This window comes from Arachis hypogaea, chromosome 14 (assembly GCF_003086295.3).
Source record: "Arachis hypogaea cultivar Tifrunner chromosome 14, arahy.Tifrunner.gnm2.J5K5, whole genome shotgun sequence".
Classification (NCBI taxonomy): Eukaryota; Viridiplantae; Streptophyta; class Magnoliopsida; order Fabales; family Fabaceae; genus Arachis; species Arachis hypogaea.
In genome coordinates, this window is record NC_092049.1 from 35,715,876 (window position 1) to 35,776,823 (window position 60,948).

The 60,948-nt window shown below is 36.6% G+C and overlaps 1 protein-coding gene, 1 long non-coding RNA gene and 2 other non-coding genes across 4 annotated transcripts; 3 read left to right on the plus strand and 1 right to left on the minus strand.

The window, feature by feature from the left end:
* Positions 1 to 9,822: 9,822 nt before the first annotated feature.
* LOC112745288 (small nucleolar RNA R71) lies at positions 9,823 to 9,930 on the plus strand. Its single transcript, XR_003173225.1, has one exon. It is a non-coding gene; the product is annotated as a small nucleolar RNA R71 (small nucleolar RNA).
* A 23,329-nt stretch (positions 9,931 to 33,259) lies between these two features.
* On the plus strand, positions 33,260 to 36,791 carry LOC112741959 (uncharacterized protein PHLOEM PROTEIN 2-LIKE A4). Its single transcript, XM_025791154.3, has 3 exons — positions 33,260 to 33,383; positions 34,007 to 34,149; positions 36,165 to 36,791. The coding sequence occupies exons 1-3, from the start codon at positions 33,339 to 33,341 to the stop codon at positions 36,607 to 36,609; spliced, it is 633 nt and encodes a 210-aa protein (XP_025646939.1). The 5' UTR covers positions 33,260 to 33,338; the 3' UTR covers positions 36,610 to 36,791.
* Positions 36,792 to 38,728: 1,937 nt separating this feature from the next.
* On the minus strand, positions 38,729 to 40,236 carry LOC114925136 (uncharacterized). The gene is made up of 2 exons (XR_003813473.2): positions 39,561 to 40,236; positions 38,729 to 39,073 (listed from the first exon to the last, which is right to left on the minus strand). It is a non-coding gene; the product is annotated as an uncharacterized lncRNA (long non-coding RNA).
* Positions 40,237 to 49,466: 9,230 nt separating this feature from the next.
* LOC112746719 (small nucleolar RNA R71) lies at positions 49,467 to 49,574 on the plus strand. The gene has a single exon (XR_003174587.1). It is a non-coding gene; the product is annotated as a small nucleolar RNA R71 (small nucleolar RNA).
* The last annotated feature ends 11,374 nt before the right edge of the window (positions 49,575 to 60,948 follow it).

The following is a 60,948-nucleotide window of genomic DNA, read 5'->3' on the forward strand; positions in this document are numbered from 1 at the left end:
TAATTTAGGGGATTTTATCACCTTTTTACACATTTATTCAATGAAAAAGCATGGTTTTGTAATTCTCCTTTAATTTGTGCTTAAGTGTAAAAACATGCTTTTTAGGCCCTTAAATTAGTGATTTTAATTCATTTTAATTCCATTCGATGCCTTGATGTGTTTGTTGAGTGATTTCAGGTTCATAAGGCAAGTATTGGATGGAAAAAATGAAGAGAAAATCATGAAAAATGGAGAATTCACAAAGAAATGAGCATTTGGAGAATTGAGGGCCACGCGCACGCGTCATGCACGCGTACGCGTGCATTGAAGATTTGCAAGCCACGCGCACGCTGATGAACGAGATTTGTTGTGATGGTCTAGAATTTCTCTCATAGAAACAAGAACTTCGTTGTAAGCATAGCTCCAAACCAACAAACAATTTTCACATAAAAAAATTTGAGTTGTCACAAGTAACAAACCCCAAATAAGAATTAACCGAAGTATTTAGACTCCGGGTCGTCTCACGAAGAATCGCAATGAAGTCTATGCTTATTGGCTATGAAGGAACAAGGGGGTTTGATTTATAAGGGGCGGAAAATAAATGGCAAGAAAAGAAAATCAAGCAAGCAATTAAAGAAAGCAAAATAAAGAAAAGCAATTAATAAAGAGAGACATTCATGGCAAGAATTGAGATCATAGGCCTTCCATCCTAGTCACTAATAACAATAATTAACAAGAATTTATCTTATTTTGTCATCCCCAATGTTGGAAGAAGGTGTAGGTTATCTTCCATGAGAGAAAGTCTAACAAGACTAGCTAATCTCAATCCAAATGTCCTAATCAACTCACTAATTGGATTAGCATGAGATTAGAGTCAATAGAAATGATATTAACTAACAATTCTAGATCACCAACAAAGGTTGGGTTTTCATGACTCAAGATTGCCTAATTGCTCTTTCCAAGTCAAGAATGCTCAAAGTATACTCTAAAGCCTAACCAAGCATTTTGTCAAACACTTGGTGGGTACAAAAGGAAAGCATGGTAAAAGTGCAAGAATGATAAATCTACCAACTACCAATAGAAAGAAAAGTAAATTCACAACTCAATTCATCAATAAATAGAAACATCAACATCAAATTGTATTAAATGTAAACCAAATCCAACATGAGTATTCATAAACAAAAGAAAGCAAAGAGGAAAATTAACACTACAAACCATGAGAATAAAAAAGTAGAAGCAAAAATTCATAAAGGAAATAAGATGAAAACATGAGATTGAACCTAGATCTAGAAGAGATTAACCTAACCTAGCCTAATTCTAGAGAGAAGAGGGAGCTTCTCTCTCTAGAAAATACTCTACATGATGCTAACACTTCAAACAATTGCTCCCCCTTTACTTGGACTTCAATTCTGCATGAAATACACTCAGAAACAAGTTGGATTTGGGCCTGGGCAGCTCAGAAATTACCCCTAGCATTTTTCCTTTAAGTGAGTCACGTGCGAGTATCGGTGCATACACGCCATGTGCGCGTGCGCGTCGATTGGCTATTTATTCATCCGCGCGTATGCGCCTTGTACGCATGCGCGTCGCTATGCGATGTCACTTCTATGCGCATGCGCCTTTTACGCTTGCGCGCCCATTGAAGTATTCTCAATTCTTGTTTTCTCATGCATTCTCCACTTTGTATGCTTTTCTCCTTACTTCTTCCATCCAATACTTGCCTTATGAACCGGAAATCACTCAACAAACACATCAAGGCATCGAATGGAATTAAAGTGAATTAAAATCACCAATTTAAGGGCCTAAAAAGCATGTTTTTACACTTAAGCATAAATCAAGGGAGAATTACAAAACCATGCTGTTTCATTGAATAAATGTGGGAAAAAGGTGATAAAATCCCCTAAAATAAGCACAAGATAAACCACAAAATTGGGGTTTATCAAATCTCCCCACACTTAAACTAAGCATGTCCTCATGCTAAAATCAGGAAAGAAGCAAAGGGGTATCAACATTTATTCAAAGCAAACTAACTTAATGCAATCTATCTATATGCAATCTATCTACATGAATGCATCCACTTGGTCAAAACAAGTCAATTTCCAAGAATACATATACAAACACAAGGGCTAAGGCAATAGTAGTCAAATCAACCCACAATTGAATTAGATCATTGAAAAATTTTACAAACTTGCAAGAAAAGATGATCATGGGTGGAAACATGTAATTGAGCAATCGAACCCTCACCGGATGTGTATCCGCTCTAGTCGCTCAGTGTATGGGGTTGATTCACTTGATTCTCCCCTAATCATGCTTTCCAAGATTTGTTTTTCATCTAACAATCAAAAATTATTTTATGCATGCATACAAATATCATGAGGACTTTCCCATAGGTTGTAATGGGGCTAGGGTCAAGGTAAGATGCATATGGTCAAGTGAGCTAGAAATTTTGAATCTTCGATCATCTTAAACTTCCCACCTAACCTATGACAACCTATACACTTCTAAACAAACTTAAATACCCATTCTTCACTTTTCACACACTCATGCACTCTCTTTTTATCACAAATCATATGCATTGACTCTTATTGAACTTCACTTTGGGGGATTTTGTCCCCTTTTTTATTGCTTTTCTTTTTTCTTTCTTTTCTATATATTTTCTTTTTCTTATATATATATTTTTTTTTCTTTTTATTTTTCTCATTTTTTTTTCTTTTCAAACTAAAATATATACAAAAACATCAATGCATATGGTTTACACATGATTAATACATGAGTGTGTACCCAATTCCCAAGATTCTTAACACAAATACAAAAACACACTTTTATCTCTAACCAGTGTTCCCAACTTTTCCGAAATCAAGTAAAGAACACTCTCACTAGCCTAAGCTAATCAAAGATCCAAACAAGGGACATTTATTGTTTTTCACTTAGGCTTGTAATGTGCTATCATTAAGAACAAATGGGTTAAGCATAGGCTCAAAATTGGCTAACAATGGAAGATAAAAGGTAGGCTATTTGGGTAAGTGAGCTGTTTGAACAATGGCCTCAATCATATAAATGCATGTATACACAAAATAATGGACATAACAAATCAAACAAATCAAGAATTACAATCAGAGGAAGAGAATAATGCATACAAGATGGAAAGTAAGTGGTTATGTATGGTGTAACCACACAATTAGGCTCAAACCTCACATGCTTGTGTTCTTAGCTCAAAACATGATCCACCAAGTATATAGTTCAAGAAAGTTCTAAAAAAAATTTTTTTTCAATCAATTGGGGTTCCTGGTGCACGAAATTGTAAACATCAACAATGGCGCCAAAGACTTGGTGCTCTCAAACGTGAATCACACTTTGTCACAACTTCGCACAACTAACCAGCAAGTGCACTAGGTCGTCCAAGTAATAAACCTTACGTGAGTAAGGGTCGATCCCACGGAGATTGTCGGCTTGAAGCAAGCTATGGTCACCTTGTAAATCTCAGTCAGGCGAATTCAAATGGTTACAGAGAATTTATAATTAAAACATAATTAAAATATAAACTAGGATAGAGATACTTATGTAATTCATTGGTGAGAATTTCAGATAAGCGTATAGAGATGCTTTCGTTCTTCCTGAACTTCTGCTTTCCTGCTGTCTTCATCCAATCATTCCTACTCCTTTCCATGGCAAGCTGTATGTTGGGCATCACTGTTGTCAATGGCTACATCCCGTCCTCCCTGTGAAAATGGTCCAATGCGCTGTCACTGCATGGCTAATCATCTGTCGGTTCTCGATCATACTGGAATAGGATTTACTATCCTTTTGCGTCTGTCACTACGCCCAGCACTCGCGAGTTTGAAGCTCGTCACAGCCATCCCTTCCCAGATCCTACTCGGAATACCACAGACAAGCTTTAGACTTTCTGGATCTCAGGAATGGCCATCCATGGGTTCTAACTTATACCACGAAGACTCTAATATCTCGGACTCGGTCCCCTGTATTAGATATCTAAGAGATACTCATTCTGTCTCGTCTTCATGTAGAACGGAAGCGGTTGTCAGGCACGCGTTCATAGGTGAGAATGGTGATGAGCGTCACATAATCATCACATTCATCATGTTCTTGGGTGTGAATGAATATCTTAGAATAGGAATAAGCTTGAATTGAATAGAAAAACAGTAGTACTTTGCATTAATACTCAAGGAACAGCAGAGCTCCACACCTTAATCTATGGTGTGTAGAGACTCTACCGTTGAAAATACATAAGAACAAAGTCTAGGCATGGCTGAATGGCCAGCCCCCAAAACGTGATCAAAGGATCAAAAGACAATCTAAAGATGTATCTGAAGATGTAAATACAATAGTAAAAAGTTCTATTTATACTAAACTAGTTACTAGGGTTTACAGAAATAAGTAAATGATGCAGAAATCCACTTCCGGGGCTCACTTGGTGTGTGCTTGGGCTGAGCATTGAAGCTTTCACTTGGAGAGGTCTTTCTTGGAGTTAAACGCCAGTTTGTAACCTATTTCTGGCGTTTAACTCCACTTTGCAACCTGTTTCTGGCGTTTGACTCCAGAATAGGGTAGGGAGCTGGGGTTGAACGCCAGTTTGCGTCCTCTAAACTCGGGCAAAGTATAAACTATTATATATTTCTGGAAAGCCCTGGATGTCTACTTTCCAACGCAATTAAGAGCGCGCCATTTGGAGTTCTGTAGCTCCAGAAAATCCATTTTGAGTGCAGGGAGGTCAGAATCCAACAGCATCTGCAGTCCTTCTTTAGCCTCTGAATCTGATTTTTGCTCAAGTCCCTCAATTTCAGCCAGAAAGTACCTGAAATCACAGAAAAATACACAAACTCATAGTAAAGTCCAGAAATGTGACTTTTTATTTAAAAACTAATAAAAATATACCAAAAACTAACTAAATCATGCTAAAAATTATGTAAAAACAATGCCAAAAAGCGTATAAATTATCCGCTCATCACAACACCAAACTTAAATTGTTGCTTGTCCCCAAGCAACTGAAAATCAAATAGGATAAAAAGAAGAGAATATACTATAAATTCTAAAATATCAATGAAACTTAGCTCCAATCAGATGAGCGGGACTTGTAGCTTTTTGCCTCTTGAATAGTTTTGGCATCTCACTTTATCCATTGAAGTTCAGAATGATTGGCATCTATAGGAACTCAAAGTTCAGATAGTATTATTGATTCTCCTAGTTCAGTATGTTGATTCTTGACCACAGCTACTTTATGAGTCTTGGCCGTGGCCCTAAACACTTTGTTTTCCAGTATTACCACCGGATACATAAATGCCACAGACACATAACTGGGTGAACCTTTTCAGATTGTGACTCAGCTTTGCTAAAGTCCCCAATTAGAGGTGTCCAGGGTTCTTAAGCACACTCTTTTTTTTGCTTTGGACCTTGACTTTAACCGCTCAGTCTCAAGTTTTCACTTGACACCTTCACGCCACAAGCACATGGTTAGGGACAACTTGGTTTAGCCGCTTAGGCCAGGATTTTATTCCTTTAGGCCCTCCTATCCACTGATGCTCAAAGCCTTGGATCCTTTTTATTTACCCTTGCCTTTTGGTTTTAAGGGCTATTGGCTTTTTGCTCTTGCCTTTTGGTTTAAAGAGCTTTTGGTTTTTTCTGCTTGCTTTTTCTTTTTCTTTTTCTCTTTTTTTTCGCTATTTTTCTCTCTTTTTTTCGCAAGTTTTTGTATTCACTGCTTTTTCTTGCTTCAAGAATCATTTTTATGATTTTTCAGATTATCAAATAACATGTCTCATTTTCATCATTCTTTCAAGAGCCAACATATTTAACATTCATAAACATCAAATTCAAAAGACATATGCACTGTTCAAGCATTCATTCAGAAAACAAAAAGTATTGTCACCACATCAAAATAATTAAACTAATTTCAAGGATGAATTCGAAATCATGTACTTCTTGTTCTTTTGTTTTTAGAACATTTTTCATTTAATAAAGGTGATGGATTCATAGGACATTCATAACTTTAAGGCATAGACACTTAGACACTAGTGATCATATAGTGAAGACCCAAACATAAATAAAACATAAAGCTCAAAAATCGAAAAATAGTAAAATAAATAGACAAGGAGATTAAGGAATGAGTCCACCTTAGTGAGAATGGCGTCTTCCTCTTCTTGAAGAACCAGTGGTGCTTTTGAGCTCCTCTATGTCTCTTCCTTGCCTTTGTTGCTCCTCCCTCATAGCTCTTTGATCTTCTCTAATCTCATGGAGAATGATGGAGTGCTCTTGGTGTTCCACCCTTAGTTGTCCCATGTTGGAACTTAATTCTCCTAGGGAGGTGTTGATTTGCTCCCAATAGTTTTGTAGAGGGAAGTGCATCCCTTGAGGTATCTCAGGGATTTCATGGTGGGAAATTTCCTCATGCTCTTGTTGAGGTCCATGATCTCTTGTTTGCTCCATTCTTTTCTTAGTGATGGGCTTGTCCTCTTCAATGAGGATGTCTCCCTCTATATCAATCCCAGTCAAATTGCATAGATGGCAAATGAGGTGAGGAAAGGCTAACCTTGCCAAAGTGGAGGACTTGTCAGCCACCTTGTAGAGTTCTTGAGGTATAATCTCATGAACTTCCACTTCCTCCCCAATCATGATACTGTGGATCATGATGGCCCGGTCTATAGTAACTTTAGACCAGTTGCTAGTAGGAATGATTGAGCACTGAATGAACTCCAACCATCCTCTAGCTACAGGCTTAAGGTCTAATCTTCTTAATTGAACCAGCTTACCTCTTGAGCCAACCTTCCATTGAGCTCCTTCTACACATATGTCCATGAGGACTTGGTCTAACCTTTAATCAAAGTTGACCCTTCTGTAGGGGCGTGCGTTTTCTTTCATCATTGGCAAGTTGAACGCCAGCCTTACATTTTTCGGACTGAAATCTAAGTATTTCCCCCCGAACCATGGTGAGCCAATGCTTTGGATTCGGGTTCACACTTTGATCATGGTTCCTAGTGATCCATGCGTTTGCATAGAACTCTTGAACCATTAAGATCCCGACTTGTTGAATGGGGTTAGTGAGAACTTCCCAACCTCTTCTTTGGATCTCAAGTCGGATCTCCGGATACTCATTCTTTTTGAGCTTGAAAGGAACCTCAAGGATCACTTTCTTCTTGGCCACAACTTCATAGAAGTGGTCTTGATGGACCTTTGAGATGAATCTCTCCATCTCCCATGACTCAGAGGTGGAAGCAATTGCCTTCCCTTTCCTCTTTCTTGAGGATTCTCTGGCCTTAGGTGCCATTGATGGTTATGAAAAAACAAAAAGCAATGCTTTTTACCACACCAAACTTAAAATGTTTGCACGTCCCCGAGCAAAAGAAGAAAGAAAGAAGGAGAAGAAGAAAAAGAATGGAGGAGAGGGAGAGGGGTGTGTATTCGGCCAAGGGAAGAAGAAAGGGTGGTGTTGTATATAAATGAAGAAGGAATGAGGGGTTTATATAGGGGTGGGGTGGCGTTTAGGGTTCGGCCATTAGGGTTGGGTTTGGGAGGGAAAAGAGTTTGAATTTTTGAGGTAGGTGGGGTTTATGGGGAAGAGCGGATGGATGTGAGTGGTGAAGAGATGATGGGAAAGAGTGAGTGAGGTGATTGGTGAAGGGTATTTGGGGAAGAGAGTTATGAAAAGGTGTGAAGAGGAGAGAAGAAGGTAGGTGGGGATCCTGTGGGGTCCACAGATCCTGTGGGGTCCACAAATCCAGTGGGACCAAGGACTTAACATCCCTGCTCCAATTAGGCGTGTAAATCGCCCTTGCTGTGCAATCCTGGCGTTTAACGCCAGACTGCTACTTGTTTCTGGCGTTAAACGCCCAAATGTAGCCTGTTTCTGGCGTTTAAACGCCAGGTAGATGCTTGTTTCTGGCGTTAAACGCCAGACAGATGCTTGTTTCTGGCGTTTAAACGCCAGAATGCTCCTCCTCTAGGGTGTGCTGTTTTTAATGCTATTTTTTATTCTGTTTTTGATTTTTCAGTAGTTTTTGTGACTTCACATGATCATCAACCTAATAAAACACAAAATAAAAATAAAAATAAAATTAAATATAATTAAATAACATTGGGTTGCCTCCCAACAAGCGCTTCTTTATTGTCAATAGCTTGACAGTGAGCTCTCATGGAGCCTCACAGATATTCAGAGCATTGTTGGAACCTCCCAACACCAAACTTAGAGTTTGAATGTGGGGGTTCAACACCAAACTTAGAGTTTGGTTGTGGCCTTCCAACACCAAACTTAGAGTTTGACTGTGGGGGTTTTGGTTGACTCTGCAGTGAGAGAAGCTTTTCATGCTTCCTCTCCATGGTTACAGAAGGAGAACCTTGAGACTTAAACACAAGGTAGTCCTCATTCAGTTGAAGGACCAATTCTCTTCTGTCCACATCAATCACAGCTCTTGCTGTGGCTAGGAAGGGTCTTCCAAGGATGATGGATTCATCCTCATCCTTCCCAGTGTCTAGGATTATGAAATCAACAGGGATATAAAGGCCTTCAACCTTTACTGACACGTCCTCTACTTGTCCATAAGCCTGTTTTCTTGAGTTGTCTGCCATCTCTAATGAGATTCTGGCAGCTTACACCTCAAAGATCCCAAGTTTCTCCATTACAGAGAGTGGCATTAAGTTTATTCCTGACCCCAGGTCACATAGAGCCTTCTCAAAGGTCATGGTGCCTATGTTACAGGGAATTAGGAATTTACCAGGATCCTGTTTCTTTTGAGGTAATTTCTACCTATCCAATGCATTCAGTTCATTGGTGAGCAAGGAAGGTTCATCTTCCCAAGTCTCATTACCAAATAATTTGGTATTCAGCTTCATGATTGCACCAAGATACTTAGCAACTTGCTCATCAGTGACGTCTTCATTCTCTTCAGAAGAAGAATACTCATCAGAGCTCATGAAGGGCAGAAGGACGTTCAATAGAATCTCTACGGTCTCTAGATGAGCCTCAGAATCCTTTGGTTCCTCAAAGAGAAACTCCTTATTGGTCACTGAACGTCCCAAGAGGTCTTCCTCACTAGGATTCACGTCCTCCTTCTCCCTTGTAGGTTCGGCCATGATGGTCAAATCAATGGCCTTGCACTCTCTCTTTGGATTTTCTTCTGTATTACTTGGGAGAGTACTAGGAGGAGTTTCAGTGACCTTTTTACTCAGCTGGCCCACTTGTGCCTCCAAATTTCTAATGGAGGACCTTGTTTCATTCATGAAACTTAAAGTGGCCTTAGATAGATCAGAGACTATATTTGCTAAGCTAGATGGATTCTGCTCAGAATTCTCTGTCTGTTGCTGAGTGGATAATGGAAAAGGCTTGCTATTGCTAAACCTGTTTCTTCCACCATTATTAAAGCCTTGTTAAGGCTTTTGTTGATCCTTCCATGAGAAATTTGGATGATTTCTCCATGAGGGATTATAGGTGTTTCCATAGGATTCACCCATGTAATTCACCTCTGCTATTGCAGGGTTCTCAAGATCATAAGCTTCTTCTTCAGAAGATGGCTCTATAGTACTGTTGGATGATTCCTTCAATCCATTCAGACTCTGAGAGATCATATTGACTCGCTGAGTCAATATTTTGTTCTAACCCAATATGGCATTCAGAGTATCAATTTCAAGAACTCCCTTCCTCTGAGGCGTCCCATTACTCACAGGATTCCTTTTAGAAGTGTACATGAACTGGTTATTTACAACCATGTCAATGAGTTCCTAAGCTTCTGCAGGCGTTTTCTTTAGGTGAATGGATCCACCTGTAGAATGGTCCAGTGACATCTTTGATAGCTCAGACAGACCATCATAGAATATATCCAGGATGGTCCATTCTGAAAGCATGTCAGAAGGACACTTTTTGGTCAGTTCCTTGTATCTCTCCCAAGCTTCATAGAGGGATTCACCTTCTTTCTGTTTGAAGGTTTGAACATCCACTCTAAGCTTACTAAGCTTTTGAGGAGGAAAGAACTTGGCTAAGAAAGCTGTGACCAGCTTATCCCAAGAGTTCAGGCTATCTTTAGGTTGAGAATCCAACCATATTCTAGCTCTGTCTCTTATATCAAACGGGAAAAGCATAAGCCTGTACACCTCGGGATCAACCCCATTGGTCTTAACAGTGTCACAGATCTGCAAGAATTCAGTTAAGAACTGAAAAGGATCTTCTGATGGAAGTCCATGAAACTTGCAGTTCTGTTGCATCAGAGAAACTAATTGAGGCTTTAGCTCAAAATTGTTTGCTCCAATGGCAGAGATTGAGATGCTTCTTCCATGTAAATTGGAATTTGGTGCAGTAAAGTCACCAAGCATCTTTCTTGCATTGTTATTATTTTCGGCCATGTCGCCTTCTTTTTCGAAAATTTCTGTCAGATTTTCTCCAGAGAGTTGTGCTTTAGCTTCCCTTAGCTTCCTCTTTAGAGTCCTTTCAGGTTCAGGATCAACCTCAACAAGAATGTTCTTATCCTTGTTCCTGCTCATATGAAAAAGAAGAAAACGGAAAATAATAGGGATCCTCTTTGCCACAGTAGAGAGGTTCCTTTATGTGAGTAGAAGAGAAGAATAAAAGAAGGGAAAGAGAAAAACTCGAACACAGAGAGGAAGATGGTGTTCGAATTTTGGGTGGAAGAGAAGTGCTAGTAGATGAATAATTAAATAGAAGGAGATGAGAGATGAGAGAATTCGAAAATTAAATAAAATAAAAAAATATTTTTTTGTTTTTAATTTAAAATCAAAGTTATAATTCGAAAATTAAAAAGAAAAATGCAATTAAATTAAATTAAAGTTTAAAACAATTAGTTAATTAAAAAAGAATTTTTAAAAAGAGGATGGTGATTTTCGAAAATTAGAGAGAGAGAGTTAGTTAGGTAGTTTTGAAAAAAGATAAGAATCAAACAAAAAGTTAAGTGGTTAATTGAAAAAGATTTGAAACTCAAATTTTGAAAAGATAAGAAGTTAGAAAAGATTTTGAAATTAATTTTGAAAAAGATTTGAAAAAGAAATTTAAAAAGATTTGATTTTGAAAATTAAAGTTGATTACTTGACTAACAAGAAACAAAAAGATAGGATTTAAAATTTAAAGATTGAACCTTTCTTAATAGGCAATTAACAAACTTTAGGATTTTTGAATCAATCACATTAATTGTTAGTAAAGATTTTGAAATTATGAAATAAAATAAGAAAAAGATTTTAAAAATAAATTTGAAATTTTTCGAAAATTATGAAAGAAAAATGAAAAAAATTTGAAAAAGATAGAATTTTTTTTAAATTAAAAATTTGATTTGACTCATAAGAAACAACTAAATTTTTAAAACTTTTGACTAGATCAAATCAAATTTTCGAAAATTATGAGTGAAATAAGGGAAAGATATTTTTTGATTTTTGAATTTTTAATGAAGAAAGAGAAAAATAACAAAAAGACTCCAAACATGAAAATCATGAATCAAAACACACAATGCATGCAAGAACACTATGAATGTCAAGATGAACACCAAGAACACTTTGAATGTCAAGATGAACACCAAGAACTTATTTTTACAAATATTTAAGAAAAGAAAAACATGCAAGACACTAAACTTAAAAATTTTTAATGTTGAGACACTAACAAATTGAAAATGCATATGAGAAACAAGAAAAATGCACAACAAGAAAATGCAAAGATCAAACAAGAAGACTTGTCAAGAACAACTTGAAGATCATGAAGAACACATGCATGAGTTTTCAAAAAATGCACAAATTTTAAAAACATGAAACTAACACCAAACTTATGACTTGACACTAGATTCAAGCAAGAAACATCAAATTATTTTTGGTTTTATGATTTTATTAAGTTTTTTGGATATTTTTCGAAAATTAATTGGAAAAATAAGGATTTCAAAATTTTTAATAGGAATTCCAGGAATCTTGCAATGTTAGTCTAAAGCTCCAGTCCAGGAATTAAACATGGCTCACTAGCCAGCCAAGCTTTCAGTGAAAGCTCCGGTCCAAAACACTAGACATGGCCAATGGCCAGCCAAGCTTTAGAATACAAATCAGGCATACAACAGCTGATACTTCATCCAACTTCATTCTATGCTGATAGGTGGAAGCCCCAGTCCAAATGAATTAGACATGGCTTTACAGCCAGCCAGGCTTCAACATGCTTCATGAAACACTAGAATTCATTCTTAAAAATTCTGAAGAAAAAATATATTTTTGAAAATATTTTTTTTTGAAAAAATTTTTCGAAAATAAATACAAAAAGAGTTAAAATTAAAATAAAATTACCTAATCTGAGCAACAAGATGAACCGTCAGTTGTCCAAACTCGAACAATCCCCGGCAACGGCGCCAAAAACTTGGTGCACGAAATTATAATCATCAACAATGGCGCCAAAGACTTAGTGCTCTCAAACGTGAATCAGACTTTGTCACAACTTCGCATAACTAACCAACAAGTGCACTGGGTCGTCCAAGTAATAAACCTTACGTGAGTAAGGGTCGATCCCACGGAGATTGTCGGCTTGAAGCAAGCTATGGTCACCTTGTAAATCTCAGTCAGGCGAATTCAAATGGTTATAGAGAATTTATAATTAAAACATAATTAAAATATAAACTAGGATAGAGATACTTATGTAATTCATTGGTGAGAATTTCAAATAAGCGTATAGAGATGCTTTCGTTCCTCCTGAACCTCTTCTTTCCTACTGTCTTCATCCAATCATTCCTACTCCTTTCCATGGCAAACTGTATGTTGAGCATCACCGTTGTCAATGGCTACATCCCGTCCTCTCTGTGAAAATGGTCCAATGCGCTGTCACTGCATGACTAATCATCTATTGGTTCTCGATCATACTGGAATAGGATTTACTATCCTTTTGCGTCTGTCACTACGCCCAGCACTCGCGAGTTTGAAGCTCGTCACAGTCATCCCTTCCCAGATCCTACTCGGAATACCACAGACAAGGTTTAGACTTTTCGGATCTCAGGAATGGCCATCCATGGGTTCTAACTTATACCACGAAGACTCTAATATCTCGGACTCGGTCCCCTGTATTAGATATCTAAGAGATACTTATTCTGTCTCGTCTTCATGTAGAACGGAAGTAGTTGTCAGGCACGCGTTCATAGGTGAGAATGGTGATGAGCGTCACATAATCATCACATTTATCATGTTCTTGGGTGCGAATGAATATATTAGAATAGGAATAAGCTTGAATTGAATAGAAAAACAGTAGTACTTTGCATTAATACTCAAGGAACAGCAGAGCTCCACACCTTAATCTATGGCGTGTAGAGACTCTACCGTTGAAAATACATAAGAACAAAGTCTAGGCATGGCCAAATAGCCAGCCCCCAAAACGTGATGAAAGGATCAAAAGACAATCCAAAGATGTATCCGAAGATGTAAATACAATAGTAAAAAGTTCTATTTATACTAAACTAGTTACTAGGGTTTACAGAAATAAGTAAATGATGCAGAAATCCACTTCTGGGGCCCACTTGGTGTGTGCTTGGGCTGAGCATTGAAGCTTTCACGTGGAGAGGTCTTTCTTGGAGTTAAACTCCAGTTTGTAACCTGTTTCTAGCGTTTGACTCCAGAATAGGGCAGGGAGCTGGCGTTGAACGCCAGTTTGCATCGTCTAAACTCGAGCAAAGTATGGACTATTATATATTGCTGGAAAGCCCTGGATGTCTATTTTCCAACGCAATTAAGAGCGCACCATTTGGAGTTCTGTGGCTCCAGAAAATCCACTTTGAGTGCAGGGAGGTCAGAATCCAACAGCATCTGCAGTCCTTCTTCAGCCTCTGAATCTGATTTTTGCTCAAGTCCCTCAATTTCAGCTAGAAAGTACCTGAAATCACAGAAAAACACACAAACTCATATTAAAGTCCAGAAATGTGATTTTTATTTAAAAACTAGTAAAAATATACTAAAAACTAACTAAATCATGCTAAAAACTATATAAAAACAATGCCAAAAAGCGTATAAATTATCCGCTCATCAATGCCCTATAGATAAAAATTCTTGAAAAATATCATGATTTTGACTAAGCTTAATATATACATATGCAATGCAACCAAAAATCCTAGAAGACCTAAAAATGAAATGCAAAAGTGTTGGGATTAGAAACTTGTCACCCAAAAATGCCGAGCGGTCGGACGACCTCCCCACACTTCAAAGTTTGCACCGTCCTCGGTGCACTACATGAGCAAGGGGGTACGGCGACTTTCCGAGTTGCCACCTTCATCTGGTAGGTCAACCGGTTGCTGCGTGTTCTTTCTCCCGCTTCCATTTTTGCTTATGGTGCATCGATCATGAAAAACAAAATAAACACCGTAAGATGAGAAAATACAAAAGCAAGGAAGCGTGAATTGTTGGAATGAGGTAAGAACCACTAGAATGGAGTGAGTGAATTAGTGTTACATTGATGAAAAATAGGCGTGTGGGTTCTAAAATTGCGCGCGGTTTAGAACATACATACACACTAGTATAAAAAGTTATGTCACCATTGCACAAAAGGAAGCATGCACTTCACTCATTCTAGTGTGCTTGAGATACTTTAAAGGACTTGTAGGTTAGGGCAACCAAACAAGTAGTGAAGAAGCATAAAAGCATTCAAGCAATTAATCAAGCAATTGTGAAATTGGATAATGCATGGACATTGATTGATGTGTAGGTAGACTTAGTGAACAAAATGGTATATGAAACTCACACAACAATCAATGACACATATTGAAGTTGTTGCAACACCTAAGTGACATAGAGGTGAAACACATGGATGCTATGGAACTTAGGAAAAAGAAGATAGAAGTGAAAATCAATCACATAGTAAGCATGGTCCACAAAGCTTTACAAAGCTCAAAAATATGTCACTAGGTAAGCTTTCGATCCAACTTCATAACTCTACAATCTCAATGCATGAAATAAGTTATGTGAATAAGGGTAAACCATAAACAAGCATCACCTAAAAAAAATATGCAATGATAATATACAATTACCTAGCAATGGGTGATGAATGCATGGTGGCCAAAACATGCAATTCAAAGAGGTTAGATGCATGAAGGCAATGTAACAAGTACTTGGTATTCAAAAGTGTTAAACATGAAAAATTCCAAACCAAGTAACCAAATACAACCTCAATAAAGAGATCCAACAACTACAATTAACAACAATGATGTTAAACTAACATCCTATCAATAAGCAGCAGCAGTAAGCAGTAAACAAGATTAGTAATCCGACACTTATAATGGAAAACAAAAGTTAAACGAAAATTAAATTAACTAAAAGAAATGGTGTTACATGATATTTGGTAGTGTTGGATGATGTTTTAAGGGTGGAAAGAAAATAAGAGAGGAGAGAAGAAGGAAAGAAATGGAAAGAAGAGAAGAAAGGAAGATGGTTGATGCAGGACAGCCCACGCGTGCGCGTCATTGGCACGTGCGCGTGGAATGGTGAAATGGAAGCGACGCGTACGTGTCAGGCACGCGTTCGCATCGATGGCTTATTTCGAGAGCGACGCGTACGCGTGCATAGCTTTGCGCGAGAGGCACAAAACACGCACAGTGCAGGCACAACTCTCGAAAAAATGGCTGGGAATTGGAAAATTTCAATCCACACGTACGTGTACATGACGCGTGCGCGTGGATGGCCGAAATTGCTTGATTCACGCGCACGCGTGCACGTGGATGGTGCTCTATTTTTTTTTTTTCAAAATTTTTTTATGTTTTTGCACCAAACCAAGTATTCCAAACCTCCAAACAACTACCAAAACATCATAAAACCTTATTTAACACACTAAACTACCAAACAAACTTAACAAATCAATCAAAACATGAAATTAAACCTATTTTACCAACATGTACAAAAGAGAAAAATGAAAGGATGTTACCATGGTGGGGTGTCTCCCACCTAGCACTTTTGTTTATTGTCCTTAAGTTGGACTTATGGGGAGCTCTTCATCAAGGTGGCTTGTGCTTGAATCCATCCTTGAACATCCACCAATGCTTGGACTTCCATTGTGCTTCATCATTCAAAGTTAATAACTCCAAGCCTTGATGGAGTTCTTCGCAAACCATAGGCTCCCAAAGTTGATCTTTCTTGTGCGATCCGGGATCCCACACTTTGTTTTCACACCTGTCTTTGAGTTGATCATGGTGATCTCCTCCGGGTGGCAAGAGAGATGAATTCTCATGGAAGCACCAAACTATCCTCCTAGACCCATCCAATTGAGCACTAGTCCAACCTTTGCTCCTTGAAGCTTCAACCATAATGAGACTAGACTTACAACGCTAACCACTAAATATCCTCCTCTTACGCTTAATTCCACAAAGCGCCCTAAGTTGGCCATCCGTCTCTAGCAAACCATATTCAAGTAGGATAATAAAGCTAAGAGTTAGAAGTTTTACCCACTCAAATGAAGGATTACATGACAACCTAGGTGGAGGAGTTCCCAATGATCTTGACAAGGCGCGCTCTACTCCCGTCCATCCCCTCCTAGAGGCTTCCACCACTTGGCAAGGTTCTTCAAGTTCAAGTTCTTCTTCACTAATGTCCTCTAGCTCTTCCCCATCACTCAAATCATAAATAGGAGGTTGAGTAAAATCTACCTCATCATCAATTCCAAGTATAGTGGGGAAGGATTCCTAAAACTCAAAAGGATCATATGTTGATGCGAAATCATCATAAATATGAGGGCCTATTGATTGGAACACTTCTTTTAATTCTTTAATCACATAGTGTCTTGGAGGTTGTGCACTCTCCTCCTCAACATTAACTTTAAACTCCATGGAAGAAGGCTCTTCAATTTGTGACTCCTCTGTATACTCAACATATCCTAAGGTTCCAACCACTACTTCCTTTGGTGCAATCATCTCTACCTTCTCCTCTTGTTGCACTTCTTGCTTTAACTCTTCTTCTCCACCTTGAAGCTCCAATTCCACTCCCTTACTAAGCTCCTTGGGTGCTTCTCCACATTCAACAATGGGAGTGCCTTGATCGCATAGGCTTAGGCGGGATGAGACTATGTTGCCAATGGCTTCTACCCTGATAGCCATTTTTTCTCTTAACTCCTCAAACTTCTTTTCATCCTCCTCTTGTCGCCTTAAGATATAAGATTCAATATCTCTTAAGTCTAGTGTGAGGGATTCATCGGGAGGTGGTGGTGGAAGAGAGAGTTCATTGTTTGAGGGAAGGTTGTTGTAATTGGAAGGTGGTTCATGTTGGTGAAATTCTTGAGGTGGTGTGTATGGAATTTGTGGCTCTTGGGAGTATTGGTGTTGGAATGGTGGTGGCTCTAGATATGGTTGATATGGTAGTTGGTATGGTGGATGCGGGTTGGGATCATATGGAGGTGGATGGTGGTAGAAGGCTTGTGAGTGTGGTGGAGGGCTATGTTGAGGAGAGGGTTCATATGCATGTGGTGGTTGTGGTTGACAATCACAATAAGGGTCATCACACACATTGGATTGGTATGCGTTAGGATTAGGATTATACCCATAAGAGTTCGGAGGAGGTTGTTGCCAAGAAGGTTGTCCATAAGCTTGGGGCTCCTCCCATCTTTGATTTCAAATCCTTAATGCACATCCTCATTGAAGCTTCCATTTCCTACAACATAGTTTGAACCAAACTCATAGCCAAAAGGATGAGAATTCATCATGTCAAGAGAAAATAAAAACAAATATTAATAAGAAACAAAGAGAGCAAAATCCTACAACTAGCAAAAATCAACAAACAAACCAAAAATAAAGCTATTCACAATATATACAATAGCCAATAACATAGCACCATTGTAATTACCCGGCAACGGCGCCATTTTGATGAACGAGATTTGTTGTGATGGTCTAGAATTTCTCTCATAAAAACAAGAACTTCGTTGTAAGCATAGCTCCAAACCAACAAACAATTCTCACATAAAAAATTTGAGTTGTCACAAGTAACAAATCCCAAATAAGAATTAACCGAAGTATTTAGACTCCGGGTCATCTCACGAAGAATCGCAATGAAGTGTATGCTTATTGGCTATGAAGGAACAAGGGGGTTTGATTTATAAGGGGTGGAAAATAAATGGCAAGAAAAGAAAATCAAGCAAGCAATTAAAGAAAGCAAAATAAAGAAAAGCAATTAATAAAAAGAGACCTTCATGGCAAGAATTGAGATCATAGGCCTTCCATCCTAGTCACTAATAACAATAATTAACAAGAATTTATCTTATTTCGTCATCTCCAATGTTGGAAGAAGGTGTAGGTTATCTTCCATGAGAGAAAGTCTAACAAGACTAGCTAATCTCAATCCAATTGTCCTAATCAACTAACTAATTGGATTAGCAAGAGATTAGAGTCAATGGAAATGATATTAACTAACAATTCTAGATCACCAACATAGGTTGGGTTTTCATGACTCAAGATTGCCTAATTGCTCTTTCCAAGCCAAGAATGCTCAAAGTCTACTCTAAAGCCCAACCAAGCATTTTGTCAAACACTTGGTGGGTACAAAAGGAAAGCATGGTAAAAGTGCAAGAATGATAAATCTACCAACTACCAATAGCAAGGAAAGTAAATTCACAACTCAATTCATCAATAAAAAGAAACATCAACATCAAATTGTATTAAATGTAAACCAAATCCAACATGAGTATTCATAAACAAAAGAGAGCAAAGAGGGAAATTAACACTACAAACCATGAGAATAAAAGAGTAGAAGCAAAAATTAATAAAGGAAATAAGATGAAAACATGAGATTGAACCTAGATCTAGAAGAGATTAACCTAACCTAGCCTAATTCTAGAGAGAAGAGGGAGCTTCTCTCTCTAGAAACTACTCTATATGATGCTAACACTTCAAACAATTGCTCCCCCTTTGCTTGGACTTCAATTCTACATGAAATACACTCAGAAACAAATTGGATTTGGGCCTGGACAGCTCAGAAATTGCCCCCATTATTTTGCCTTTAAGTGAGTCACGTGCGAGTATCGGCGCGTACGCACCATGTGTGCGTGCGCGTCGATTGGCTATGTCTTCATCCGCGCGTACGCGCCTTGTACGCGTGCGCGTCGCTATGCGATGTCACTTCTACGCGTGCACGCGCCTTGTACGCTTGCGCGCCCATTGAATTATTCCCAATTCTTGTTTCCTCATGCATTCTCCACTTTGTATGCTTTTCTCCTTACTTCTTCCATCCAACACTTGCCTTATGAACCTGAAATCACTCAACAAACACATCAAGGCATCGAATGGAATTGAAGTGAATTAAAATCACCAATTTAAGGGCCTAAAAAGCATGTTTTTACACTTAAGCTCAAATCAAGGGAGAATTATAAAACCATGCTGTTTCATTGAATAAATATGGGAAAAAGGTGATAAAATCCCCTAAAATAAGCACAAGATAAACCAAAAAATTGGGGTTTATCACACGCGTCACCAACGCATACGCGTGAGTAGGAGTTTTGGCCAGCGATGTGCACGCATCACCCACGCGTACGCGTGACGCTCGGCACGTGACTCACTTAAAGTGAAATTACTGGGACGATTTCTGAGATGCCCAGGCCCGAATCCAACTCGTTTCTGAGGGTATTTCATGCAGAATTCAAGCTTGAGCAAAAGGGGGAGCACTTAGTTAGTCATGATGAGCCTTTAGTTAGTTTTCTAGAGAGAGAAGCTCCCTCTTCTCTCTAGAATTAGGTTAGGATCAGGTTAATTTCTCTTAGATCTAGATTTGATTACTTGATTTTATCTTGTTTCCTCTACAATTCCTTATTCTAATACTTCAATCCTTCTTGGTTCTTTTGTTAATTTTACTTTCATGTCTCTTTTATGTTCATGCACTCATGTTGGATTTGGATCTCCTTTAATGCAATTTAATATTTGATGATCTTTTGATTGTTGATTTAAGTTGTGATCTCACTTTCCTTGCAATTGGTAGTTGGTAGATTTTACTATTTCTTGCAATTTACTATACTTTTCTTTTATGCCTTCCAAGTGTTTCACAAAATGCTTGGTTGGATGTTAGAATAGATTTTGAGCATTCTTGGCTTGGAAAGAGAAATTAGGTGATCTTAAGACATGGATACCCAACCCATGTTGGTGATCTAGAGTTGTTAGCTAGTATTATTTCCAATGACTCTAATATCTTGCTAATTCAATTAGTGAGTTGATTAGGACATTTGGATTGAGATTAGCTAGTCTTGTTAGACTTTCTCCGAGTGTGAAGATAATGTGTTACCTTCTTCCACCATCGGGGATGACGTAATAAGATAAATTCTTGTTAATTATTGTTATTAGTGACTAGGATAGAAACCCTATATTCTCAACCCCTTCCATGAATGTCTCTCTATTACTTGCTTTTTTTACTTGCTTGATTTACTTTTCTTGTCATTTAATTTCTTGCCCCTTTTATCAACCAAACCCCGCTTGTACCTTCATAGCCAATAAATAACCACTTCATTGCAATTTCTTGTGAGACAACTTGAGGTTTAAATACTTCGGTTAATTCTTATTGGGGTTTGTACTTGTGACAACCAATATTTTTGCATGTGAGGATTCTTTGTAGGTTTAGAACTATACTTACAACGAGATTTCATTTGTAAAATTCAAAACCGTACAAGAACTCGAGCATCAAAATGGCACCGTTGCCGGGGAATTGCAATGGTGCTATGTTATTGGCTATTGTATATATTGTGAATATGTTTGCCTTTTGCTTCTTTGTTAGTTGTTGCTAGTTGTAGGACTTTGCTTTCTTTGTTCTTTGTTAGTTTTTTTTTCTCTTGTCACCATGAATTCTCATCACTTTGGCTATGAGTGTGGTTCAAACTATGTTGTAGGAAATGGAAGCTCTAATAAGGATTTGCATCAAGACTTTGGAGATTAAAGGTGGGAGGAGCCCCAAGCTTATGGACAACCTTCTTGGCAACAATCTCCTCCCGAATCAAGTTTGACAAGAGTTCTTGGGGATATGACTACTCTCCTCACGGAGATGCGCAAGGAACAAAAGGCATTTTATTCCATCCAAGCCGTTCAAGCGCCACCCCAACATGATTACTCTCCGGATTCTTATGGGTACAATCCAAATCCTAATGCATACCAATCTAATGTGTGTGATGACCCCTATTGTGATTGTCAACCACAACCACTACATACATATGACCCTTTCCCTCAACATAGTCCCCAACAACCTCATTCACAAGCTTCATACCACCATTCACCCCCATATGACCCTAACTTATATCCACCGTACCAACCACCATATGAACCATACCTAGAGCTACCAGCATTCCAACATCAATACTCCCAAGAACCATAATTTCCATACACACCACCTCAAGACTTTCACCAATATGGACCACCTTTCAACTACAATACATTTTCCTCAAACAATGAACCCTCTCTTCCATCACTGCCCTCCAATGAAGCCCTCATGCTAAAATAAAGACATCTTAGATCTTATATCCTAAGGCAACAAGAGGAGACGGAAAGGGAGTTTAAGGAGCTAGAAGCCAAGATGGCTATCATGGTAGAAGCCGTTAGCAACATAATCTCACCCGCTTAAGCTTGCGCGATCAAGGCACTCCCATTGTTGAATGTGGAGAAGCACCCAAAGAGCTTAGCAAGGGAGTGAATTTGGAGCTCCAAGGTGAGGAAAAGGAGTTAAAGCAAGAAGTACAACAAGAGGAGGAGGTAGAGATTATTGAACAAGAGGAAGTAGTGGTTAGGTGTTTAGGATATGTTGAGCACATAGAGGAATCTCAGGCTGAAGAGCCTTCTTTGACGGAGTTTGGAAGGGATGTTAAAGAGGATAGTGATGTTCAGGATGTGGATAGAGAGTTGAAGAAAATTGATCAAGAAGTAGATTCCATCATTAGTGATTTTTTGTCCACATGGATCAATCCCCTTGATGATCTTGTTGAGCCTTCTTCCATTGGACTAGAAGGAGATGTTGAGGAGAACGTGCAACCTCCAAGGCATATTGTGAGTGAAAAGTGGAAGAAGTGTTCCAAGCAACAAGCTCTCCTATCTATGATGATTCCGCATCAACATGTGATCCTTTTGAGCTTGAGAAATCCTTCCCCATTGGACTTGGAATTAATGAAGGGGTAGACTTTGCTAAACTCCCTATTTATGATGAGAGTGATGGGGAGGAGCGTGAAGAGATTGGTGAAGAAGAACGTGCACTTGAGGAAGCTTGGCAAGAGGTAGAGCTTGAAGAACCTTGCCAAGTGGTGGAAGCCTCTAGAAGAGGATGGACGGGAGTAGAATGCGCTTTATCAAGACCATTGGGAACTCCTCCACCTAGGTTGCCATCTAATCCTTCAGTTGAGTGGGTAAAACTCCTAACTCTTAGCTTTATTATCCCACTTGAATTTGGTTTGCTTGAAACAGATGGCCAACTTAGGGCGCTTTGTGGAATTAAGCATAAGAAGAGGATGTTTAGTGGTTGGTGTTGTAAGTCTAGACTCATTATGGTGGGAAGCTCAAAATTGAGGAGCATGGATTGGTGTAGTGCTCAATTGGATGGGTCTAGGAGGGTAGTTTGGTGCCTTCATGAGAATTCGGCTTGCTTACCACCCGGAGGGAATTATCATAACCAATTTGGAGACGGGTGTGAAAACAAAGTATGGGATCCCGGATTACAATGTGAGGATCAACTTTGGGAGCCTATGGGTTGTGAAGAACTCCATCAAAGCTTGGAGCTATTAACTTTGAATGATGGAGCTTATTGGAAGTCCAAGCATTGGTGGATGTTCAAGGATGGATTCAAGCACAAGCCACCTTGATGAAGAGGAGCTCCCCATAAATCCAACTTAAGGACAATAAACTAAAGTGCTAGGTGGGAGACACCCCACCATGGTAAAATCTTTCCCTTTTTCTCTTTTGTAAAGATTGGTAAAATAAGTTTAATTTCATGCTTTGTTTAGTTTGTTGAGTTTATTTGGGAGTCTAGTAGGTTAAATAAGGTTTTATAGTGTTTTGGAAGCTGTTTGGAGGTTTGGTATGCTTGGTTTGGTGCAAAAACTTGAAAAATTTTGAAAAACAGAGCACCAACCCACGCATACGCGTGCCCCACACGTACGCGTGCCCCAAGTATTTTCGACCATCCACACGCACGTGTCACCCACGTGTACGCGTGGATCCCAAAACTCCACCTCCCAGCCAAAACCCCGAAAGTTGCGCCTGCACTACGCCAACACTGTGCCTTTCGCGCAGGCCTACCCACGCGTAAGCGTGAAGGACGCGTACGCGTCGCTCTCTGAATAAGCCATCCACGCGTACGCATGATACACGCATACGATTCGCGTCTGTTTCACCACTCTACGCGCACACATCATTGACACGTACGCGTGGGATGCCCTGCATCACCCATCTTCTTTTTTTCTCTTCTTTCCATTTCTTTCCTTCTTCTCTCTTCTCCTCTCTTCTTTCCACCCTTCAACCATCACCCAACACTGCCAAATACCATATAACACCATTTCTTTTAGTTAGTTGATTAGTTAGTTGTTTAGTTAGTTTGTTTCATGTTTATTTTTTCTGTTTCATTATAAGTGTTGGATTATTAATCTTGTTTACTATTTATTGCTGCTTATTGTTAACTGAATGCTATTTTAGCATAACTATTTTTGATATTCATTGTTGGATTCTTTGTTGAGGGTACAATTTTGTTACTTGGGTTCGAGTTCTTAATGCTTAATGTTTTGAATACCAAGTACTTGTACATTGCCTCCAAGTATCTTAACTCCTTTGAATTGCATGTTTTGGCCGTCATGCATTCATCATCCATCGTTAGGCAATTGTACATTATCAATGCATTTTTTTAGGTGATGCTTGCTATGCTTGATCCGTATTCACATCACCTATTTCATGCGTTGAGATTTTGGAATTGTGAAATTGGATCGAAAGCTTACCTAGTGACATATTTTTTGAGCTTTCTAAGCTTTGTGGACCATGCTTGCTATGTGATTGATTTTCAATACTATATTCTCTTTCTTAAGTTCCATAGCATCCATGTGCTCTACCTCTATGTCACTTAGGTATTGCAAATAAACTTCAATATGTGTCATTGTTTGATGTGTAAGTTTCACATTCCATCTTGTTCATTAAAGTTACCTTGCACATCAATCAATGTCCATCCATTATCCAATTCACAATTGCTTGACTTTGCTTGAATGCTTTTATGCTTCCTTATTGCTTGTTTGGTTGTCTTAACCTACAAGTTCTCTTCAAAGTATCTCAAGCACACTAGAATGAGTGACGTGCATACTTTCTTTGCGTAGTTGTGACATATCTCTCTATGATAGTGTGTATGTTCTAAAGGGCACCTAATTTAGAATTCACACACCTATTTTTCACTAATGTCACACTAATTCACTCACTCCATTCTAGTGATTCACCTCATTCCAACAATGCACGCTTCTTTGCTTCTATATTTTCTTATCTTACGGTGTTATTTTCTATTTTTTATGACTGATGAACCAAAAGCAAAAAATGGAAGCGGGAAGAAAGAACACGCAGCACTGGTTGATCCGCCAGCTAAAGGTGGCAACTCAGAGAATTGTCATACCCCCTTGCTCATCTTTGAATGCACCGAGGACGGTGCAAACTTTTAAGTGTGCAAACTTTTCATATGCGGCATCGATTTTTTTTTCTCTAACCAATATATATATATAAGATAAAAAGAAAGAAAAAGAAAAGTAATAAAAAGGGGACAAAATGCCCCAAAGTAAAGTTCAACAAAAATCAATGCATATGTGTGGTGATTAAAAAGAAAATGCGTGAGTATGTGAAAAAGTGAAGAATGGGTAGTTAGGTTAGCTTTCAAATTATGTAGGTTGTCATAGGTTAGGTGGGAAGTTTAAGTTGATCAAAGATTCAAATTCTAGTCCACTTGACCATATGCATCCTTACCTTGACCCTAGCCCCATTACAATATGGGAAAGACCTCATGATATTTGTATGCATGCATGAGATAATTGTTGATTATTAGATGAAAAACAAATCTTAGAAAGAATGATTAGTAGAGAATTGAGTGAATCAACCCCATACACTTGAGTGACTAGAGCGGATACACATCCGGTGAGAGTTCGATCGCTCAATTACATGCTTCCACTCGTGATCATCTTTTCTTGCAAGTTTGAGAACTATTTTTCTAATAACTCAATTCAATTGTGGGTTTACTTTGATTGCTATTGCTTTAGCCCTTGTACTGTACATGTATTCTTGGGAATTGATTTATTTTGACTAAGTAATTGCATTCATTTAGATAGATTGCATCTAGGTAGTTTACATTGAATAAATGTTGACACCCTTTGTTTCTTTCTTAATTTTAGCATGAGGACATGCTTAGTTTAAGTGTGGGGAGGTTTGATAAAACCCAATTTTGTTGTTTATCTTGTGCTTAATTTAGGAGATTTTATCACATTTTCACACATTTATTCAATGAAATAGCATGGTTTTGTAATTCTCCCTTAATTTGTGCTTAAGTGTAAAAACATACTTTTTAGGCCCTTAAATTGGTGATTTTAATTCACTTTAATTCTATTCGATGCCTTGATGTGTTTGTTGAGTGATTTCAGGTTCATAAGGCAAGTATTGGATGGAAGAAATAAAGAGAAAAGCATGCAAAATGGAGAAATCATAAAGAAATGAGCATTTGGAGAATTGAGGGCCATGCGCACGCATACGCGTGCATTGAAGATTTGCAAGCCACGCGCACGCATCACCCACACATACGCGTGAGTAGGATTTTTGGCCAGCGGCGTGCACGCATCACCCACGCGTATGCGTGACGCTCGGCACGTGATTCACTTAAAGTGAAATCGCTGGGGCGATTTCTGAGCTGTCCAGGCCCAAATCCAACTCATTTCTGAGGGTATTTCATGCAGAATTCAAGTTTGAGCAAAAGGGGGAGCACTTAGTTAGTCATGATGAGCCTTTAGTTAGTTTTCTAGAGAGAGAAGCTCACTCTTCTCTCTAAAATTAGGTTAGGATTAGGTTAATTTCTCTTAGATCTAGATTTGATTACTTGATTTCATCTTGTTTCCTCTACAATTCCTTGTTCTAATACTTCAATCCTTCTTGGTTCTTTTGTTAATTTTACTTTCATGTCTCTTTTATGTTCATGCACTCATGTTGGATTTGGATCTCCTTTAATGCAATTTAATATTTGATGTTCTTTTGATTGGTGATTTGAGTTGTGATCTCACTTTTCTTGCAATTGGTAGTTCATAGATTTTACTATTTCTTGCAATTTACTATGCTTTCCTTTTATGCCTTCCAAGTATTTGACAAAATGCTTGGTTGGATGTTAGAATAGATTTTGAGCATTCTTGGCTTGAAAAGAGAAATTAGGTGATCTTGAGTCATGGATACCCAACCCATGTTGGTGATCTAGAGTTGTTAGCTAATATTATTTTCATTGACTCTAATCTCTTGCTAATTCAATTAGTGAGTTGACTAGGACGTTTGGATTGAGATTAGCTAGTCTTGTTAGACTTTCTCCGAGTGTGAAGATAATATGTTACCTTCTTCCATCGTCGGGGATGACGTAATAAGATAAATTCTTGTTAATTATTGTTACTAGTGACTAGGATAGAAAGCCTATATTCTCAACCCTTGCCATGAATGTCTCTCTTTATTACTTGCTTTCTTTACTTGCTTGATTTACTTTTCTTGTCATTTAATTTCTTGCCCCTTTTATCAATCAAACTCCCCCCTGCACCTTCATAACCAATAATTAACCACTTCATTGCAATTCCTTGTGAGACGACCCGAGGTTTAAATACTTCGGTTATTTCTTATTGGGGTTTGTACTTGTGACAACCAATATTTTTGCATGTGATGATTCTTTATCGGTTTAGAACTATACTTGCAACGAGATTTCATTTGTGAAATTCTAAACCGTACAAGAACTCGAGCATCAGTCGTTTAACGAGGGTTCGGGTAATTAGAGAACTAAACATGGAAGAAACGAATTGGGAAGGTAACCAAGAGAGATACAACGAGATGGTGTCTAATGTAATAGGTGTTACTGATATGGAAGATGATGAACAAGAGCCTAACCGGGAGGCAAAGAGCTTTTATCATCTGTCAGAATCTGTCGCGAAACCCTTGTACAAGTGGTCTGTTCATTTAAAAGTGGTCTGGGTAAAATCACACTCAAGAGTCTTTTGATAAGTGGGCCACCCTTTACAATGAATTAGTACCTATCGAGACTTGTGGCATCTCCCAGAGCCACTATGATGTAAAGAAGTAAGTTTCAAAATTGGGTATAAATTTGGCAAAAATCGATTGTTGTTTGAATGGTTGTATGATGTTTACAAGGGGGAACATAAATCTAATTGGTTGTAGATTTTATGATGCACCGAGGTTTCAAGTCGAGAGAGAACAGATTGGTAACGGTGGTTAAAGAGAATTCCAAACAAATGGGTACACTACTTGCCCTTAATCCCTAGACTAAAATGATTGTATGCATCGATGAGTTTGGCCCTTCACATGACCTGCATATTAACAACAAGAGAGACGATGGTTTGTTGATGCACCCGTCAAATGGAAATGCTTGGAAGCACTTTGATAGGGTCCAGCTTACATTTGCGAGCGAGCCCAGAAATGCTAGATTAGCTTTGTACTCTGACAGGTTTGCACCAAATTCTAATTTCGGTAACACATACTCTTGTTGGCCTGTAGTGGTGACTCCTTATAACCTACCTCCCAAAATGTGCATGAAGGACCCACACATGTTCTTAACTTGTATCATACCTGATTCAAGCAATTCAAAGGCCAAAATAGATGTCTTTTTGCAACCCTTGGTGGATGAGTTGATGGAGTTGTGGATCAATGATGTAGAAACGTATGATATTTCAACCACGACAAACTTTCAACTGCATGCTGTGTTGATATAGACCATTAATGACTTTCATGCATATGAGAGTTATCAAATTGGTCCACTTCGGGCAGAATATTGTGCCCTATTTGTATGGAAGATACAAAGGCATTTTGGCTAATGAATTGGGGTAAGAATTTGTGGTTTGATTGTCATCAAAGGTTCCTCGATATTGATCATCTTTTTCAGTGCAACAAAAACTCGTTTAGGAAGAATAGAACTGAACAATAAAAAGCACCCGTGATATTGAGTGGTTTGCAAGTTTGGCATCGTGTTATTAGAATCCCAAGGATCGTCGATAATGGGGCAGGTGTAAGACCTTTGGGATATGGCAAGGAGCATAATTGGATGAAACAGAGTATATTTTGGGATTTGTCTTATTAGAAAGACAATTTGGTTCGATATTGTCTTGACATGATGCACATTGAAAAGAACGTATTTGATAATATCATGCACAGGGTAATGGACGATGAGAGGATAAAGGATCACGATAAGGCAATGTTAGACTTGGTGGATATTTGCAGACGGCCAGATCTGAACTTAACGAGACTTGATAGTGGCTGGTGGGCTAAACCAAAGGTAGTGTTCGCTCTAATGAAGGACCAAAGACAAAATATTTGTGGTAGATTAGAGGATTAAGGTTTCCTGATGGTTATGCCTCTAACTTGAGCAGGTGTGCAAACGTCTCACAAGATAGGTTGGCTGGGTTGAAGAGTCATGATTGTCATGTCTTTATGGAGTTATTGCTTCCTGTCATATTCCAAGAACTTCCTACCAACATATAAAAACTCCTTACAGAAATAAGTGAGATTTTTAGGGAGTTATGTGCTATGAAACTTAACGTAAATGATTTCACAGTTATGAAGAAGAACATTCCGATCATACTTTGTAAGTTAGAGAGGATATTCCATCCCGAATTTTTTGCCATCATGGAACACTTAGCAATCCACCTGATTACGAAGCAAGAGTATGTGGGCTAGTCTAATTTAGGTGGATGTACCTGTTTGAGAGGATGATTGGATCATTCAAGCACACCGTGAAGAACAGAGCTCAAATCGAGTGTAGTATCTGCGAAGCATTCCTAGCTAAAGAAATATCCGCATTTTTCTCCTTCTATTTTGAGCCTCACATTGAGTCATACAGAATAAGAGTTGGAAGGAATGATGAGAGGGGAGATTCCTCATCAATTGGACCAACGTATTCAATATTTGTTCCAGAAGGAGTTGCAATGGGCGCGTGTAGTGAATATTGGTTAGAGAAAAAGAAAATCGATGCCGCACATATGCATGTGTTGCTTAACTGTGACTAGGTTTCACCCTACCTGATGTAAGTTTTTAATTCTTCCTAACTATTGCATTTAGTAATATACTATCTTTGTCATCTAATCAAAACTTCAATACACTGAAATTATCTTATTTATCCTATTGTATCATAGGTTATTCCAAGAAACAAATCATGATACATCACTGAACATTTTTTTCCCTTGGTTTAGAGAATACGTCAGAGTGCATCTAGCTGACACAACAGATTAGAAACTAGTTGCACTTATTTGGGGTCTAATGAATAAAGGCACAAACTACCCGATATACAATATTAAAGGATATCGGTTCCATTCTTTACAATGGTCGGTTGAAAAAAACAGATAACACCGGAGTCTGGGTTTGTGGGGATTCAGGCGGTAGTTATTCTGATTGGTATGGTGTGTTGCACAATATAATTCAATTAGAGTATTTTTGTTGCACTATGTACAAGGTGTGTGTGTGTGTTTAAATGTCAATAGTATGATCCAAGTTTGCGACAAGGAACACGAAAACACAAGGACTACAATATCACTGAAGTAAATGTGACCAAGAAATATAGGCACTATGATCCTTTTATTCTACCTCAAAATGCACGACGGGAATATTATTTGCGTTATTCGGAGTCATGCAAGTCTAGTTGGGTGGTTGTGTTTAAGACTAAGCCAAGAGGTTGCATCAAGTCTGATAGGACAGAGGGTTAGGAACCTTTGCAAATTGGTGATCCAACTCCTTCGAAAATGGTGGTTGATATTGCTTATTCGATTACCCTTAGGTCGGCTATTATGGATGATGACATCATTGACCTTAGGGTAGATGACGACACACTACCACTAGACGATGATGATCTTTAAGAAGAAGACGGGGTTGATGGAAACGAAGAAGAAGAAGACGAGTTTGATGATCAGGAAATTACTTCAGAAGAAGAGGATGATGAACCAGAAGAAGAAGATGATGAATCTGAATAAGATTAATGTCAATATAGTTCTATTCTATGTATTTCGTTATCAAACTTTCATTTCATGATTACATTCTGTATATTTGACAGTTTACATCTCATATATATATATATATATATATATATATATATATATATATATATTGTTTTCAGATAAAATACTAATTTATTCGTTGTTAATTGAGAGTTGAATATCAAATATTAACTATTGGGGTATTCATGGATTGGATCGTATTCGCAGATCTGTGGTGAATATCCGTATCCGATTCGCAAATTGCAGATACGATCCGATCCGATCCACACCCTTAAAGGATCGGATCACAAATATTTGTTCTGCATCCACGTATCAGATCCACAGAACCGCAAATCCGCACATTGATAATTAAAATAAATAAATATATGTTACTTTCAACCTTTCAGGAATTCACCCTAACCAAAATCTCACAGTTTTCGAGTTCACGGCGCTGCAACCATTCACTCCCAATCTCTCACCCACACTCAGAGACATCAAACCACCAATCGGCCACTCCGTCTTCCTGACCACCATCGGAAACTGCTCGCCGGATATCTCCTGATGTTCCTCCCTCTTCGTGGCATTCTTCCTCTCGGAGTTGTTCCTTGCGAAGTTGTGTAGTCGCGTTCATCCCCCTTCATTGTGTTCTCACTGCTGCTTCTTTCGTGACCATGGTCTATGGTTCTCAGTTCAGACTTCTTGCCGCCTCGCTCACGTTCTCGTCACCTGGATCCCTTGGCTTGACATCCTCCATTCTCTGTTCTTAACTGTAGTCTTCTATTCTTGCTGCCTTGACATCCTTCGTGCTGCAGCATTGCCGTCCTCTGTTCTCGCCAGTTCACTGTCCTCCGTTCTTGCCAGTTCGCCATCCTCCTTTCAGTGAATCAACATCCTCTACTTCGTTGAATCATTGTTCAAGACTTCAAGTAATTTTTTATAAATATCATTTGAATTTTGTGAATAATGCTCTATTATTGTTATTTTTTTTAAATAATTATGCTGCCGTTATTTTTTGGTGAATAATGCTATGAGATGCTGGTATGGTTTGTTTGCTTGTTGGATTGTGTTGTTTGGAATGGCTGATAAGTAAGCAGTTACAAACAACACAAGTGGGTCTGAAGTGGGGAGCATTTCTACTCCACCAAGTGTTGCTACATTCTTACTAGTATTGGAGATCCTGAAGTTCAAAGTCAGATCCTGAAGTTCAAAGTCAATTGCAACTTCCTGTACCATCTTAGGTATTATAACTAAGTACTTGTATTAGTGTATAATAATTTAAATTATTTTTTTTCCAATTTATTCTAACATGGTTTACTAGTTTTTTCAATTGATATTTTTTTAATAAGAATACATGATTGCTGAAATTACTTGATGGCTACTGATATAAGAAAAAGAATCAACTTGTTTTAGTATTATTTTATTTTAAGCATTTGTAGTTGGTTTAGACTTTTAGTGTGTTTTAGTATTGCTGTTTTATTTTAATGAGACATTTAATGCTTGTTGTCTTCACTAATTATTGGAAATATTTGTTGGAATGTTTGGTATTATATTTTTTTGTTTGTATGTTTTAGTTAGTAATTATTATTCACATATTGTATTATTTTATTTTTGTTATTTAGAAAAATTTATTTAAAAATATTTTAGGAATAAATAGGTTTAAAAATGTGAAAGAAACATTTTTGTTGAATTTTTTACGTAGAAATATTATTAAAAAGAGAATGTTCAATTATGTGGATATACGCGATATCTGATCCGATCCGAAAAAATACGGATATGATATCTGATCCAATCCGATGGGAATTGTGCGGATCGGATCGAAATTTCGGCCATATCCGATCCAATTCGCATATACCTCTAGGCGGATTTACCGACGAAAAATCCCAATGATAGCAATCATTCAGATTATTTTTAAAAAAAATAAAAAACACTTTCTGTCGGATTTTTTCGACGGTAAAGTGGCACGAAGGCTCAACTTATGGTGCCAACGTTACCGTCAGATTTTTTTCGCCGGTAATGTTTATCAGATTTTTTGTCCCTGAACCATCATATTCCAACGCTAAATTCGCCGCAAGTTACCGGCGGACAACAAAATCCAACGGCAAGCACTTACCGGCAAGGTTTATACCGTTGGATTTAAACTGACAGAAAATCCGACGGTAATCATATTACCGGTGGATTATTTTCATTTTTTCACCGGTAAATCCGACAGTATTCAGTTTTTTTTTTTTTTTGTAGTGTTAGGTTTCTACATTTTAATGTTTTCAATTGGGTCCCTACATCAGTTTTAAATTTGTAAGTAGATCCTTTTTGGACATAAATGTTACAAAAATATTTTTATCAATCTCATATCACTAGCAAATATGCCTAAGGTTTAGTTTGATAAAGCTTTTTGAAGAAGTGCTTGTGCTTTTTAAAAATATAAGCTCTTGATTTTGTGTTTGGTAAATCAAAAAGACCATGTGTTTGAACTTGTAGCTTTTAAAAGATGAGAGTACTTTTAAGAGTATCTAAGGTAGAACTTTTCAATAATAATTTGTGCTTATCAAAATTAAAAGTCTAATATATCCTGATACATTAATTAATTTTTAATTTTAAATTTTTAACTATTACACTTATATCTATTATAAAATTTTAAAATTTTAAAAGTTATTTTAACAAACACAATTATTGTTATTTGTACTTATTGAAAGTTATTTTTAATTTGATTTACTAAATATAGGTACTATAACAAAATAAAATTTTTATCAAATTAACTCCAAGTATATTCCATTAAGTTAAACGTTTTTAGAATGATAAGAATGTGATTACAAATTTAAAACAAGTATAGAGATTTATTTAAAAATTTTTAAAAAATAGGAACTCAATTATAATTTTGGTGAGATTATAGGGATTAATATAAAAATTTAACCTTCATTTTATTTGAGCTCGATACCTTACCTTTTTTTGAAGTTAAAAAAGGACATAGAAAACTATTAAAGGTTTGCTCAATATTTTGCTTATCTTATGCATCACAGATTCGTTCTCATATGATCCTTTAATTTGTGACGAAAATATAACATGTACACTGCTAGGTATATGTATGGTTGACTGGTTCCTTACCCGATCTTTACGCTTTCTGCCATGACCTACACTTGTATATAAATTCTTACGAGCATCTGTTAATATATATGTAACAACTAACATCCACTTTAATTTCAACACCAAAATTGAAGTTTGGAGCAGAACTTCATAGTTCGTACAGAAAATGACGAACCCTGATGAAGAAGTAAGCGACCCTCATTGGCAAGGAGTAAGCGCTTTCATCATACCACTCTTCGATCGATTCTTCCCTTTATACAATAGAATATATAATGACATATCGTGTCAGAACTCTCGTTAAATCAGTTTATTATTAATCCTAAGGAGTTAGGATTGTAGTATATATATATAATTATTTATATATTTTTACTAATAATAACACTAACACATTAACACTCTTCTTTTTCTACTAAAATGTTCGCCCTCTAGTCATTCGATTCCCCTAAATTTATATTTTAAATTCAAAAAAAGACTATTATGTGAAGAAACAAACAAATATAACGTGTCATATATATATATATATATATATATATATATATATATATATATTTTAATAATTTAAATTTTTGAGATAAATTATTTGACACTGTTTAATAGTTGCTTTAACTTTTATTAAGTGTGGTGTCGTACTTTATCTTACAATATAAAATGATAAACTCAAAAAATATATATAGAAAAAAACTAGTCATACAAATATTTCCTCTCAGTGAAATTTTATCACAAACAAACATGTTATGTTATGCTAATCAGTAATTTTTTTTTTTGGTGACTGAAATATGCTAATCAGTAATTAGAAAATATATATAATATCTAAAAATATAAAAATTTGTCCAGCCGGAGATCATCGATCTTGGGAAACCCTATCAACACGGAAGAGAAATGATTTTCAGTGTAGGTGTTCGCTACCTAACCATTACTTGGGGAAACCAAAGAAGATTCTGGAAAGAGTTTGATAATATATCTGACCCGTTCTGTGGGTAAGTCATCTTTATATGTGTGTTTTATTACTACTCATTTTGTCTCAAACAAGAAAAACAAAATTGTTTCCCCCTCTGCTTGTCTGAGTTCGGTTTAATTAGTTTATAATGCAATTGAAGAAATTTAATATGTTTTTTCCTGATAAATATGGAGAATTATTAAAAGAAAAAATTTGTTTTTGCACTTTACATACAATTATGTTTATGTACTAAATTGATCCATATCATATAGTATAAATAATTATTATTTCATACATACACTAGATAGTAATTTTGTCACATGCATTAAAGTAATAATTTCTTTATGCAATTTATACATAACGATTTTACGTAATCTATTTCATATGCATATTAAAAAATAAATCAATCATATATTACGTAAACACATACAAAAAAATTAGCCGCTACAACATTTTTTCAAATAAAATACATATTTAAATATAAAATATACATTAAAAATAAATTAAAATAATAGTTAAAAATAGTTACAATCTATTAATACATATTTATGTTTATACATAAATATATAATAAAAAATTTGTTACGTGCATATAACATTTTTGTTTATAGAATAAATGAATTTTAAAATAAGTTTAATCTTTGAAATTTGAGTAAACACATTAGGGTAGTAAAAGAGATTGAACATGCAAAAAAAACGAACAAGGTAAAATTTAAAACTCGTCAAATTAAAAAAAAAAATACTAAATTCACAAACTAAATTCACAAATTTTGACAGCACAAAGCGGGTCGACTCGTGCGGACCAAAATTTTTTTTTTTTAAATAGTGATTAATATTATAAAAATAGATAAAACAAATAATAATTTTATAACTTCTAAACACACTCTTTTTTTATTTTTTTTTTTGTTATTAACTTTATTTATTTTATTTACGTTATCATATATGTGTTTAAGTTATATAACTTATTTTTTATATATTCTATCAATAGATATTATTGTGAATAATTTTATTAAATTTAAAAATTTTAAAAATAGTAAAATAATGTGTTATAATTTATATTTTTTATTTATATTTAATTTTTTAATTATTAATTTTTAATTAATTTTAGTAAATTTTATTTTAAAGGATAAAGTACTAAATTGGTCCCCTATGTTTGGGCATAATTCTATTTTAGTCTTTAAGATTTAAATTGTCTTATTTGAATCCAAAAAAATTTCATTTAGCATCAATTTAGTCCCACAGTGAGGTCAAACTTAAATAATTAACAGAATGTCCTACATAACAACAGTACAAGAACAAAATCGATAATCTGGAGAACAAATACAAACTCCAGAGGCACAAAATCAACCATTAATGCATCAATACATTTATTTATCATTCTCTTTAGTTCTATAGAAAATATTTTATTTATATTATAAAAAAATAATAAATAAATGTATTGATGCATCAATTGTTGATTTTGTGCCTCTAGAGCTTGTACATATTCTTCATATTATCGATTTTGTTCGAAAAAATAAGATTTTGATCCCCAACGACAGGTAAACGGGCATTTTCGGGGACTAGCCCGCTTCCCATTATTCAAGCAAGAGGGAAATTCCTAGCACATAATTAAGGGAGCCATGGAAAGGTGACTGAAACACCGGCGACTACCCGAGCTAATGATAGAGGCGAGAACACTTTCCGGCCAAGTCCCATTAATTGTTGTTATGTAGGACATTTCCTTAATTATTTAACTTTGACCTCATTGTGAGACTAAATTGATGCTAAATAAAACATTTTTGGATTCAAATAGGACACTTTAAACCTTAAGGATCGAAACAGAATTACGCCCAAACATAGGGACCAATTTAGTACTTTACCCTATTTTTAAAAAACGTTAAGCGAACTAATTCATCTCTGTGGCCTTGGCGGAGCAGAATAAACTACCCGCTTTCTCAGCCCTAAAACACGTAATATATCCTAGAGGTAATAATATCGGAGTTAGAGTTAATAAATGACTACATTGCAACAAGATTTATTAATAATGAGGGATAATCTTCTGCACACTTGGATTAAGGTTGGGAGAAGCAAAATTGCTTGTTCAAGTGAACTGGCTGGAAGTAACTGGAAAACTAAGCATGGGAGAATTGAAGCGTCATAATGGTGATTCAATTAAGACGTATGAGATATTTTATGTGGTTAGCTTCAATGAGGATGCATATGGTTGGCACTCCGCACCGGTCAAGTTCACGGTGAAACCCAGGGTGGAGCCTCTACCGTTCATCGAGGTGAATCTGGAGGAGTACCGGAAGAAGCATGGTCAGTGGCATGAGATCTCCGGTGGTCGCTTTCCAGTTTCCGGTGAAAAATATGTTGAGTTTGGAATGTACGAGGTTGAGACTGCATGGTGGAAAGGTGGCATGCATCTTGCTGGCGTCATCATTAAGGCCGTCAATGATGATGATCAAACTGCTCATACTAAAAGGGATCAACAAGGCGGTTACTCCTGTGAAAAATTATAAATTATTCAATTATTCAATTAAATATATTCAGTTAAATATGTAAACAATATACAATAATATCTTCAAGTGAAGACGTCTTTAAGAAAGCAAGGAGTATGAGAAAATATAAAATATTTGCCTTGTACAAACTAATAATATTGTGTAAATTCTAAATGTGAGAGAATTTATATTTTTTCCACTAAGTAGGTGGTGTGACCTATTAACACATTACTTGGTCTCTTAATCAAGAGATTGAGATTTCGAATTTCACTTTAAACATGAAAAATATTTTACAATATGTCATTTGGTTTTACGTGGATAATTTATGGTCAATAACTTCATACTGTTTTAGATTTGGTAAAACTCAATTAGTTTGATCATTATATTCAAATCTAATTGAGTTTTCCAAATCTAATTATTTGGTTGGATGGTTCTTAATATACATTCTTTTTAAGCTTTTAATTTATAAACTTGTATAGCCACAATTCCTATAAGGGAAAAAATTATGATCATTTTTTACTTTACTTATTTATTTAAGAAAAGTATGAAGAGACAACGTATGCTTTATACAATGTGTACAATGGAATTAATTTGAAATTAAAACTAAATTATAGGCAATTAATTAATTTTGAATAGTTTCTAATTTAAAATTTAAATCAAATATTAAGATTACGGTCGGTTTTGGAAACAAATAAACTACCCCATCTCTCACCTCTCTCTCAATACGGTTTGTCAGCGTTATATGCCTTTCTCATGGAGTCTCGCCGGTACACTAACGCCACGGTCACCAGCCGTCATCAAAAATCGAGCCGACACTGTTCTGACTGGTGCCGTTGCCGCACAGGCCACCGCCAAGGGAGGACGCGCATATTATGTGGGTCGAACTAACGGCACCGCAGCAACCCGGACGTCCAGCGCCTCCGTCGCAGCCGGTGTGTGCCTTCTTCCTGACACCGTCCTCACCTCGTCCAATGCGGCTTCGCTTTCTCCCATTCCTTCAAGTCTCTTCTCACCGACCATGCTCTTCTTCTTCTTCGGATCCAAGCATGGTTAGCTTCTTTCATGATTTGAGCCCTATGTTTCACAACAGTGCCGATTTTGTCATAACTAGTCCTTTAAAATTATGTTTCACCACAATAATAGTTTCTTCTGTTTATTCATCTTCTTCTTCTATTTTAATGGTCAATTTAGGATGGCCATTTTAGTAGGTATATGGATGGTTATTTTATTTTTATGTAGATGATTATTTTGATTGGATTGAGTTTAGTTATATATAATTAAAATATGTTAGATGCAATGTTCAATTCATTAGGTATGCGGATGATTATTTTTATCCTTAAGTGGATGATTATTTTTATTAAGGGTGAGTGGCGTGTGGCAAGCCAAGTAGCGACAGTGAAATGGGATGATTATTGATGAAGGTGAGGTGGCCGTCGGTTAAAAAAGAAGAGAGTATTGGAGGATTTCAGATGGTTATTTTTTTGAAATAACTAACTGAATTTTTTAAAAATTTAAAATTTGAAATTGGAGAATTTGAAATTTGAAATTTGATGTGAAATAACTGAATAAGAGTTTTTAAATTTATTATTTTGTTGGTAATTTTTATTTTTAACTCATATTGGATTAAATAAACAGTCCATTATACACATTGTATAAATACCTCATTAGCTCTCTAATGGACTCGTTTATTTATTTTAGGAGAAGGGATTCACAAAACAACACAGTTACATTACACACTACATAGTACGCTGTACACACTCAAACATATATTGGTTGATGTCCACTTGTGAGTGCCAATCTCTTACCCAAGGGTGGCATGGAAAATTATGATTTAGTATTTTAATTTTGTGAAAAAATACAAAATAATTGTAAATATGATCATTTTTAGATATTAAGATTTGCGTATTGAGCCAAGCGTCTGTTATGATCCAGCCAATGTTAGGCCGCTTAATTAGTTGATTAGTCTATTAGAGTTTGTTAAGAATATAAATAGGAGATTTGGATTTTCTAAAGTTTGAATTTTATTTTAGAGAGTAAAATGTGATCTCTCACCATTTATTTTATAAGTGGGACCAAGAATAAATATGAGAAAGAAACTATTTAAACGTAGAAGATCACACTTTACCCTCTAAAGTACAAATTTAGAATTTAGAGGATTTAAATTTATAAATAGAAATATTGAGTCATTGCATAAAGAACAAGAAATTAATGAATTGATATTGAACTTAGTTCAATTTAAAGTTTCTCTTCCTAACTCGAAGAAGAGTTTTAACATTGGTATTTTTTATTGAGAGCCTTTCATGGCAGAAGAAACTGAATTCGTCAGGAGCGAAATTCCTATGTTCGATGAAATCAATAGTTACTGGTGGTCCATCTTAGCCGGCCAATTTTGGGATACTAGAGGCACTACGAAAAAGTAGATATTGTTATATATTCGACATGGCATTCCTACATCGTTTCCAACCAGATATGCACCTAATCCTACCTGAAATTTGTTCGAAAGCAGTAGAAGAATGGAAAATTAAATGGAAAGAGATTAAGGCTAGGCTAAATCTCAGTCAACAACAACAAAAGCAATCACAAATTGATAAAAAAAACTCAACTGAATCTGAGCCATCAACAAAATTAGAAAATCACAGCAGCAATAGCAGAAATTCAAGAAAGAAAAGAGGAAGAAGAAGAAATTAAGCACAAAACAAAATTTGAGCAACTTAACAGAGAAGAATTAGAAGAAGAATCAAATTCCAAATCTCAATCACAACCACCACGGCACCAAGAAGGATCAATAGAAATTACAAATTAACCAAAACTACATCATATGGATATAAAAATTACAACTTCAAGAATTCAACGATCTTTTTCAACACCTCAACATCAGTTCTCAACATCATCAATCACAATTCTAGACTTTACAACATTGACAATCCAACTAGTAGATGATGAAAGCGAGATCAAAATACAAATGTTTTTACCAAAAATGCAGCATCCGATGAAGGTGAACTGGCTGAACCGAGTACTGGCTATGACGATGCAACTAGAGGCTTCAAAGATTGGTGCACAGGTGAATGGTCTGAGCTAGCAAGGGCGGTTGTAGTGCAACGAGCACCACCAGAACCTCCGGATCTGAACTCGCATGCGGTAGTCTTGGGCGAACCTACAACAGCCACGGATCTAATATGCAACACCGGTGACTCAAACAGTATTGTGGAGCTTGTGATGCACGAACCGCAACGACATCATCACGGAAAGGCAGCAAGTGGACATGCCTGGTTTGTTTCTCCAATCGCGGCTAAGCCACCACCCCTCACAGCGGCGGTATTTTCACGAGATCGCAAAGAGGAAGCCTGAACCGTGAAGGAGCAAGAAGAGGTGGCAGTTTTCAGGCGAAAGTATGGCTAGAAAAAGTTGCGGTCGAAGGCAGAAATTGAAGGGCGTTCCTCCCATCTCCCTATTCAGCTGCAGCGATAAGCAATATGGAGAAAGAGCGAACGGTTGAACTTTTGAGAAGGAGGACAAATGAAGCAGTTCCTTTTTTTTTGTTGGTCAGGTGAATTATTTTAAAGTTTGGAATCCCAAGAATTATTTGTTTGAGTTTTGGGGGTTAGAACCAACAAGTTTGTTATACTTTAGTTGGATATTATTTTAAACTTTGGAATCCTGAAAAAATTGTGTGTTATATGTAGTAGGATAAAAAATAATTGTCTTAAAATTATTTATTTTTTAATATTTTTAATAATTATAATTAGGAGTAATATTGGGTTGCTTAATTAGTTAGTCAACCTATTAGGGTGTTTAGGAATATAAATAGGAGTACTGAATCATTGTATGAAGGACAAAAAATTAATAAATTGATATTAAATTTGGTTCAATTTAAAAAATTTTTCCTTAACTCAAAAAGAGGTTCTAAATATTATGATAAGATTGCTTAAGATGGATGTCCATTTTTCACAAGGCTTGGATTTTTAAGGGAAATCATATTTAATGAAGTTTGAAATTGATGCCCATGTATGGCTATAAATAGAGAACCTGATATAAAGTAATATACACAGACACAGCAATAAACAAATCAATTCTCTTTCTCTCTTCACGAATACTTCTCTCTCTCTTCTTCTAGCTTAGTCGTCAATTCTGCAATCATCCTCTTATCCTCTGCATTGGACTCTGCAGAACCCGACGGTTGTCCAGCAGCGTTACCAAAGACTTGGGTGGGACATGGTCCAGCACCTAGGGCACGAACTCGTCCTGGGTGCTCCTTTCCGAGAACTTGTGCTAGCGAGTCATTTTGTTAAAGGTGCTTAGAGGATCCATCCTGCCTCTCAACATTCGCAATTGCTTCCTACAAATATACAACATTGGAAAGGAAGAAGTTAAAAATAGCACGATATATACAGTAAGCTATATATTGCTTCAAATTTTCAAACATGACTTACACTAACAACACGCGCATCGGGATGGATATACGAGCCATCTTTTTTCTTATGAGTCATGATAAACAACTCTCCTCTACCAACGGACCTTCCTTGCTCTCTCTCCTATATCGTTAATATTGACACAATTTAGTAAATAACAACATTTTTCAAGAAGCTTAATCAAAATCTAATGCAAATAATGACTTATTACCACTTCATCTTTTTTTCTTGCCAATATTTTGGAACCCCCAGTATGTGTGTACAGTTGCTTGCTCCGATTTAAAGTGTTCTATTTACACTTTTTCTATGAACAAATAACAAAACAAATGTAAATGAGAAAGAAAAAGTTGAATATAAAATGTAAAGGAATTAATATGTATAAACATTTTTTTTGTGGAAATAATAAAATATACCAAGGCTTACCTGTGTTTCTTCATTCAGGCGATAATCAACGAACTTTTTTCAATCATTTTTGTCTATTCCTTTCGGGTGATGCTGAAGATTTTTCTCATAAGTCCTTATTTGTTTGTAACACCTATGAAACAAGTGGTGCCTTGTATCTTTCCAGTTCTTTCCTATTCTCTTCAAAATATCGCACTTTATTTTTCCTCCGGCATCGTCCTCATAGTAAAAGACCCGCTGCAATTAGTATACATTGTCATTAACGAAGGCCAACGAACAAGTATAAGACTAATAATTTGAAAAAATGCCACAACCATTATAGGCTAATTTAAATTTTTAAAGTATGACCTTCAAATCCAGTACAAGCAGTCGCAATTACGTATAAATGTGAAGTGCTTAAATGATGATGTGAAAAACACAATATGAAAATTTTACTACCCATATAATTTACCCATGCAAAAGACCTTAAAAAAATACCGAATACTAAAATTGCTTAAATTGTAGAAGCTTAAAGCTGTACCTTAAGCATGTCGTACACATGTTCCCTCTTTGCTTTGCTCACCAGCTTCCAACTGTGTAAGTGTATGGGGAACTGGGAATAATCTGCACCCAAACTCTCGATGAAACCACTCAATAATCCTGCCGCCTGACCAATCGGTTGCGACTCCCTGTTAAATGGGAGTACTATCTTTGTATTGGAAGGGAGGGCTATAGCCTCCTTCACGCTCAGCTTAGAAACTTTTCTCACGACGTCCTTTAAGAAGTGTATGAGAAACAAAATTACTATATAATCATTGCACAAAAGAAAAATAGAAGTAAAGGACTATGAAGATAACTATTTACGAAAATGGGAGGAAAAATGTTTACCGATAACAATAACTTCCCAGAAATCTGTATCTTTGGCTTTCTTGTTGTTATGCTGACCTTCGACTTCTTGGGCAGCAAGCAAGTCGTCGATGTGGTCATCAAACGACGGAACTTCATCTGCCTTTGGGTCGTAATCCTCATCCCCTAATTCATGATCAGCCACTTCCGCGCAATGCCGAGTCTCTATGTTGTCTGTTGGAGTTTGAGGGTCATCAGCAGTACTCGACTGTGCATTACTATGATGGATGTGCGGTGCACGAAACGGTTCATTCATACGGGTTGCCGGAGCTCTATTAGCTGAGGATGAAATCGGAGGAGCCCTATCACGTGGTTGTTCCCGTGATGTCTGAGCTCCTCTAGTCGTGGACACAACCTTAACGCAATGTGAAACCATTTAGAATTATATCTTAGAGAACGAATTAATATTGAGAATTATTTTATTTCATAAACTAATAATTTTGTCGGGAGAAAAATTAATGCGGTTCGATGATACAATTGAAGGACATATAATTTTCACATAAGGTTACGTCAAGAAATGTTAACCACAAACACTAACCGTTGTCTCTTCAGTACCGGCATTAGTTCCGGTATCTTTCGGGGATTTCCGTATAATGTTGTACCTTGGTTTCCTAGGCATCTGGTGCACGAAATTGTGATCTCAGTCAACGGCGTCAGAAACTCTGTGCGCACGTCTTAATAAATTGTTTTTCATTCACAACTTCGATATAACTAACCAGCAAGTGCACTGGGTCGTCCAAGTAATAAACCTTACGTGAGTAAGGGTCGATCCCACGGAGATTGTTGGCTTGAAGCAAGCTATGGTCGCCTTGTAAATCTCTGTCAGGCAGATATAAAATAGTTATGGAGTTTTCGAACATAAATAACAAATAGATAGAAAATAAGGATAGAAACACTTATGTATATCATTGGTGAGAATTTCAAATAAGTGTATAGAGATGCTTTCGTTCCTCTGAACCTCTGCTTTCTTGCTGTCTTCATCCAATCAGTCTTACTCCTTTCCATGGCTGGCTTTATGTAAGGACATCACCGTTGTCAAAGGCTACTTTTAATCCTCTCTGGAAAATGGTCTGATGTGCTGTCACTGCATGGCTAATCGTCTGGAGGCATCACCCTTGTCAATGGCTGCATCCTATCCTCTTGTGAAAATGGTCCAAATGCTCTGTCACAGCACGGCTAATCATCTGAGGTTCTCGATCATGCTGGAATAGGATTCACCCTCCTTTTGCGTCTGTCACTACGCCCAGCACTCGCGAGTTTGAAGTTCGTCACAGTCATTCAATCCTAGAGTCCTACTCAGAATACCACAGACAAGGTTTAGACTTTCCGGACTCTCATGAATGCCGCCATCAATCTAGCTTATACCACGAAGATTCTGATTAAGAGATCCAAGAGATACTCATTCAATCTAAGGTGGAACGGAAGTGGTTGTCAGGCACGCGTTCGTGGGGGAATGATGATGATTGTCACGTTCATCACATTCAGGTTGAAGTGCGAATGAATATCTTAGAAGCGGAATAAGTTGAATTGAATAGAAAAATAGTAGTACTTTGCATTAATCTTTGAGGAACAGCAGAGCTCCACACCTTAATCTATGGAGTGCAGAAACGCTACCGTATGAAAATACATAAGTGAATATAGGGTTGGCATGGCCGAGTGGCCAGCCTCCCATGGAGGTCTAGAGATCTAAAAATGATCAAAAGATAATCCAAAGATGTCTAATACAATAGTAAAAAGTCCTATTTATAATAAACTAGTTACTAGGGTTTACAGAAGTAAGTAATTGATGCATAAATCCACTTCCGGGGCCCACTTGGTGTGTGCTTGGGCTGAGCTTGAATGTTACACATGCAAAGGATCTTTCTGGAGTTGAACGCCAGGTTGTAACGTATTTCTGGCGTTCAACTCTGGTTTGTGACGTGTTTCTGGCGTTTAACTCTAGACAACAGCGTAGAACTGGCGTTCAACGCCCTTTTACGTCATCTAAACTCGATCAAAGTATGGACTATTATACATTGCTAGAAAGCCCTAGATGTCTACTTTCCAACGCAATTGGAAGCGCGCCATTTTGAGTTCTGTAACTCCAGAAAATTCACTTTGAGTGCAGGGAGGTCAGAATCCAACAGCATTAGCAGTCCTTCTTCAACCTCTGAATCTGATTTTTGCTCAAGTCCCTCAATTTCAGCCAGAAAATACCTGAAATCACAGAAAAATACACAAACTCATAGTAAAGTCCAGAAATGTGAATTTAACATAAAAACTAATAAAAACATCCCTAAAAGTAACTAGATTCTACTAAAAACATAATAAAAATAATGCCAAAAAGCGTATAAATTATCCGCTCATCACAACACCAAACTTAAATTGTTGCTTGTCCCCAAGCAAATAAAAATCAAATAGGATAAAAAGAAGAGAATATACTATAAATTCCAAACTATCAATGAAACATAGCTCCAATCAGATGAGCGGGACTTGTAGCTTTTTGCCTCTTGAATAGTTTTGGCATCTCACTTTATCCATTGAGGTTCAGAATGATTGGCATCTATAGGAACTCAGAGTTCAGATAGTGTTATTGATTCTCCCAGTTCAGTATGATGATTCTTGAACACAGCTATTTTATGAGTCTTGGCCGTGGCCCTAAGCACTTTGTTTTCCAGTATTACCACCGGATACATAAATGCCACAGACACATAACTGGGTGAACCTTTTCAGATTGTGTCCAGGGTTCTTAAGCACACTCTTCTTTTACTTTGGACCTTGACTTTAACCGCTTAGTCTCAAGTTTTCACTTGACACTTTCACGCCACAAGCACATGGTTAGGGACAGCTTGGTTTAGCCGCTTAGGCCAGGATTTTATTCCTTTATGCCCTTCTCTCCACTGATGCTCAAAGCCTTGGAATCCTTTTTATTTACCCTTGCCTTTTGGTTTTAAGGGTTATTGGCTTTTTGCTCTTGCCTCTTGGTTTTAAGAGCTTTTGGCTTTTTCTACTTGCTTTTTCTTTTTATTTTTTATTTTTTGCCTATATTTTTTTCTCTTTTTTTTTCTGCAAGCTTTGTTCTTTGCTGCTTTTTCTTGCTTCAAGAATCATTTTTATAATTTTTCAGATTATCAAATAACATGTCTCCTTATCATCATTCTTTCAAGAGCCAACATATTTAACATTCTTAAACAACAACTTCAAAAGACATATGCACTGTTCAAGCATTCATTCAGAAAATAAAAAGTATTGTTACCACATCAATATAATTAAACTAAGTTCAAGGATAAATTTGAAACTCATGTACTTCTTGTTCTTTTGAATTAAAACAGTTTTCATTTAAGAGAGGTGATGGATTCATAGGACATTCATAACTTTAAGACAAAGTTACTAAATACTAATGATCATGTAATAAGACACAAATATGGATAAGCACTTAACATATAGAAAATGAAAAATAGAGAAAGTAAGAACAAGGAATGAGTCCACCTTAGTGATGGTGGCGTTTCCTTCTTGAGGAACCAATGATGTCCTTGAGCTCTTCTATGTCTCTTCCTTGTCTTTGTTGCTCCTCCATCATTGCTTTTTGATCTTCTCTTATTTCATGAAGGATGATGGAGTGCTCTTGATGTTCCACCCTTAATTGTCCCAAGTTGGAACTTAATTCTCCTAGGGAGGTGTTGATTTGCTCCCAATAGTTTTGTGGAGGAAAATACATTTGAGGCATCTCCGGGATCTCATGGTGATGAGCTTCTCTTCCTTAATGGGAATGTCTCCTTCTATGAAAGCTCCAACTGAGTAACATAGATGGCAAATAAGATGAGGAAAAGCTAGCCTTGCCCAAGAAGAGGGCTTTTCGGCTATTTTTGTAGAGTTCAAGGGAGATGACTTCATGAACTTCTACTTTCTCTCCAATCATGATGCTATGAATCATGATGGCCCAATCCACAGTAACTTCGGATCGGTTGCTAGTGGGGATGATGGAGCGTTGTATGAACTCTAACCATCCTCTAGCTACAGGCTTGTCGTCCAGTCTTCTTAGTTGAACCGGCTTGCCTTTGGAGTCAATCTTCCATTGAGCTCCTTCCACACATATGTCCATGAGGACTTGGTCCAACCTTTGATTAAAGTTGACCCTTCTAGTGTAGGGGCGTGCATCTCCTTGCATCATAGGCAAGTTAAATGCCAACCTTACATTTTCCGGACTAAAATCTAAGTATTTCCCCCGAACCATTGTAATATAATTCTTTGGGTTTGGGTTCATACTTTGATCATGGTTCCTAGTGATCCATGCATTGGCATAGAACTCTTGAACCATTAGGATACCGACTTGTTGGATGGGGTTTGTTAGAACTTCCCAACCTCTTCTTTGGATTTCATGTCGGATCTCCGGATACTCATTTCTCTTGAGCTTGAAAGGGACCTCGGGGATCACCTTCTTTTTGACCACAACATCATAGAAGTGGTCTTGATGAGCTTTGGAGATGAATCTTTCCATCTCCCATGACTCGGAGGTGGAAGCTTTTGTCTTTCCTTTCCCTTTTCTAGAGGATTCTCTGGTCTTAGGTGCCATCAATGGTAATGGAAAAACAAAAAGCTTATGCTTTTACCACACCAAACTTAGAATATTGCTCGCCCTCGAGCAAGAGAAGAAAGAATAGATGAAGAAGAATAAGAAAATATGGAGGAGAGGGGGGAGTGGTGTATTCAGCCAAGAAGAGAAGAGAGGGTTGTGTTGTGTGGAAATGAGGAGGAATGGAGGGCTATATATAGGGAAGGGAGGGGGGTAAGGTTCGGCCATAAGGGTGGGTTTTGGGTGGGAAAGTGATTTTGAATTTTGAAGGTAGGTGGAGTTTATGAGGTAGGTTTATGGGGAGGAGTGGATGGATGTGAGTGGTGAAGTGGTGATAGGGAAGAGAGATTGAGGTGATTGGTGAAGAGTTTTGGGGAAGAGTGTTTATGGGATTGTGTGAAAGAGGGGTGAGAAGAAATGAGTGGAGGTAGGTGGGGATCCTGTGGGATCCACAGATCCTGAGGTGTTCAAGGATTTACAACCTTGGACCAAATTGGGCATGCAAAATGCCCTTGCACACAACTCTGGGCGTTCAGCGCCAGATTGGTGCTTGTTCTGGGCGTTGAACGCCCATTTGTTGCCCATTTCTAGCGTTGAACGCCAGAACCATGCTTGTTCTGGGCGTTCAGCGCCAGCTCTTCTCCAGGGTGCAATTCTGGCGTTCAAACGCCCAGATGCTGCCCATTTTGGGTGTTCAGCGCCAGAACCATGCTCTGTTCTGGTGTTGAACGCCAGCCATATACTTCTTACTGGTGTTTAAACGCCAGTAAGGTTTTCCTCCAGGGTGTGATTTTTCTTCTGCTGTTTTTTATTCCATTTTCAAGTTTTATATTTATTTTGTGACTCCACATGATCATGAACCTACAAAGACATATAACTAGTAAAAAATATAGTTAAATAAAAATTGGGTTGCCTCCCAACAAGCGCTTCTTTAATGTCAATAGCTTGATAGTGGGCTCTCATGGAGCCTCACAGATGTTCAGAACATTGTTGAGATTTCCCAACACCAAACTTAGAGTTTGGATATGGGAGTTCAACACCAAACTTAGAGTTTGACTGTGGGGGCTCTGGTTGACTCTGTTTTGAGAGAAGCTTTTTATGCTTCCTCTCCAGGTTTACAGAAGGGTAACCTTGAGTTGTAAACACAAGAGAGTCCTCATTCAATTGAATGACTAATTCACCTCTGTCAACATCAATCACAGCTCTTGCTGTGGCTAGGAAGGGTCTTCCAAGGATGATGGATTCATCCTCATCCCTCCCAATATCTAGGACTATGAAATCAGCAGGGATGTAAAGGCCTTCAACCTTTACTAACACATCCTCTACTTGTCCATAAGCCTATTTTCTTGAACTGTGCTGTCATCTCTAATGAGATTTTAGTAGCTTGCACCCCATAGATTCCCAGTTTCTCTATTACAGAGAGGGGCATGAGGTTTATCCCTGAACCAAGGTCACACAGAGCCTTATCAAATATCATGTTGCCTATGGTACAAGGTATTATGAACTTTCTAGGATCCTGTTTCTTCTGAGGCAATGTTAGTTGATCCAGATCACTCAGTTCATTAGTGAACAAGGGAGGTTTATCTTCCCAAGTTTTAATACCAAATAGTTTGGCATTCAGCTTCATGATTGCACCAAGGTACTTGGTAACTTGCTCTTCAGTAACATCCTCATTCTCTTCAGAAGAGGAATACTCATCAGAGCTCATGAATGGCATAAGGAGGTTTAATGGAATCTCTATGGTCTCTAGATGAGCCTTAGATTCCTTTGGTTCCTCAAAGGGAAACTCCTTATTAATCACTGGACGTCCCAGGAGGTCTTCCTCACTGGGATTCACGTCCTCTCCTTCCCTTACAGGTTTGGCCATGGTGATCAATTCAATGGCCTTGCACTCTCCTTTTGGATTTTCTTCTGTATTGCTTGGGAGAGTACTAGGAGGGATTTCAGTGATCCTTTTACTCAGCTGGCCCACTTGTGCTTCCAAATTTCTAATGGAGGACCTTGTTTCATTCATAAAACTTACAGTGGCCTTAGATAGATCAGAGACTAAGTTTGCTAAATTAGAGGTATTTTGTTCAGAGTTCTCTGTCTGTTGCTGAGTGGATGGTGGAAAAGGTTTACTATTGCTAAACCTGTTTCTTCCACCATTATTAAAGCCTTATTGAGGCTTTTGTTGATCCTTCCATGAGAGATTTGGGTGATTTCTCCATGAGGGGTGATAGGTGTTTCCATAAGGTTCACCCATGTAATTCACCTATGTTATTGCAGGGTTCTCAGGATCATAGGCCTCTTCTTCAGAAGGCGCCTCTTGAGTACTGTTGGATGCAGCTTGCATTCCATTCAGACTCTAAGAGATCATATTGACTTGCTGAGTCAATATTTTATTCTGAGCCAATATTGGCATTCAGAGTATCAATTTCAAGAACTCTCTTCTTCATAGGCGTCCCATTATTCACAGGATTCCTTTCAGAAGTGTACATGAACTGGTTATTAGCAACCATGTCAATGAGTTCTTGAGCTTCTGCAGGCGTTTTCTTTAGGTGAATGGATCCACCTGCAGAAGTATCCAATGACATCTTAGATAACTCAGACAGACCATCATAGAATATATCCAAGATGGTCCATTCTGAAAGCATGTCAAAAGGACACTTTTTGGTCAGTCCTTTGTATCTCTCTCAAGCTTCATAGAGGGATTCACCTTCTTTCTGTCTGAAGGTCTGAACATCCACTCTAAGCTTACTCAGCTTTTGAGGAGGAAAGAACTTGGCTAAGAAAGCCTTAACCAGCTTATCCCAAGAGTTCAGGCTATCCTTAGGTTGAGAGTCCAACCATATTCTAGCTCTGTCTCTTACAGCAAAAGAGAAAAGCATGAGCCTGTAGACTTCAGGATCTACTCCATTAGTCTTAACAGTATCACAGATCTGTAAGAATTCAGTTAAGAATTGAAAAGGATCTTCAGATGGAAGTCCATGAAACTTGCAGTTCTGCTGCATCAGAGAAACTAATTGAGGTTTCAGCTCAAAATTGTTTGCTCCAATGGCAGGAATGGAGATGCTTCTTCCATGTAAATTGGAATTAGGTGCAGTAAAGTTACCAAGCATCCTCCTTGCATTATTATTATTTTCGGCTGCCATCTCCTCTTCATGTTCGAAAATTTCTGAAAGGTGCTTGCTGGATTGTTGTAATTTAGCTTTTCTTAGTTTCCTCTTCAGAGTCCTTTCAGGTTCTGGATCTGCTTCAACAAGAATATTCTTGTCCTTGCTCCTGCTCATATGAAAAAGAGGGACAGAAAAATAATAATAATAGGGATCCTTTTTACCACAGTATAGAGGTCCCTGTGTGAGTAGAAGAAAAAAAGAAGAAAAAAAATTCGAACACAGATGGAAGAGGGGGTTCGAATTTGGGTGAGATGAAGTGTTAGTAGATGAATAAATAAATAGAAGGAGATAAGAGAGAAGGAGAATTTTCGAAAATTATTTTTGAAAAAGAGTTAGTGATTTTCGAAAATAGTTTTTGAAAAAGGTTAGTAATTTTTTGAAAATTAAAATCAAAAATTAAAATAATTAGTTAATTAAAAAGAAATTTTGAAAAAGAGGGAAGATATTTTCAAAAATTAGAGAGAGAGTTAGTTAGGTAGTTTTGAAAAAGATAAGAAACAAACAAAAAGTTAGTTAGTTAGTTGAAACAAATTTGAAAATCAATTTTGAAAAGATAAGAAGATAAGAAGTTAGAAAAGATATTTTAAAATCAAATTTTTGAAAAAGATGTGATTTTGAAAAAGATAAGATAGAAAGATATTTTTGAAAAGATATGATTGAAATTAGTTTTGAAAAAGATTTGATTTTTTTTTAAATCACAATTAATGACTTGATTCACAAGAAATCACAAGATATGATTCTAGAACTCAAAGTTTGAATCTTTCTTAACAAGCAAGTAACAAACTTGAAATTTTTGAATCAAAACATTAATTGATGATGTTATTTTCGAAAATTAGGAGATAAATATAAGAAAAAGATTTTTGAAAAATATTTTTAAAATTTTCGAAAATAACTAAGAAAAATGAAAAAGATTTGATTTTTTTGAAAAAGATTTTGAAAAAGATAAGATTTTTAAATTGAAAATTTGATTTGACTCATAAAAACAACTAGATTTTAAAGATTTTTGAAAAAGTCAAATCTAATTTTCGAAATTTTGAGAGAGAAAAAGGGGAAGATATTTTTTTTTTATTTTTGAAATTTTAATGATGAGAGAGAAAAACATGAAAAATGATGCAATGCATGAAAGTTATGGATCAAAACAATGAATGCATGCAAGAATGCTATGAATGTCAAGATGAACACCAAGAACACTTTGAAGATCATGATGAACATCAAGAACATATTTTTGAAAAATTTTTAATGCAAAGAAAACATGCAAGACACCAAACTTAAAAATTTTTCATGTATAAACACTATGAATGCAATAATGCATATGAAAAACACCATACAACATGAAACAAGAAAACATCAAGATCAAACAAGAAGACTTACCAAGAACAACTTGAAGATCATGAAGAACACTATGAATGCATGAATTTTTCGAAAAATGCAAGATGAGTATGCAATTGACACCAAACTTTCAACTTGACTCAAGACTCAAACAAGAAACATGAAATATTTTTTTGATTTTTATGCTTTTATAATTTTTTTGTATTTTCTTTTAATTTTTTTTAATTTTTTTCGAAAACAAAGGAGAAAATTTTTGAAAGATTTTTGAAAAATTTTTTGAAAATAAAACAAAAAGAAAATTACCTAATCTGAGCAACAAGATGAACCGTCAGTTGTCCAAACTCGAACAATCCCCGGCAACGGCGTCAGAAACTCTGTGCGCATGTCTTAATAAATTGTTTTTCATTCACAACTTCGATACAACTAACCAGCAAGTGCACTGGGTCGTCCAAGTAATAAACCTTACGTGAGTAAGGTCGATTCCACGGAGATTGTTGGCTTGAAGCAAGCTATGGTCACCTTGTAAATCTCTGTCAGGCGGATATAAAATAGTTATGGAGTTTTCGAACATAAATAATAAATAGATAGAAAATAAGGATAGAAACACTTATGTATATCATTGGTGAGAATTTTAGATAAGTGTATAGAGATGCTTTTGTTCCTCTAAACCTCTGCTTTCCTGCTGTCTTCATCCAATCAGTCTTACTCCTTTCCATGGCTGGATTTATGTAAGGACATCACCATTGTCAATGGCTACTTTTAATCCTCTCTGGAAAATGGTCCGATGCACTGTCACTGCATGGCTAATCGTCTGGGGCATCACCCTTGTCAATGGCTGCATCCTATCCTCTTGTGAAAATGGTCCAAATGCTTTGTCACAGCACGGCTAATCATCTGAGGTTCTCGATCATGCTGGAATAGGATTCACCCTCCTTTTGCGTCTGTCACTACGCCCAGCACTCGCGAGTTTGAAGTTCGTCACAGTCATTCAATCCTAGAGTCCTACTCAGAATACCACAGACAAGGTTTAGACTTTCCGGACTCTCATGAATGCCGCCATCAATCTAGCTTATACCACGAAGATTCTGATTAAGAGATCCAAGAGATACTCATTCAATCTAAGGTGGAACGGAAGTGGTTGTCAGGCACGCGTTCGTGGGGGAATGATGATGATTGTCACGTTCATCACATTTAGGTTGAAGTGCGAATGAATATCTTAGAAGCGGAATAAGTTGAATTGAATAGAAAAACAGTAGTACTTTGCATTAATCTTTGAGGAACAGCAGAGCTCCACACCTTAATCTATGGAGTGCAGAAACTCTACCGTATGAAAATACATAAGTGAATATAGGGTAGGCATGGCCGAGTGGCCAGCCTCCCATAGAGGTCTAGAGATCTAAAAATGATTAAAAGATAATCCAAAGATGTCTAATACAATAGTAAAAAGTCCTATTTATAATAAACTAGTTACTAGGGTTTACAGAAGTAAGTAATTGATGCATAAATCCACTTCCGGGGCCCACTTGGTGTGTGCTTGGATTGAGCTTGAATGTTACACGTGCAGAGGCTCTTTCTGGAGTTGAACGCCAGGTTGTAACGTATTTCTGGCGTTCAACTCTGGTTTGTGACATGTTTCTGGCGTTTAACTCTAGACAGCAGCGTAGAACTGGCGTTCAACGCCATTTTATGTCGTCTAAACTCGATCAAAGTATGGACTATTATACATTTCTGGAAAGCCCTGGATGTCTACTTTCCAAAGCAATTGGAAGCGCGCCATTTTGAGTTCTGTAGCTCCAGAAAATCCACTTTGAGTGCAGGGAGGTCAGAATCCAACAGCATCAGCAGTCCTTCTTCAACCTCTGAATCTGATTTTTGCTCAAGTCCTTCAATTTCAGCCAGAAAATACCTGAAATCACAGACACAAACTCATAGTAAAGTCCAGAAATGTGAATTTAACATAAAAACTAATGAAAACATCCCTAAAAGTAACTAGATTCTACTAAAAACATACTAAAAATAATGCCAAAAAGCGTATAAATTATCCGCTCATCAGCATCCTTACAAACCTGTATAGAAAACAATATTAGTAGACACATGACAAGCACAACATAAAAAAAATTCTTAAAGCAAATAGAGAATACAAATTATACCCCAAAAATAGGGAATAAAAAATTATGAAATCTATATGGAACACTATAAGGCACATTACATGATACATCATAGACTGATAGAATATTAGAATTTATTTTTTTAAATAAATTAACAACATAATCAACTAAGTCTAATTAAATTAGTTTAAAATAAAAAACATTAATTAGTTTTAATGTTAGTTGAAGTCTTACTATTTAATAGGATTAATAACTGGTTTCTCAATAAATTTGAATGTGTCATAATTAAAAATGTGTATATCAATTTAATTCTTGACCCGGTAAGTAAAACAACTTGTATAACTGTAAAATTATTTATTACCAAAAGCCAATAATCAAGCTTGACAAACTGCAACAGTTATACTAAATTCGATATTCAATATTCAAATATATAAACAAATAATTAATGGTATGATATAATATTACAATAAATAGAAAGGTGAGTTGTTATGTAGAGGTGGGTTCCCTAATGAATCTTGCATTGAAACTCTTCCCTGCTCCCTACTTACCTTGCTTATATTTGGCGATAAAAAAAGGGAGTAGAATTTAAATCAACAATGCACATATAATCTAAATCCATCAACCAAGGTCAAACTCACAGTAATAACACCTTCCTCACAGTACTAGCAGCAACCATACCAAATTAATTAGCTGATAACATAATTTCAATGACAATTAGTAAACCATATCAAGAAGTTCTTATCTCATAAGCCATAACATAGCAGCAGCAACAACCAACAAAATTAACCCAGAATTAACATATGCAATCCAATAAAAAAATATAGAAGGAACGGAACAAAAGCAACTAAAATCAGACAAATGGGGATGGCGAACAATGAAAAGTATAAAAAAAGTAAGGACATGAACAAAAAAGGCAAGAATATGAACCAGTGAAGGGACGGCATAGAGACGAAAAACACACGACAGCCGGCAGGAGAAAGGGAAGAACAGCAACGACTGTGGGAGAATAAGGGAGACTGTTGGATTCCTGAACCAGGCCTTTTTATTTGTTTTTTGGTATCTAAAACGACGTTTAGATCCTTCATTTATTTTCAAGAAACAAAATAAAAACATCATGAGAGTTACACTTATCTGTAATCATAATACTGGAAGAGGAGAAAGAAAAATACGCATAACTAACTTATGATTAGTCTAAAATAATGAAAGAAGAGAAGGGAAATTACATAAGAAATCTACTTAACACATATTTTTAATGAAAGGCTTGATTTGATTAATATGACTGTATATATGATAAGTAGAATGATATATTGATATATAATCTTTTTATATATACGTATATAAAAAAATAGACCAAAATTTTCAACTCAAAATAATAAGATAACTAAATTAAGGTACCATATATCATGTACGATCAATATCTATACATCATGTGTGTATGTATAATCAACTTAGAATATATGAATGTTGTATTTTTAATAATTTAGGATTAATATCAAATTATATTATTAACGGATTTAAACAATAAGAATTAATTAATACAACATTTATAAAATATAATTCCTTATATTTAGAGTCCTAACTTTTTATTCAGTATAATAAATAAATATACCTAATAAATTAAATTTAGCATCAAAAGTGGGATTGGGATTGGAACAAAAAACAAAGACAAAGACAAAAGCAAATAAACTTTTATGAGCAAATAGAATCTAAGCAGAGCAAAGCACAATCATCCATTCTAACAAAAAGATGCTATATATGAAACTAGGGGTGGTATGGTTTGGATTTTTATAAATCCAAACTGGATCCACTTTAGAACTAGTTTTATGGTTTTAAATTTGGTTTTTTTTTTAAATCCAAATCTAAAATTCGGTTTTTTTTTTTATAAAATCCAGTTTTAAAACCGGATTTTTAACCAAAAATCCAGTTTTAAAACCAATTTTTGAAAATCCAGTTTTAAAACTAGTTTATTCAACCAAAAATTTAATTTTAAAACTAGTTTTTAAAAATCTAATTTTCAAACCAAATATTTTAATAAAAAATCCAATTATGTGTCTTTCAAAATAAGACTGCAAAAAACAGAAGAAGATGGTGCTAACAAGAATAAGCTATTTAGCTTAAAGACTAAAAGAGCCACTATTGACCATGATGAAGAAGAAAGATATTTATGATTAAAAAAAAATTTAATTAAAAAATAAAAATAGAATTGAGATTCACACATGCACATGCCTCTTCCAATATCGTAGTAGTAGGAGAATGAAGGGACCAAAACCAACATAGAAAAGGGTAGCAAAAGATTAATAGGAACCCTTTAAATGACTTAATTATCAATCCAATTTCAAGAAAAATAGGAAAATCAGACAATAACATAAACACAAACACTGCATAATTCATAATTCTGTTTAACCAATTATATTAATCCAAGCTTAGTTTTTTCCTTCCTTCATCCTAGCCATAAAAACAACACCACCCTATGCAAAAGAATCCACAGTACTTCTATCTTTCCTTTTCCAAAACAAACCAAAAAATATGTTAAGGTTTACATATAAAGTACAATCTTCAGTGGCTTCCTCGTTTTCCACAACACTTATATGGATTAGGATAATTATTTATTGATTACTATATTAAAAAAAAGGAAAATTAGAATTAAAATTAACAAAAAGGAGGCTAATAATAATAAAAGCCGAACCTAAGAGTTATAGAAAGGTAGCTTTGTTGAAATGAAAAAGCAGCAGAAAGAAAGTACTCATGACTCATTAATAACCAAAGGTAGCTTTGTTGAAATTAAGAAGTGTCATGTATGATCAGTCTGCACGGTGAGGTCCTACACACCCAAATCATGCATCGTATAGACCATGCAAAAATTCACAAACATTGAATACATTGATGCAGTTAATTTCTGTCTTGCATCACTGGATTCTATACAAGCACAACGAAACAGGAACTAGAGTTAGATATGTTGTCCCGGTAGGGTATTTCATGAAACTGTATCTAAGGAGCAGAACCATGAACAAGATGAACAATGATGCTATCACAATTCCGCCATACCATATGCAACCACACATAATCACCCTATAAAGCATGGCAGTCAATAATACAAAGGGTCCCAATAATTAAAGATTCTGCAAAGAAATAGACAACCTGACATGGAATATCAATAAAAATTGCTAATAACAATATTAAAAAAGAATTCCACAAACTGTGTGTAAATTCTGGTGCAAAAAAATTGCTAACTGAATATAGACCAGCATCTACTTCAAATTTTGACTTTTTGCTAAATTTTTTTCCATTATATTTAATATCCATTTTAAAATAGTTCATAACAGTTTAAATAAGAAGCACAACAAATCACCATTTTTAAAATATATATATATATATACACTAATAAAAAAACAGAGGAAACTTTCTCACACAAAGGAGCCAACTTTCACAATCTGGGTTTTGGAAAGACCTTTGTTAAAAAAGTTAGACCCTTTTGTTTGCCTTCAGAAAGTTAAAACCCTTTTCTCATGAATATAGAGTGAAGAAGAAGATGAAGATGACGAAGAAGAAGCTTACCTAATAAACGAGCTCTAACCACGCGAACAACGAAACAAGGTTTCTCATTAATCTTTTTTCATAATAATGCAGACATCTAGCTGGAAGAATGAAACAAAAAGGGAAAAATAATTTTAAAAAGGAACAAAAAAAAACGAACCACCAGTATTATTATATCAAAAATAAAAGAATTAATTATATGAAGCTGTGTTGAACATCCCACTCATTTGAGTGTTAGTATTTAATAAGCACGAAAGTGTTAGCTCACCTGTGGAAAGACAATCTTATGTTTAACTAGCAACGGAAAAAAGTTTCGAAGAGAAAGGGAACTGAACTCACGTAACTGGTTTGAAATTGATGGGAGAGTTTCATATATATAGAAATTTTGGGGTGTATGGATAAAACAGAAAACGAGGAGAAATAGGATGAGATCACAACGACGTTTGACAATCAGATTTAACGTTAATCAATTCAAATAGTTTGTTAGAGTATTTTCAAATCACTTTTAAATTTCTGTTATGCAATGTACCTGTTCCTTTATTGTTGCACCAAATCTGTTATTAAGTTACCATATTAACTTAAACAAGTTAACTATTGTATCTTTAAAAAAGTAAAATGAACCACCTGCATAATTTAAATGGACTTAAACGGTTAGGATAACATAAAAATAGAGAATATTGGTTTAATTTCAAAAGTTTGTTAAAATAATCAGTTATAAAAATCTATAATTCGTATCAATTGTAATTCGCTAAACCTAAGTTGCTAGCTAAAACTATATGGTCATAATTCTGATGGATGCAAAATTTTACCAGTTTGTTTTCTAATGTTTTCTTACGTCACTATTAATTGGTTCGATATATTTTGATACTATACTAGATATTGATAAAACCTGGATTTTAAAATCACGGAGTAGTGTGGAATATAGGCAAGGACTGAACCATTTTTTAGACTTTGCGTTTGCAAATGCATCCTCCGATGGCATGATAAAGTGTCCATGTTCTAAATGCGGGTTTCAACTTATGCAAACAAGAGAGGATGCACACGACCATCTGTTGTTACGACCATTTCCCCTGGATATACTATTTGGGTGCGTCATGATGAGAAGCCGGTTGAAGAGAGGCCTAGATTGGGACGAGTAGATGACAATCTGATATCCCAAGTGAATCAAATGCACCAAATGGTCAACGAGGCATTCAATTTCACGATACAACATGGGAGTAAGGACATCACAACAATCGAACATGCAGAAGATGATGAAGACGTGTTACCGAGCCTGTATGAAAGTCCAAGTCGCGCGGTGCGGGATTTTAACGATCTACTGTCAGATGGAGAACAGGAGTTATATCCCAGATGCTCAAAGTACTCCAAATTATCATTTTAGTGAAGCTTTATCATATCAAGTGTATGTGCGGTGTGAGTGACAAGGCAATGACAATGATTCTTGACTTACTACGGGACGCATTCGAAGAAGCAAAACTTCCAAAGACAGTGTAAGAAGTCAGGAAGACAATAAGAAAGCTGGGTATTGAATACGCCAAGATAGATGCTTGTCCAAATGATTGTATGCTGTATCGAGGTGATGATGCGAATTTGACTAGGTGCAAGAAATGTGGGTGTTCAAGATGGAAGCAGAAGACTAAAACGGGCTCTATTCTTAGGCTCAACATACCAATGAAGAAAAATGGAAAACCTATAGCAGCCAAGACCCTTCGTTACTTTCCCCTCATACCACGACTGTAGCAGTTATTCATGTGCAGCTAGACATCGAGTGATATGTTATGGCATAAACAGGCGTCTAATAACGATGGTTTCCTTAGGCATCCAAGGGATGCTGAAGCATGAAAAAAGTTTGATGCAAAGTATACTAATTTTTCGGCGGATCCACGCAATGTTCGCCTAGCCTTGGCGAGCTATGGATTTAATCCCTTTGGGAATATGAGCACAAAGTACTCCATCTGGCCTGTGATTATTATCCTGTATAATCTACCACCCTGGCTTTGCATGAAGCAGACATCTTTCATTCTATCCACGCTTATTCCTGGGCCAAAAATGCTAGGTAACAACATAGATGTTTATTTGCAGCCTTTAATAGATGATTTGAAGCAATTATGGGATGGCGTTGAAACCTATGATGCCAAAGAGGGAAACACTTTCAAGATGTGTGCGACACTGATGTGGACTATCAGCGACTTTCCAGGATTGGAAAACCTATCCGGCTGGAATACGCACAGTGGGTTAGCGTGTCCTACGTGTAACATGGATGCTAATCCACATCGGCTGAAAGACAGTCAAAAATGGTATTTCATGGGCCATCGACGCTTTTTGAATTAGCGACACAAATACAGACTAGACCGGAATAGATTTGACGGGCAGGTCGAAGGTAGAGATCCGCCAAAGAAGTTATCCGGAACAGATGTATTGAGGCAACAGTCTAATGTGCATATTTCATTTGGGAAGAGTTCAAGTGTGACATCCAAAAAAAGACGCAATGAGCAGGATACAGATGAAGATGACTCGCATTGGAAGAAGAAGAGTGTTTTCTTTGACCTCCCGTACTGTGAGGATCAGATGTTGCGTCATAACCTCGATGTGATGCATATAGAAAAAAACGTGTGTGACAATGTAGTCTTCACTATCTTAAACGATAACGGCAAATCAAAAGACAATTTTAAAGCTCGCAGAGATTTACAATGCATGGGAATAAGGCCTGAATTATGGCCGGGGGAAGGTGGTAAATATCCTTCTGCGATATTTGCGATGTCGAATTCACAGAGGGATGTATTCTTGAAGACTTTGCATAATGTGATCTTTCCAGATGGTTACTCTAGCAATGTTGCTCGTTGTGTTAATTTGCGACAACGCAAGTTATCTGGGTTGAAAAGTCATGACTGTCATATTCTGATGGAACAATTACTCCCAATTTTAGTGAAGAATGCACTTCTGAGTCTGGTGTCCAATGTGATTGCAAATTTGTCGTCATTTTTCCAAGAACTTTTTGGGAAAGCCATAAACCCTATGCAGCTTGCTGAGCTTCAGAATCATGTTGTGCAAACCTTGTGTCAGATGGAAATAATTTTTCCTCCATCCTTCTTCACCGTCATGGTTCACCTTACCGTGCATCTCGTTGATAAGGTTACTCTTGGTGGACTAGTACATTATAGGTGGATGTATCTAATAGAAAGGTTAGCTATTTGATAAACCCCTTTAGTTCATTTAGTTTAATTAATTGTGTATATACTAAGCGTTTCATTGTATTTATATAAAAGGTATTTAGGACATCTGAAGCAATATGTTCGTAATAGGGCACAACTGGAAGGCTCAATTGCAGAAGGCTATTTATTTGAGAAAATCCTGACTTTCTGTTCTAGGTATTTGGATAATATTGAGACTAAAATCAACTGACCTGGGCGAGTTGATGATGAGCCCGTTGACGTTCTTCATAATTCAGGAGAAAGTATGTTCCCAGCTATTGGAAAGGCATTAGGGGCTGTTTCGCATTTCAAACTCACTCCAATGAAAAAATATCAAGCTCATCATCATGTGCTAGTCAACTGCGATGCCGTGGTTCTGTTCCTTGAGTAAGTATACGCATGTATTTCTAAAACACCAATATAACTCTTTTCTCCCAGTGACTAGTTGGACTAATTTTCTTCTCTCCAATAAATTACATTTACGGAAAACACAAAGCGAAGCTTGCGTTATCAGACAAGGTTGCAAGCTAAGATAGATAGTATCGTCCATGCAGAATTTCCTCAGTGGTTCAAGCATAAGGTTGACAGAATATTAACCTGAACAATGTTTTCTTAGCCTGGAATTAGTACTATATGAAAACCGATTTTAATATAAAGCATGAATGTTATGTGGTTCCAGGTTCTTATGGAAAGTATGCTTCAATCGAAAGACCTGAAGTTGCTTGCGTGCGGTCCCATGATTCAGGCCAGACGTTTTGGGGCGTACAATGTTAACGGGTACAAGTTTAGAAC

Bases quoted from the DNA above. Each gene is read 5' to 3' on its own strand.
- LOC112741959 (XM_025791154.3), top strand. From the start codon at position 33,339: ATGACGAACCCTGATGAAGAAGTAAGCGACCCTCATTGGCAAGGA. The intron at 33,384-34,006 runs GTAAGCGCTTTC...AAATTTGTCCAG, and splicing joins GCGACCCTCATTGGCAAGGA to CCGGAGATCATCGATCTTGG. The intron at 34,150-36,164 runs GTAAGTCATCTT...ACTTGGATTAAG, and splicing joins ATATCTGACCCGTTCTGTGG to GTTGGGAGAAGCAAAATTGC.